Below are 52634 nucleotides of genomic sequence, written 5' to 3'. Positions count from 1 at the left end.
AATTATCGCAAGGGTTTTTTTACGGTAAGCGCAATGTTGCATCAGGTGCGGTACCGAGCGACAGGCCCGGCTCCACGGGTCAAAAACAGCCTCAGTTAAAGCTAACGCCACTTTATTGCAGATTTGACAAACTTTCCAAACTCTCTATGGTTTGCGCTTTGGAGATCGGTTTCTATTTCAACAATTTTTTTTCCCCAATCCCAGACATTTCTTGAACACTCGCCGCTTCAGTTGCCGGGGAATAATCTCATTAAGTGTAGATGTGATGCAAATAAGATATTCACCGTGCACTGTATAGAATTATAATCGAGTTTGAGCTAAGATGAATGAACGCCTTTTAGTGATTTGAAAGGGAGCCATTTGTGTGTGACCCTTGCGGGCAAAACAAGTCGGAATGACCAGTTTTGTAAATAGGATTTCTTTTTATTTTCACACTCTCCATAAAATAGTTTAAAATGACATATGATTTGTTGGAATCTCACACAAAAATGAACAAACGATGAGTTTGATGAGCAGGCGATAGAGTCAAGAGTTGACATTTTCTGAAGATTCCAAAGCAAAATCACCAAGCATCGTTGCATATTTTCCTTCTGTTTCTTTAAAATAATTAGAATTACTGTGAGTATAGCTATTTCTATCTGTTATTGAAAAAGAAAAACGAGAAGAAAAATGCAAATAAACAGTATCAGTGAGTGATTCTTTTCTTTTAATGTTTAATTATAGATAGCCAGCCCCTGATCTTTTTCTTTAAAATCACGGTATATACCATATTTTCTACTTTGTCAATTATTTATAGCCTATTATATTTTCTTCTTCATTTAAAATACATTTACAAAAACAGTTGGTTAGCTATGCAGAGTTAAGCAAAAACCTACATACAAACTCTTACATGTATATGTAGAAAAATACACCTCTTTTTCCGGATTTTCGTAGATGTCCACGATCTTCTCTCCTGATAAATTTGCAGTCAAATCGTTTTCTACATGCTCATAACGTACTCATTAAAATAAGATGATGCAAATAAAATTAGACAATGTGAAAATATTTTTGTATTTGAAGCTCTGACAGAAATCGATCGGCTACGGACTGCCATACAGGAAATATCATGTATTACGGTATTATTATTATTATGTTATTACAGCTTACAGCTGCAGCAAATTTAATGCACGCTTTTTGAGCTTTGGAAGAAATAATACGAAAGATTACGTGCTACTTAAAATGTTAAGTTAAAAGATCTCTGTGGTTACATGAAGACACAGAAGTATGTCATGGTCAAAAGTGTTTAACCGAAGGCTGTTTTTAATATGATGTGTAGATATGATGTTGTAGTGCCACAACACATGGAAATGTATTAATTGCTATGGCAATTGATTGACATCTGTTTGTCTGAGCTTCCTTTTTAAGCCACAGAGAATGACAGAGAGGAAGACATGAGCCTCTCGCTGAGATAACCCCAGAGAGAGAGAGAGAGAGACGGACGCTTGCTTTAAACTCGACTTTTGTTCTCGTTCACAAAGACAGTCACAGTCCAGAGGACAATGTCAATGCTAGTTCAGACATGGGTGAGCCAGATGAAATCTCCTTTTTCTGTATTACTCTGGGAGAAAACACACAGAGGAACAGATGTCCTGTCAGAGATGTAGCGTGTTTACTCAAAGTCTCTCTATAACACTATTCATTTTACCCACCCGGCGCTATCAAAAGTGATTTTTGGAGAATATTCTGACAGTTTTGTGGTGAACAGAACTGTGTAAGAAGTTGTAAAACGTTGTGAATAATCAGTTATTGATTTCTAGCAGATGGCTTTAGAGTTGGCAGACAGTCGTTTATTTGTTGTTAATTAAATAATACAAAAAAAGTAATAATGATTAATTAATTGTCGCAGAAGCTTTATGATTATGTTAAGACAGACTAGTTGTTGGATAAGTAATATCCTGCATATTGACTAAAACATATTTCATTTTTACGTTTCAGAATATGCAAAAATTGTGAAAGTGTTATTTGCCTAAGCCATTCTCTTATCGTGTACAATAAATAAATAAAAATAGTTATCAAAGTGTTAATCAAAACACATTTTCAGTTTTAAAAAAGTGCATTGTTTACAGCAAATATTTAGCATATATTTTGGCCAGAAAAACCCATCAAGACTGGATGCCTTTGTTTTAATGGGTTTTATAATCTTGCGCACGTTTTCTCTCGATCCAGTGCTACTGTTTACTCAGGTTTAATGAATGATTTACATAGAAATTGATTCTACTCATGTTTCATGATGGAGGCCCAGTTTTGCCTAACATCTCCCATCCTAACTGCACGCCACATGCTCCTCCGGACCTGGGTTTGCATCCCACTTGTCTGCAGCGCCAGCTTTCGTTTCCCTTCATGCTATAATTTTGTACCTTAATGAGCATTAATTTTCATTAGGCACCTGTCTGCATTTGACTAGAGACAATATCTTGTTCTCAGTCAATCAGTCAGTCTGCCAGATGGGTGAGTAGGAAGACAAGCATGATCTCCAGCCATTCATTCTTTTCTAGTCTAATTTAGTTTTCAGAATAATATATGCTTGCGTCCAATGCTTTGTCAACAGCCTGTAAGAAAAATAGCATATGCAGACAGAACAATAACTCTTCTCCTAATATATCTTAGCCTTGTTTTACTGTTTATATCAGCACCAAAGTGCCTCACATATAAGACTGGCGTTGGAAGATGGAGTTGGAAAGGCCAACCTCGCAATATCTGTCATATAACACGAGCCTTTGAGAAATGTTCTGCTTTTTTATTTACGACACTTCCCTGGTCTGCTTCTGAAATGTTAAGGCTATATCAAAGACATAAAATGCATCTCTAATAAAAAAGTTAATTTTTTCCCTGCGTGTTAAAAAAAGACTATGCACGCTCAGCGAATTTCTGCTGGTCAGATCTGCTGTTCTGTGGGGGTTAGATAGAAGTCTTTTTTTCAAAATAAGCAACTTTATAAAAAAACAAAAACAAACAAACAAACAACAACAACAAACCTTCTGTTGGTCGGCATTGTGAATACGTTAAAAAAACATACATTTTTTAACCCCCTCACTCAAAATTTCCATATGGAATTTCTACTTAAGAACTTCCATATTTCTATAGAAAATGAAGACTATGAAGTCATATTGAAATTATGATTTACTAATTGTGATATACTAAGTCATATAACCTAAAAAGCCAAAAATTCTATGAAGCAATAGTAAGTCCATAGTATTTAGTACATGCTAATTCATAATTATGAGTCCTTATTATGACATACAGCAATTATGACTGTTAAGTTAAGACACATAAAAACACAAAAAGTCAAGATTATGACTGAATAAAAAAGATTATGATACTGAATCAAAACGTGAAAAAATCTACGACAACATTTCAAGATAAAAGTCTACATCATGACACACCAATTCATAGTTATGATATCAAAGGTCATAATTACTAAATTGTAAATGATAACTTATTCAAAATCAAATCAAATCATGACTTTAAAAGTCACAATTATGGTATACTTTAAGTGTAATTTTGAACTGAAAAAAATTCTAAATTATAATCCATTTTATTGTCATTTGAGGTTTTTTTTTTGCCATTTTATCTCACAATTTTGATTTAGTATGTCACAATTTTTTTAAATTGCTTTCATCACTTTTAATTTTAAAGTCATAATTACATTTTATGTGAACATTTAAAGTCATAATTTGGATTTGTTTTAATCTCAGTTTTGACTTTTAATGTCAAACTTTCAGTGTTGGATTACATACTTTTTAATTAGCATGTGCATTTTGACTCTAGTTCGTAGTTTAGATTTTTTTTATTGTTATTTCAACGTTTTATTTCAAGATATCGCATTTTATCTTATTATTTTGACTTTTTATGTCAGAATTTCTCCATTTAAATTCATGAATCATAATTGTAACTAAAGCATGCTATTTTTTTTCTTACTCCTGCATACAGTGTTACAGTGTTATTGATAGCTTCCCCATTTTTTTAAACTGTCAAGACTATATTTTGTTCAACGGCTCCTGACCATCTGTAACTGCCTAATCTAATGCTTCTGGGACTCATTTGTTCCCCTCAGACAAACACTGTTCATACAGCATGTGTCAGGAAGCGAGAACACTAGTGCCGTAGACCGACTTCACATTCAGCCGGGGTTGTTTCTGAACATGGCTGTTGTTTCGTCTGAAAATCAAAGCTGTCTGGTAGAACAGAAGCACTTTGAGACCTGTCTGATCTTCACAAACATGTGTGGTCCACTTCAAAGCTGACGACGGGAGAAAGAGCACATGTATGCATTAGCATAGCAAAGAAGAGACTATTCATCACTATTCATATAATCCCGCGTGCAGCGCATATTCATCACAATATCAATATTATGACATAAAATCAACCAATTGACAGCATGGTAAGATAGCATAGTAAGAGTCATACATGACACACCGAATATATGAATATTAATCAACCGCTTTGCATTTCGCAAACACTTACTTTACATATATTCGCATCGGCTTGTATTGCACCACTATATGGCAGAACCTGAAAAAAACTCTTAATTAGGTGACTTGAAATGAGCTGATGATCCTGATGAGTATTCAGGAGGCAGAAGTGGAATATAACTTGAATATAGCTGAATATATTGGAACGTTGTCGTGTTTCAGAGATCGAGAGAGATTCCGCCCCGCTCATTGAAAGGATGCACCGCAGGGCTGGGAGACTTGATTGCCTATTGATGAGATTTATTTAAAGCGTTTACAAGAGCAAGTGAGGGCTTTTCTTTCTTTTAGAGTGGCAGAAATGAAGGGAAAGAGAACTGAACAGTGTCTATTTAAAAGACGACTGCCCTTGACCCGCTTCTGATATTTTTTGCTGTATAACTGGGCTGAGAAAACTGCCAAAAATCTAATAGAGTGTTACCTGATTAATATGAAGAACATGAGAAACGTCTACAAACCTCCAGGAGCTGTGTATTGCTTCACTTGTTTCAAATTATATGAAAAGTTGTGAGATACATTATGACATAAATATTCATTACAACCAAAGTCAAAACCGTATACTCTTTAGGAAAGTAAAAATGTAAAAAACAAAAAAAAATTGCCTTTGTACCTCATAATTGTAACTTTTATAATGAAATTTAGCATAATTACATCTAAAACATGTATTTTATTTTTTTTTACTTTCCCTCATTATTTACTTAATTTGACATAATTTAGTCTTTTTTATCTCGTAATTGACTCAATTGTGTGTCATAATGTTTTGTGTGTCCTTTATCTTATGATTATGACTTAATATATCATAATTTTGTCATTATAGTCATGACAAAAACATCTTGGGAAGATGTAGTTTTTCATTATACATGATGTCCACCATGTATACATATTCATGGACTGCTTATTCATATATTCATGAAAAGTTCAGATGTAAAAGCCACTTCTAAAATCAGAACTTTTCTCAGGCCCATATGTTTATATTCAGTTATTTAACTTCATCGCTGTAGAAAATAACCTATTCTTTGCCATAAAGTGAAAATACTAAACCTATACATATAACCCTTATAAAAGCAAACTGGTTTCATAAAAATGTGTACTTCTGTGGTGCCTTACTGCTTGTTTTGCTGCAGTTTCAAAGAGAAATGTCCACTGGGTGGCGCTAAAACACAGGTTCAATACATGAACCCTGGCACATTTATATTATGCAGTTTTTTAATTACATTAAATATCCGTGGACTGTCCCTACAAGTTAATGCTGGCAATATGCCCAACACCAAACCCAATCAAACTCACCCAATAGTGTTAACAATGTTTACCCAATATAAAAACCATGCCATTTCAACTTCCTGTTACACAGATTTGAACTGTTTCATCAAACCGTAGTTAAACGAGATTCAAACCAGAGCTCCTCTCGAGTACGTCTCTGTACACCATGAACTACCCAACGAAACCCATTGATATGAAGCTGGACATGTGTGATGCTAACAAAAGCATCCTTTTTCCAATCTCCCAGCATATTAATACTGTTTTGAAGTCATAACATGATATTCTTTGAGTAATTTTGTGAAATATTAATCGAAACTCTGTAAATTTGTGTGGAAAGTATTAAAAGGAAACTTTTGGAAACTGCAGTGATATGCATTAGTCGGTATGTGTTTGGTGTCTCACTAAAAAGTGCACCCAGGTACATTTATTCCACGAGAACAGGCAGCAGCCTTTAGAAGAGCAGACTTTAGAAGAGCTCACTTTAGAAGAGCATTTTTCAAATGGCACTTAGAGGCTTTTGCATCTGAATTCTTCAGTTTATATTGCACTGCTGAGAAAACGTCTTTTAATTGGTGCAAGATTTATCTGATTAATTAATATGAAGATGATAAAAAGACTCCTGGAGATGTTTTCATCAAATTAATTCAAAGAAGCTGAATTTTGCTATCCATTAAAAAGGTTTAGAATGAATGAAAGGGGCATGAATCATTTCGGGCAAGTTGAATGTTGTCAAAGTCAACAGTCATAGTCAAAAGCTCAATACTGACCAGCTCAATAATACTTTTTCTCATTACCTCTCCTACTGATCAGACACTTTCATTTGCAGAATAAATTGCCGGCCAGCTGTCGATACAGTGTGTATCTCATCAATAGAAAACCTTTGCATGATTTAGCAAAACAGCCCTTTTTATGCAGCCAAAGACATGCATGTTTTGAAGGACACGAGTAAATTATGACAGAATGTTCATTTTTAGATTAATTGACCTTTTAACTAAATGAGGTGATGCGTCTTTGTGGTAAACATGCTGCTTTTAGAGTAATTACTTGAGTGTTTGATTAATCAGCATCGGGATGCAGGTTCAAAGCCCATCTGAGCAGCAAAACATCATACGGCTAAATCTTCTCACCAACGTCAGTAAAGTTTCGGTAATATATGCAGTTTCCATCTTCACGCCTTCACGTTCGCAATACCGCTGAACATCATTTCTAGTTCATCTGTAAGTTCATTCATCAGAGGATTATAGCGCTGTGACATGAGTTTGTCCTGCTCTCCGTGTGAAAGCTCTTAATGACTGTGTCTGCCACGGGGACTTGTCCTTAATGAGCAAGTGTTTCAGAGGATATATTTACTCTCTCTCTCTTCCTCTATGAAACCCTCCCTCGCTCAGTGACACTTTTATTTTGTTGGTTTCCTGCGTCACACCAGCTAAGCGTATTAAAAATGAATTGTTGCAAAAGGATCAAGTGTTTCACCCCATAGACATGACCAATGGCGGCTTGAATCTTGAGGTTTTCTGAGTGGGATCTTTCATACATTTGAATTCACATGTAAATGCAACGGATGTAATAAGTAACTATTAGTATTATTATAGAATAAACATTACATTACAGCTTTTGGTGTTTCACGTTTTATTGAAATATTAAAGTATTATTAGTAAATGTTAATGCGTAATGCATATGGGGGCGATTTTATATGCAATTCAAATTGGTTTGATTGATTGATTTTATATGCAATTCAAAGGCTTTTTTTACATGATAAATGCCTGAAACATTTAGAAATTGACACAGTTTTTTACAGAAGCATAGATGCATAATTCAGTTAATAGCAGTTCACAGTGCTGAATATGCTTTTCCTGATAGTGAGATGAGGCTTTTACTCAGCGTGAAGAATACAGAAAAATCTGCTCGGCAGCCTTTTAAAAACTGTGCAGACAGTCAATAATTCTCTGGTTGCAAAGATTGTGTAATCGTCATAAATTGTTGCAATTTATGGACAATGTCACATTCATGCAAGAGGCTCCTGCTCCTGACAACAGTGTTTGCTGCGGCAAAGGTTAAATTAAAGAGACACAGTATTCGGGCAAGATGATAATCATTCTTTCTTTAAGAACCTTGTTGTGAAATATACTTTCAAGCTTGCAGTTTAGACGGTTACTGTTTGTGGTTCAACTACAAATACGCAGCCTTTCTAAAATGTGTAAGATCACACTATATTTATGTGTTTTCTTGATGGAATTGGCACTAAGATCAAAAATAAATTGGTTGAAATGATACACTCTCAGAAGTAAAGGTACAAAAGCTGCCACCGGAGGTACACGTTTCAAAAGGTACACGTTTGTGCCTAAAGGATTCATTCTGAACCTAAAAGGTACAAAAGTGTACCTTTTGAAAAGGTACCGCCCCGGTGACAGCTTTTGTACCTTTATTTCTGAGGGTGTAGGTGCGGTGGTGGTCCACGTTATTGCATGAACCTGCTTCCGAGGACAGACGGATGTGTCAGTTCAACCTGTTAAAAGCTTTTTCACATCAGCTCGTTAAAAGTGATAAAAGATATAATGTATTCTGAGAGGTTCTGCGGCCGTTTGGTTTATTCGCAGTCAGTGGAAATTATGATGAATTGGCAGACACTATAAAAATTAAATTATAGCCTATGTACGCTAAGAGATCATATTCTTAATTTTTTTTTTTTTATGGAAGGAGATCTCTCTAAAAATACCTGTAACATCCTGAAAAATAATAAAGCCCAGTCTCATATAAAATGCATATAAATAGTTTGCAAAATACACATCTACCCTTTAAAATTCCATTTTTGCATATCTATACTACGTTTTTTATTTGGCAATACTATTTATTACTATGTATACTACTATTTATATACACTTTTCTGAGATTGGTATATTTTGCATGTGGAATGAGATTGGATAAATTGAAAAAGGTAAAATAAACAGTTAAACAGTCGCTGGTTGATCAAATAAAAAAATAAAATATATGTATAGAGAGAGGTGGAGCAATAGTCATATACTTCACGAACAAATGACTCTTACGAATCGGTTCTTTTTAGTGAACCAGAGACATACCACTCAGGTAGTGTAGTCCAATTCGTGACCAAATGGCTCTTATTGGCTTTTTATTTTTATTTAATAATACAAAAACATAACAGCGTGACCAGTGTAGTCCGAATCACACTTGAGTAGCAGTTCTTAATAAATAGTTCAAAGGCAGGATGGCAGGATGCTTGTTAAAATGAACTGACTGCCGTATATGAGTCTGTGATTTATCTTGGGTTTGCGTGATTAGTGGAGTAGATTGCTGATTTTTGAGTTTCTGCTTTCATTTATTACATGCTCTTTATTTATAGAGTTGGGGGAAAAAATGTTAAAGAAGAAAGAAGTTTGTTCTTCTGCTCATTAATCATTCATAAATTGCGCTGATTTAAATGTGACAATTAAACGAAAACGATAGCTTTCGTAAGAATGATTATAATTGTTCGGTACCTAATTGTGGCCTAATACGGCCAAACAGCTAAGCTATTTTTTTTTTTGTTTATCTATTTAGATTGCACTCATGCTACTGTGCAACAAAAGCCGAGGAACAATTTAATAATTTATTACGACTTGCGAAAATGAAAGCAATTCATATTGTGTTTCCCCAGGCAGATATGATCGCACAGATCTAGTCTCTTTGCTTGCTCTTGCCGTACAATGTCCCCACAATTACATTCACACTTACGTTCTACAGTGTCTGTAGAGGCATTAAACACATGTTAAATGTATAACATATATATTAGATGCTAGATAACCGATATAAACAAAGAAATGCTCCGCTCGGGCGGTAAATCTTACGCAAAGCGGTTAGGAATAGAGTCGGCCTGCAGATGCAGCACTGCTTGTCAATTATACAGTGAACTCAGAATCAATGCTAGGATCATTATTCAATAGAGTTTAATGTGCTCTGTCTCCATTCTATAGGTCAGGAATCAATGCATGTGATTACTTTTACAACTTTACGAAATGAAGTCACCTACTCACCCATTTATTTTGCTTGTTCCCAACAGTCTTTTTACTTTTGATTTATTTCTGCCTAAACCTTCGTCATGCTCTCACTGTCAAATCTGCACGCGTTTCTTTCCTCTGTTGAACAGAAAATTGTCATAGCATGGAAATCACTATGGATTTCAATGGCTACCAATAATCTATATAGCTGTTTATGATGCATGCCCGTCATTCTGTTGGTCTGTAAATCATTTTCTCTGTGAAGCTTTGAAGGGTTTTGTTATTAGCAGGTAATTTTAACTCTCAGGAGGTGAAGCGCTTGAGCGTTTAACACAGCGCAGCTCCTCTTCACCTGAAGAACCTGTTGAACTGACAGAAGTACAGCGTCCTTCAGAGTAGGTGGGTGATCTGAAATTCAGAGCTACTTGAGTAAATGTGACTAATCACTGCACTTAAGTATCTTTTTGGATACTTTGTATAGTTTTACTGAGTATTGAAGACATGAGCCACTTTTACTCTGTACTTCACTACATTTTTGAACGAGTATCTGTACTCTTTGAGTTTGAGTTACACGTTACATTTTGTATGGCACCTAGCTTTTCTGCAGCAGTCAACAGGGTTACTTACACGAATGTGAGTTTCTTATCTACTAGTTGAAACTTTTCCCTGGTTTCGCAGACAAGGCTGAACCCTAGTACTAGAATAAAATGTAAATTTGTTTTAATTGAAAGAAACATGCACTGACCGATCTTCACCTCTGTCAGTGTCTTTGTTTTTTTCTCAGGATGCACACCAGTGATGTTTTTTCTAAGGCATGTTAATAAAGATGAATACATTTCCTAATTGAACAATGACTATGTCCAACCCTGTCTGTGAAACTGGCCTTTGAGTTTTTTTATTTTACTTAATAATATCTTATTTATCCGTTATACTGAAGGATTTTTATTTTTTCAAGTTTTGTTTGTGCGATTTCAATGTGTTTGGTTTCATTTTGGTTTTAGAAAATCAGCTCCTTCTTCTTTTTGTTGCTCTTTCTGGACTCTTATGTCACTTCCTGTCTCCTGTGGTGTTTGTATCCAGTTTGTATCTGATCTTGTTCAGCTTGTAAGTATATATACAGCCCTGGTATTTCTTTAGCTTTTTGTGAAATGTTGAATGTAACGGTAGTCTTTTAACCTATCAATCTGTTCTTTGTTCCCTGTGGTTTCTGGCTTATTGTTTGTTTTAGCTTTTCCGTGAAATATCTGTATTTAGTATAAGTAAAATACTTACGTACTGTTCAAATCAGATACTTTTACTCAAGTTGTTTTTGCAATTGGTGACTTATAACTTGTAGTTGAGTATTTTTGACTGTAAGGTATCTGCACTCTCACTCAGTTTTACATTAGATATATACTGGCAGAGAATAATTAACTTCACACCCAAGGTTGAGTCCAAGACTATGTAATTTTTTCCTGAAGGTACCGTAATTTATCTGCGGTAATTTATCTGCTCATTTGTCTCTTTCCAGTGACGAACTGCTCTGATTCTTCAGGTTTGCACAAGAGTATATCACAAGGCAGGAATCCCACACGTCTGACCCTGGCAGGAGGACTATATACACAAATGAAAGCATCAATCTGTCCCACTGGATACTTGGCCTAACATTTGTCTTCTGCTGCCCTTGCTGAAGGTTAGATCCGCTTTTATTGCTTTGTTGACTGCAGTAAAAAAAAGAGCAGGGGGCGATTATCAGAGAAGAACTGCTTTCGATCGATTCATTCCTCAAAAAACCTTACCGTATCACTTCATAAGACTTAATAATAGTTTTTGAGCCATTCACATTCATTATATAGCAAAGACTGGCCTGGATATCCTTATATTCTCCCAATTTGGAATATAGGAAAAGAAAATATGAGCATTAAAATTAATTGTCTCAAGCAATCGCTGTCTGTTCGATGTCAAATGCTGAGCTGAATTAGTGATTGCAGACCCAATTTGACAAGGTCTTTGAATGGAACCAAGCTATAATTAGAAGTGAATTATACTGCATGATATAGAAGCATTATCACAATTCATTCACGATGGCTAATAATTCAATTCTCAAGTTCAAAAATATATATATTTATACTTGTAGAGTTATATAAAGTGTAACGGCCGTATATGAACAAAATCACACTACCGTTCTGTGAGATTTTTTTCCCAGTGTTCTTTCCAATGTCTCTTGTGCTAAATAAGTAACATCAGGAATGTTGTGAAATATTGACAGCAGTTTGAGGGCGATTATCAGTGAAGAACTGCTTTCAGTCGATTCATTCCTCAAAAAAACCTTACCGTATGACTTCATAAGACTTAATAAAAGTCACTTTTATGGGACTTTAGTGATTAAGGGGTCTCTCAGGTGCCAAACAGATGGCGAGGACAGAGTCTCTAGAAGATGGGAATTATTAGGAGGCCATGACTGACGAGGGACAGTGGAGGAAATATGGCCGTGAATGTCATGGGATTTTCAATGAGCATAGAGAATCAGGACCTCGGTTCCAAAAGCTGGTGCTCTTTGAATGTATAGTGTCTCCTTCACAATGATGAGGCATCAGGACCCCCAGAGACCACAGGGTGAACATCCCCTGCTGACTTCACTAACACCTCTACCTGCAGCAACCTAGTTTTCCCAGGAGGTCTCCCATCCAGATACTGATCAGACTCAACGCTGCTTAGCTTCAGTGGGTAACCAGACTTGAGCTGCAAGGTGATATGGCTAATTCATTTATTACTTGATAATTCTGATTTCTGTTGATTTTGTTGTGTTGTGGTGTTGCTATGTTAATATGTTGACATCAGTAGAGATGGATGCAATGCAGTTAGTGATAATTAATGACTCCCCTTTTAAGCAAATTCATCACTGGCCCCAAAATAATACAATATATTTGCCGAAACAGGTGTGTGAGTGTCATGTGATCAGTAAATCGTCCTGTCTGCTTCCACATAACAGCAAGGTGATTGGAAGCTGTGACAGCATGAAATATTGATGAACAGACAACGTACACGATGGATGCCATTAATTTTTCATATAACATTACAGACTATATACTAGAATAGGTTCACTTCCAGAGAATCTGGGACCTGCACTGACCCGTGAAGAGCATTGATCATATCCCCAAATCACTTAAGTAACAGGGCAGGTTAGTCTACAAATATGCCTCTCAATCTCCCGCTTTGTCTGCCCGAGGAGCCTCAGATCTGGACAAACCCATGCTGTTCAGGTGGAGTAATTAAACACCTTCCCTACGGGCTGCCCATTTCGCCACACTCACCTGTGCCATGGAAATAGCGCAGACCACACTTAGAGATTTCAGAGACATCTCAGATAGAATGAACTCCATGATTTTGTTGCCATATTTATCAACTTTTCAGACTACCCTAGCAACTTTTTTTCTGCCAAAAGCACCTAGCAAAAAAGCTTTTTATTTATTTATTTGGCTTTTAGCTTTTAGCAACTTTTACCGTTAGAACATTTACCGTTTAAATGACACAATAAGAAAAAAACTAAACAAAGATAGTAGTACACACATAACGTGAATTGCAGTAAGTTATCTGCTCTTTGTTGTTTAATTTAGTAATAAATAAATCATTTTGCAAATTCTTTTTATTGTAAAATGTTTTATTCATTATACACTTTGTTAGTGAATTCATATGTATTATCATATGTATCATACGAATTAGCAACAATGCATACAATTTAGTAAAAATAGTACAAGTGAAGTCATATAAATTTTTACTAATTTGCCACCTCGTAAAACATGTACGAATTGCAGTGAGATTGGACTGATTTCAAAATATTTACATTTTAAAATTCTATTAAGCATTTATATTATTTTACAAAGAAATCAGAATGAACATACATATATTAACTATATATATATTTCGCAGAGATTTGACACAATTTTGCATCATGATTACGTAACGATGTCACCACGTCACTTCGTAACTTGGAAAGAACAACAAAAAATATATCCGTAGTCATTTGCATTCACCACCATTTCTACTTCTGAGAACATGATGTGAGGAGCGTCCTGGAGACACTGCTAATGTGGCCACTGATTGAGTTTCTATTAATCTCAAAGAAAAATGGTGTGCATTTATCATATAAGAGATCCTTTTTAAACATTAAAAGCGCAGTCTCTCAAAATAATAATATGCTTTGGTGTTGCTGAGTCTCCAGTGTCGCATGGGTTTATCTTGTTTTCCACTTTGATCATTGAAACCTGTAGGTCTGTCAACGAAGACGCACGCTGTGCTTCATATTGACCGAATATCTATTCAGTTCAGCACCTGGCTTCTCCTTGTCTTTTAATCAACAAGAGGCCGATAATACAGCGGGACATTAAATGTTCTTCTGTTCTTAGAAGAAAACACATGCAGTATGCTTTGATCGTGAGAGTCAGATTCCAGTCTCTGGTTCTTATGATGGAGAACCAAGAGCTCTTCATTTCTGTAAAGTCACACTCCGCCTCTGAGTCACAAGCAACAAATGACATTTCCTGTGTCCGTGAGAGACCTTATAGGTTCTGCTCTGGTTTCATTGAGATAAATGTGAAAAGGCCAGTAAATGTGACATGGCATTTGAAAGCAGATCATCTTGTGATAAACACTGCTCTCATGTAAGTCGTCTAGCGAACATTTGGGCCTGATTCTAATATCTGTTTTTATTTTGAACATATTGTGACTAAATTAGGTCAATCCTTTCCCAGAGGATTGTTATGCCAATGACGGATGCTGAGCTTTATCCAAATTTAGACATCTGTTCAGCGTAATTATGATTATCTGTTATTCCCAAACTTACAGTAATTTAGTTCGAGAGCACTTCTGATGACTGCATGCGCAGAATAGCACCAAACTGTTTCTCGTGTCATATTCTTTTCAAAGACAAAAGCAAACCACCTCATTTATTTTCAGCATCGCTAAAACAATTATTGATTGGTTTGATCTTTGCCCTTTCGTTAATCACATTAATATGAAGATGCTTGCCTAACTACTCAGACAAACAACCTTTTCACCTGTAACTGTCTGTCAGCGCTGCTATTGATCAAGACGTCCACAGGCTTTCTCTCGTGTAATCAGTTTCCTTTTGTGTTGATCCATTAACTCACAAGACGTCTGAGGTCTTGCTAAGTGAGGTACATCAACATCAGACTGGATTATCACACAAAGTGTTTCTTTTACTAAAACATTTGCAAGAAAACAATACTCTATATACTTGTTTTTGTCATTTTGTTTATTTCATTCTGTCATGACAAATATCTGAGCATTTTGCATGTTATTATATGTGTTCATATTTTTGGTCTTGACGAAATAGATCTGCTGCGACTGATCAAGTACTGAGACTTGTTATACATACACACACACACACACACACACACACACACACACACATATATATATATATATATATATATATATATATATATATATATATATATATATATATATATATATATATGTGTGTGTGTGTGTGTGTGTGTGTGTGTGTATTTATATATGCATCTGAAATTTTCTTCTACAATAAGCATTTTTTCCCTCAGCTCCTATGTTTATGCTCCATTATTTCACTTTAATTGCAATGATAAGAACATATTAATTGCCATTTGAGTGAAATTACTGAACCTACACACAGGGGTCTGATAAAAAAAAATAAACCATTTTGAATAAAATTTCAGATAGCACTTAAAGGCTTTTGCATCTGAACTCTTCACACAAACACACACACACATATACACATTTTTTTCAGATTTTTCCAAATGTCATTCTCTCTTTCATAATTAATTAGCACACATTTAGCCTGTGACCTCAGCTTGTCTTGTTAATGATGAGGGTCTCTGGTTGTGGGCAGGGCTGATGGACTCTACTCTCATCTGCTCTCATCTCTCTCTCTCTCACACACACACACACACACACACACACACACACACACACACACACACGCGAGAGCGCGCGCGCGCACATCCTGATGCTAGAGTCAGAGCATCACCTGCAGTGAGAAGCGCTGGAGTCCCGTAGCAGCTCTCACAGCCGCTGTCTGGATGTCCACGAAAGGCAGAGGATCCAAATACCAGAAAAGAGTGTCTTTTTCTGAGGATGAAGATGAGCAGTGCTGGAAAGAGGAGAACGGCGGTGTGGACGCACATCACGTGAAATCCGTCAAGACCGTGAGGGATTCGTCGGGATATTACCGGTACAACATGTGAGTGTTCATACAACTCTACAAACTCACACTTAATTTCTTGGATTTCAGCGATAAAGTGGTGAAATGAAACATAACGCGTAAAAGATCAAAATAAAAAAAATCCTAATTATATGAAAAGTATAATACATATTTATTTGAGCTTAAAATGTCACGTTTTATAGTCGATTTTTTTATTAGCTAATTTATAATTAAATGTTGTTTCGGTTAAAACAGCCCTGTCTCTGCAAACACCTGTCATTAATAACTTAATGAAAAAAATGACACTGAAATGCTAAAAGACGTGTAATACAGTTTCTTTTTGTTTTCTAATATGGACTTTAAAGCGACACCTAGTGGAAGGTCACTTCTCTTTCGAAGATTAATGTAGACTGTGAGAGTGGGTTTACTGTATTTGTCTCCATAAGTGAGATAAAGTCTATTAAAGAAAGTTTTTTTTTTCCCCCTCACAAGATACATTTAAGTATCTTACGAAATGTGTGCAAATTATTAGCAATTTTATTTTGAAAAGATGTAATTCCTGCCTCAAATAAATTATTGATACTTTCCACAAAGGTTTATTAAATGGATAAAAAACGAAGGGATGTCCAGGTAAATACCTAACAATATTTCCGGTTCTGCTGCAAAAGAGTTATATAGCTTAAGCATAAAAAATGCAAGGTAAGTTATACAAGATAAAGAAGCTGGTTATTTTATTCCAACGATGCCTGAACTGCCATTTCCACCATCAGAGAATGATATTAAACCCAAGGTCTTGATTATCAGCTTCAGCTCATAAAAGTATCAACAGGTCCCCCTCCATTAGTTTATTTGGGACTTCTAGTTTTACTGACTTTGGAGTAAAAAAAAATGACCTGCGAGGTATCTTTTACCAGCTCAAGTTTTTAAAATAAATGTCCACATGATGTGTCCACCGTTGATAATTTAAATAACAACATCTATTACAATTATTTATTAATAAAAATTAACTGAACTCATGTTTAAACCCTAAAAGAAGATGTTTTAGTAGTTTTTTCATGTGTAGGTTTTAGCAATTTTTATCTCTATGTATGCAAGTTGTACGTATATCAGTTAGTTTATATGGGGATTATTTTCGCGTGTTCGTGTTCTGAAGATGAACGGAGGTCTTACGGGTTTGGATCGACATGAGGGTGAGTAACCGACGTCACAATTTTCATTTTGGTTTGAACTAGGCCTTTAAATAGATGGGTGATAATATAGCCTGGTAAAATGCAGCCACCAGTGAGGCACGATGCCTGTCAATTCGTGTCTTGATTTATAACCTCAGTGCTGACATTTGCTTTTCAGGATATACATGATAATTAATTCAGAACTGGAAATGGTCTTCCAATACATCACTGAGTCAAAATGTCCATTTGTGTGACTGATGCATCTCATTAGCGGTGGATGTGCCGCGCACATGCTGTCCAGACTCTGAAATACCCACAGCTGTTTACGTTTCAAAGACAGCATGTTCTTTCTGAATAAATAGAGCTGCGTCCAGCAGGATGACAGATAGTCTTCTTCTCTCTTGATTATGCACGTCTGCATGAAGCATGGCTCGCGCAGCCATGAGCGAGCGCACGTCACGGCCACGTTTTCACATTTAAAGCATGTTTAAACTCTCACTTTCGCACCCGATTAACAACGAGCTGCATAATTGATGCCAATCGATGCCATTTTCACGATAATGGAGAGAGTGTTTCAATGAGAGGAATAGAAATGGCTTCAGCTCACGTTTTCTGCTTCCGCATCCATATTTTCTCTGATTTTCTCTCATTCTAGATTGACGCTAGTAGTTAGAGATTGATGTGTATGATCTTGGACCCCAAAACCAGGTAAATAGGAGATTTAAAAAAAAAAAAATGAGATTCATACATTATCTGGGGAAGCTGAATAAATAAGACTTTATGGTTTGTTAGGATCAGACAATATTCCGTCGCCTTGGAATTATAAGGTTCTGTCTGCATTCTGAGCAGTTTTGAGATATTGAGCTTCAAAGTTTTTGCATTCCGTAGACGTGTGGATAGAACACTTTTTATTTTCCAAAAACACTGCATAATGTAAATAAGATGTCACAGAATAAGAATATGTGAATAACTCTGTTTTGACAGAAATGTCGGATAGAACCTTATAATTCAAAGGCGACGATTTGTCTGAGATACAGCTATTTGAAAATCTGGAAGGGTGCAAGAAATATTGATATCGAGAAAATAACCTTTAAATTAAATTCCGTTTAGATATATTTACTGTAGGACATTTACAAAATATCTTTATGAAACACGATCCTTGATTAATACCCTAATCATTTTTGAATTCCTCACTGTGCATCTAGTAAATCTTGACTATAGTCTTTTAACACCAAAAGGAGGTTTGTGTTGGTGCAGTCTGTAATTGCATTAAAAGCTGTTCGACATGATATGTCCACTGTTAAACATTAAAATAACAAAGTAAATAATAATGAAAAAAAGCCAAACTGAGTTACAAAAAAGCCCAAAGCAAGTTGATGTTGCTCAAGCATAGCTAAATCAAGTTAGATTCTCAGGAAATATTGGTGTGTGTGTGTATATATATATATATATATATATATATATATATATATATATATATATATATATATATATATATATATATATATATATATATATATATATATATATATACACACACACAAATATGATTCAGGATAAAGGCATCTAGCAAATCAATATATGTAATATTATGTACATCTTAAGCAAAGCTTAGAGATCTCGTTAAAGCTCAAATATAAAAAAGTTAAAACTTATTAATTCATGTCATGTTCTGTGTATGCTGGCTAAGGGCTTTTAGTGGAGACCAAGCTCTTTGCGTTTATTGAGTTGGCATGGTAGAAGAGTCTGCATGGAGAGTTTCGAGTTGAATGCTTCCGCTCCTTCCTGGCCTCTGGTGACGTGGGCGTCTGAAGCTCCAGGGACCTGGGCTGTGTGAAATGAATTTCCCCGCTCAACTAAATCCTGCAGTAGAGACCGGGTCCATCTCGCTTCAGACTATAAATTCAGCCCTTACATTAAACGGGCTCATTCTGTGTTCATTTACTGGCAGCCCACTTTATCACCATGTAATGCAGGCAGTAAATACGGTTTGTGCTGAAGTCTTTTGATGACTTTGATGAATGAGTTGTTTTTATAAGAATGCACAATAATACATTTTCATTTGCTTGTGGGTTTTCATTTCTGATTCTATTTTCGTGGGTTTATGATGACACTGTGTTTTTCATTAAGGATTAGAGGCTATTGTATTAAAGCAGATAAGTTTGTTTGTGGTGTATGGTGTCAGTCAAAGTTTTTTTTTTTTTTTATTACAGCATGAATATAACTCACTAAAGAGTGATGGTGGATTTTAATAAAGGTTTTAATGGATAGTTCACAGAAATTGAAATTATATATTATATATTTATATGTATATATATTTATAATTTTTAAATCACAATTTTATATATAATCTTGAATGTGTTTAATATATATGAATCTTTTCCAGAAGTATTTGAGCAGAAATTGCTCTTTGAGAGTGCCGTCTCTATAAAATAATTATTTAAAAAATACATGTGTATATATATTAGTAATCAATCACAAATGACTGTGAAAACATCATAGGAAATCATTGGTACAAGCATGTGAAAAAAAATCTCAGAATAAGTTTTGCAATTAGGACAAAGTTCCAAATTACCAAACAATGTTTTGATGTTTTGTGTAGGCAACTTTATACTTTATAATATGAACATGTTTTGAATGAGTGCCAATGCCATTATGTCTGGAGATGTCAGGATGTAAACTAGTTACAAGGCCCAATATTCTTCAAATTATTAAAAGTACTACACTATATAAATGAGGGAAATGAACTCTATTCGAGTTCACTGACTGTTCTCTTCACCTCGTTAAACATGAAGCCGGATGTGAGCACAGACGTCACTGTAAACACACTCACCTGTTGTCTGATTGGGGCATCTGTTGCGTTTCATTAAAAAGCTATTAAAAGCCAGAGCGCGATCTCACCTTCAGCAGGACCGTCTGGCCCGAATCACCTTCTTCTTTCCGTCCCAGTGGGATGGCGTCCCTGATGATACACCACTTGTCGGCTCTCAGTGAGAAAGTCAACTTGTTGGCTATTTGTCAAAGGCGTGAGATATAATCAAGCAGCCAAGTACAGAGAAAGTCACTTCCACTCGGATGCGCCTGACTTACGTTAACAAGGTAATAAGCCTGCTTCTTTTTCAATTGCAGGAAATCTTCGGATAGCTTCCCCCATCGCAGGATGACCCTCCCGCGAGAAAAGGGACGACGACAGGCGGTTCGCGGACCTGCGTTCATGTTCAACGCCCGTGGCAGCAGCCTCACGGCCGAGGAAGAGCGCTTTCTGGATGCGGCGGAGTACGGTAACATCCCGGTGGTCCGGAAGATGCTGGAAGAATCACCCACGCTCAACGTGAACTGCGTGGACTACATGGGACAGAACGGGCTACAGCTGGCCGTCGGCAACGAACACCTGGAGGTGACCGAGCTGCTCCTGCGGCGAGACAACCTGGCCCGTGTCGGGGATGCGCTCCTGCTGGCGATTTCTAAAGGTTACGTGCGTATCGTGGAGGCCCTGCTGGGACATCCGTCTTTTGTGGGCGGCGAACGACTCACCCGCAGCCCCTGCGAGCTGCAAGACGACGACTTCTACTCGTACGACGAGGACGGCACTCGGTTCTCGCCCGACATCACGCCCATCATCCTGGCCGCCCACTGCCAGAAATACGAGGTCGTGCACATGCTATTGATGAAGGGCGCCAGGATCGAGCGGCCACACGACTACTTCTGCAAATGCGCCGACTGCACGGAGAAGCAGAGGAAGGACTCGTTCAGTCACTCGCGCTCCAGGATTAATGCGTACCGCGGACTGGCCAGTCCGGCGTATCTCTCTCTGTCCAGCGAAGACCCGGTACTGACCGCGCTGGAGCTGAGCAATGAGCTCGCCAAACTCGCCAACATCGAAAAGGAGTTTAAGGTAAGATGGCCGCTGAAAAACACTGTCATTAATAGCGCACCATGCTTTTAAGACCTTCCTTCATCTTCGGAACGTAAATTGAGATAATTTTACTAAAAGTATTAAAAAGTATCCTTGCAGCTTCAAGAAATTGAAGTTGAGCCGTTGATGTCACATGGACTACCTGGTCTCGTTGCAAAAAAAAATACTCGGGTGCAATTCTTAGCAAGACAGGAAATATGTACCAACAAGTACGTATCACTGCAGTTTCCAAAAGAAATGAACACTAGAGGCAGTAAAACTCTGACAAAATAGGTTTCTGGCATATAGGTTAGTTTTACATTGCAGTACTTGTGGATATAGCCGATTTATGTAAGCTTTGAAAACTCTGGGTTGTAATTAATAAAGCGTAATTTTCACACAAGTACTTGAAGAATGTCACGTTATGACTCCAAAACAATATTAATATGCTGGGAGATTTGAAAACTGATGAACGTTAGCATCAAACATATCCAGATTTGTAGCTCATGAAGTACAGAGATGTACTTGAGTGGAGCTCAGGTTTGAATCCTGTGTGACTACGGTTCAACAAAACAGTTCAGATCTGTGTAAAAGGAAGTTATATCTTAATTTGTGTTTTGAAGATGAACGAAGGTCTTATATGTTTGGAAAGACATGAGGGTGAGAAATTAATGACAGAATTTTCATCTTTGGGTGAACTAACCCTTTAATGGGTTAGTATTTGTTTTGAATATTTTCATTTGATTTGCATAATTTTACTGGCCGTGTACACATTGCAAAGTTTTGGGAATCGCAAGAGTGAATTAATATAATTATTACAGCGCAGACATAATACATGTGCAAACTGTGATATTCTATTCTTGAAAAAATTACAATTATAAGTCCATTTTGATGAATTAGTCAAAAATATTCAAAAAACGGTCACAAATTCACTTGTGAGAGTGGACTATCATGGTTCATCTATCATATTTTTAAATTTACACCATAAAAAAAATATATATTTATGTGTACATAGTTTTCCTGTTATTTTTTTCATGCACACAGTTTGGATCATATGCATTTTTAAATGAAAATTTAAGTTCATTTATTTTAACAAAATATTGCACTGCACTGCACCCTGTTCATAAAAATGCAGTTTTGTCATTTATTTTTAAGTGTGAACCATATGCTTTTTTCTTTAAACCGTTTTATTTAAATGTGTTTGTGAGTGTATTGATTCTACAGCAGTCTTATTTTATTCAAAAAATTTTGCACACTGCAAAGTCACACCCACTTTTTTAATAACCACTATTTAAGAAGCCTATAAGAGCAAATAATCTTAATTATTGCACTGCATATATATCTAAAAATACAGCAGTACCCCCTGATTCACTTAGTGTATACATTAGTGTAACATTTAGTGTAATTTATCATTTCATCATGTGCAAATTATGACTGATTTGTGAATAAATTATACTAATAAATCAGTTTTTGTGAATCAGTCAAAAATACTCACACAATGTTTGTGATTTGAACCAGATTCAAAAAGTGAATCATTCTGTTACTGAAAGCTGCTACTGAGATCGCATGTGACTCCCTTAATGAACTGAATCATTTTATTTTGTCCCATTCTAAATAAACCTGCAGTGTGAACGCGGCCCGTTGCAAGCTGCATTTTATTGTATTGTCAAACTTTAAGTTTTTTTTCTCCATTCCAAACTCTCACAGAATCAGTGTTCATCTTATGTTTGCATCACTTATCTTAACATCTATCTCCATTTTAACAACATTTTTAACTTCTGTTGCGTGTGTTTGTGTGTGCTGCCCGCCGTCAACAGGATAAAAAGAACCGTAATAAAGAGACATCGCAGCACAATGGCTTCTTTCTGGTAAATATGTTTGACTACATAATTTTTTACTAACTCAGACTAACAGTAACTATTTGTCATGCTTGCTGATTCAGCTCTTGTGTGAAGGCTGGCCTGTCTGCTTGTCTGTCTGGACAATCAAAACGCTGAATCGCTATCAGTTCTTGCAGCAGCAGCAGAACCGTGAGACGTGTTCAATATAAGACTGAGCCAGAGATTCACTTCAGATAAACTGAGCTCTCTCTTCAGCTCCATACTAGTACAAGAGCTTTTATTTCTAAATGTATTTTATTGTATTTTATTAAGCTGCAGAACTGATGTATTTAAAGTTCACTGGTGCATAAATAACCACTGATAAGATAAATAATGATGCATAATCTCACAAAACCTATCTAGAACAGGTCATATTTCAAATGAATGTAAACATGTTTTGCATAAAGAATAAAAATATGAATATAATGTATTTGTTGCGTGAGCGTGTGTATGTATGTTTATATATATGCATATGCAAAATAATATAATATATCAAATAAATGGAAATATTTTATCTTTTTATGTATTTAATTATAATATTTCAAAGATTATTCTTTTAATTTTTCTGTGAAATATGACCTGGACATCTTTTTGTGAGATTCATCTAAATACGCTATTACTTTCGTTCTTGCTATAGCCTACAGTGTTATTGAGCAAATAAATGTCACATTATCACACTCAAATATTACACACTTATCATGCATGTGATAATAGCCATCATAATGTCTGGTGTCTGATTCTCATGTAACATATGGCCAGTAATATTGCTTTTTCGTGCTAATAAGAAGTTTGTTGTAATCCTTGTGGTGTGAGAAGGTATAATATTCTCCAACAGAGAATAATAAAGCACACAGCATGAAATGTTTTATACAGAACCTCAGCAACAATGCATGCTGGGAGATCACGCTGATATGACGTTTACCTGATGTCTATCAAGTGAAACCCGTGGAGGACAGCACACTGTTTGATTATGCTTATTTAGTACTCTCAATAATGTTTTTAAATGAAGCAAAGAACCGTTTGGCATCATGAGTTCGGTGTATCTAAGGTTAACAAGTGAGGTATTGACTATTGACTCATAGTGAAAGATTTATGGTGCTACGGTTTAATAATTCAGTCATATAGAAGTCAAAGCATCACCCAGGATGATTCACATCAACAACCCAACTCTCATGAAACATGTCAAGTGAATCAATAGCCGGGATCTTCTTCTAGAGTTCATTGCAGTTGAAAATAGTTAAGAGTTAAGACTTCCATCAGTTCTTTGTTTTCCTTTTTCGTTTGTAAAAAACACTGTTGGTATGCTGTTCTTGAGTGTGTAATAACATTTTAATTTATCTTCAAAGCTGCAATGAATAGTTCACCAAAAAATACAAATCACCCCATATTTTACTTGAAGCCATCTCAGGTGTGTATGACTTTCTTCTTTCAGACTAACACATTAATTTATCCTGGCTCTTCCAACATTGGCTCAAGTACTGCAACGTAAAACTAACCTATACACATTCGGGTGGTTATCACACACCCTCTGATTCAGATCAATCGCTTATTGTAACAAAAATATTTCTAGTTTTAAAATTCTAACATAAATAACTTACCCTTGTTGTTTTCCATGAGGACGCAGAGTTCCAGCTTCTTGGCTGACTTATGATTCGACATGTGATGCAACTTACATACGTTTAGTCAGAAGTCAGCCAAGAAGCCAGAACTCGGCACACAGTCAGTCAGTTATTTACATGTGATATGTGATACATGTGATAACCCCCTGAAGGCATATAGGTTAGTTTTACGTTGCAGTACTTGTGGATATAGCCGATTTATGTAAGCTTCGAAATGATGGCCACTATCCACCTGCTTTATCAAGTTTGAGAAAACTTGTATTCGTCTGAAAGAAGAAAGTCATATGATGGCCATTTTTGTGTGAAATAATATGCAACAGTTTTTCACATCAAGGCCACGTAAAATATTTAAGTACCACATACAAATGCCTGAATATCACTGGATATAAAATATCAGGTAAAATAACAGGTAGTAAAAAGCAGGCCCTGGTTATGGAACAGAAAGTAGACACTTTCTTGAGGAAGGAGGCCATCGAGGTGGTCCCTCCTCCAGATTTTATAGCCGGTACTTCATAGTTGCAAAGAAGCATGGGTGTCTGCATCAAATATTAGATTAGTGTCTGCTGAACAGCTCAATCAGTCATCTGAAGTTCAAGATGCTCACGTTGAGGCAAGTCGTGTTACAAATCAGGTCCAAAGACTGGTTTGTCACAATAAATCTAAAAGATGCGTTTCCATCCTTCCATTTAACAGGAACTACCAATACTGCGGTCTAGCACTTTCACCCCACACGTTTACGAAAGTAGTGGATGCAGCATTAGCTCCGTTGCGGCTTCAGGGCATCCACATACTGAACTACGTCAATAACTGGCTGATTTTGGGCAATGTCCCCTCTGGTTCTTTCTAGCTCCTCCAGGTCCCCTGGGACTGGACACTATGCTTCTCCAATCCTAAGTCCCTCTGTGAGGAAAGGATGAGGCTGCCGATATGATCTTGTGTCTCCAGATGCGACCTGTCGATGGTTCTTGAGGCTCTTATGAAACCTCAATTTGAGCTGATCATCATTTATCCATCAAGACTGTGTTCATGGTGGTGATCATGTCTCTTAAGAGAGTGGGTGACTTTCAGGCCTTTTCAGTGGCTCCCTCCTATCTTTACGACCGGACTGGCGAATTGTTTCGATTCCCTCGAGGGGTTTCACCCTTAAGGTCCCCACTGCTAAGGCCCCCTCCCCCCCCAGATCAGAAGAAGCTTAATTGTATTGGACTCGTACATCCACAGAGCTGCCCTGTGGAGAAGGTTGAACCAACTGATCATCTGCGTTGGTCCACCCAGGAGAGGTCTCCTTGCTACCAAACAGACCATCAGCCAGTGGATTGTTGATGCAATCATGATCTGTTATGGGTACTCCAGTCTCTTCTCTTTGATGGGAGTCAAGGGAGTATGGCAGGCTTCTCTGCAGGTGTCCCGGTTTCAGACATCTGCAAAGCTGTGGGCTGGTACACACCTTCTACCTTTGTCCGGTTTTTAGGCCTAGACATTGGTGCTATCCCAGGTTCTTCAGTCCTCTTGTCCTAGTTGTTAATTTTAAGACAGACACAGGGCAGGAAGTTGGAAGTCTGGCAGCATGGGCATCTTGTTCCCAAAGCATTTTGACACAGCTTAAGTTTCTGAAATGTAACGTCTCCACATTACATATGTAACCATGGTTCCTTGAGGGAACAAGACGCTGTGTCATGTTGCCATACTAGCGGCATCCCTGCCAGCACAGTTCTTCATGACTTGATGTTAAGTTCTTTCAAGCTTCCTGGTCTCTGAACTCAACCGCTCATAATGTCATGCCCTTCCATTGTACAGAGTAGACAGCAAATTCAGAGTGTAGCCACGCAGGGGGCATTCCCCAAGCGTTGTGATGCAGCGTCTCATTCCTTCAAGGAAACCATGGTTACATACGTAACCTGGAGATATTCTGTAATAACAGTAGTAATTTTGATATCAATCAGGAGAGCAGTCAATGGCCTGAAAGACTCATTTACTGTTCAAGGACAAATGCATAGAAACAGAAAAGAACCTTGCTTTAGCCAAAACCAAAGGTAATTACTGTGTTTCAGTAAATATCACTGTCATTACAATCACAAACTCCCCTTTGAAAAATTGGCAGAATCTCCTAGACAAACATCAATCAGAAAATTTCTCATTCATTCTCCTTCCTAGAGAACTATTATGGCTGAGTGGTGTTATGTTTGGAGTCTGATGGATTCTGACAAATACTCCATCTCTTGAGATATTGCAGTGGTTGTTCAAATCTGACAACCTTTTTAACTGAAAGACTCCTGTGGATCGTGAGCTATTGTTTTACAGTATTTAAACAAACCTTCTCTGCTCTTTCTCTCCGTCTCTACAGAATGACTACAGGAAGCTGTCTATGCAGTGTAAAGACTTTGTGGTTGGAGTTTTGGATCTGTGCAGAGACACAGAGGAGGTGGAGGCCATCTTGAACGGAGATATATCCGCCGAACTCGAGGAAGGCCAGCATCATCGCTCCCTACTCAGTCGAGTCAAACTAGCCATTAAATACGAGGTTAAGAAGGCAAGTGTCCATCTAATGATGACAATGCAGAGATTACACTGCACTTTTAAAGATCTTTAGATTTTATTTTTGTTTTTATTACAGGCAAACAAACATTAGATTATTAATTTATATGGGTAGTTGACAAATAAAAATTGTACTGTGTTTTATAGTGTGACAGCAAAAATGTAGTATAAAAACACACAAAAAACAACAACAACAAGAACACACAAATAACAACAATTCATTTACAAATAGCATGACAAAAATGTAATTGGAAAAAATAAATAAATATATAATAAAATTTACTACCAAACTTGTTAGTAAAGCCATCAATAATATTTATAAAATTTGATACTAATATATACTATTTTTAAAAAAAGCTGTTCATTGAACTTTCTATTTATCAAGTAATCTTGAAAAATGCATTATGATTAAAACGATAATATTAAGCTATAAGAACTATTACTAATCATTAAGTACAAGTAAATATGTAGAATTAATGAGAAGGATCATTTAACACTGAAGACTGGAGTAATGGTGCTGAAAATTTTGCTTCACAGGAACAAATTAAAAAATATTGAAATAGACAATAATTCTAATGGAAATTATTATTTAAAATTGTAATGAAATGTCTTATATGTTCAAAAATTCCAAACTTTTGACCAAAAAAAAGGAAAAAGAATGTTTTAGATTATTTATTTTACAGGAAAACAAGAACATTTCTGGCAGAAATAAGCACTAAAATGAATGGTGTATTTATTTTGCTGCAGGATGTGCATTCAGAGTTAACCGATGCCTAGAAAAAACACTCAAAGGAAATATACTGATGCATAAATGGATGAATCCCATGCTTTAATCAACAAAACAACACAGCTTACTGACCACAGTGTGCATCGCTGACATTTTTACCTCAATATATAGCTATAAAATGACCTTTTAATCAGCCTACCTGCTAAAACATTCTTTAGGATTGACATGGATTAGCGTTTGTTAAAGCTGCTTTGACTTGCATTGTTTGAGATATTTTTATGATGGATGTGTTGGAAGCAGAGAGGAGCAGATGCAATTAATCACATGTGTTTTATTGTAAAAGTGTGAATAATCCTCTATGCTGACTTAGTTTGGTTTAATCACCGGACACAGATGTCATCCGCTTCTCTTAAACCCACAAACACTCTGTCAGGGATGCAAGCCGATGAAGCGTTAATCAGGCTAACAGCTCCAGCGCCGCACAGCCTTAACGCAGCCACCCTAACATAAAGTGTAATTTAAGGATGAGATTTCAAGAGCCCTAAACGCTCCCAGGAGGACGTGGACTGTGAGGCTCTGGGTTGCTTTAGGAAATGAGTTCAGAGTCAACAGTCCGCATTACGATGATTAATTTGACGGTCGCTGTGTGTTTTTTCATTCCTGAGAAGTGCAGCCTGTTAGATTAAAAGTATTGCAGTGGGTGATAGTTTACTTTTTAACGATGGCTAGTTGTATTGTCATTTTAAACAAGAAATATTTGTTTGGTTCAAGTGTATTGAAGTCATTACGTTCTTCAAAGGTTTTGAAGAAAACAAGTGGTTAGCTATTACAGCTAAGTGCACTGCATGTTGCATAATCAGTAATGATCAAAGAATGATGCTGAATTAAAAACAATATATTGCCATGTTTTATGCTTTATGTTTTTGTCACAATTTTAAATGGCGGAAATATTATTTTATATTGTGAATTAAGCCTGCATTTTTTGGGGGGTTATTTGCAATAACTACAAGCATTTTGCACTTTGTGTTTGTGTGCGTGTGTCTGCAATTGAGACTAAACATGAGATTCGTTTTCGCTCATTTTGGTTAAATCCAACGGGAATTTGGTCTCATTATTCTATTATTTGTTCCAGTTCCAATAGTTGTGGCTAAAGCCTTATTATTAACCATTTTAGTAATAGTATTTCATTTTGGGAAATGGTGTGTTTGTTCATGATGGTGAGAGTTGCATTGTTCTGATACGAGATGCCAAAAAGAGACTGCATTCATGAGTGAGTCGGCAGTAAAGACTTTTCTAGCTACCGAAAGAGACTGAAACGCTGTTGTATTTTCGCTTTTAACAACATCTTGTAAGACGCAGCCAACAAAATAAACATTGAGCTGCACTGTCATCAAAAATCAAAGTATAGTACGCAAAGATATCGCTTTGTAACCATGCTGTTTTGGGTCACCATTGACTCCCATAGTATATATTTTGTCCTACTATGGAAGTCAATGGTGACCAAAACAGCCTGTTTACAAACTTTCTCCAAAATAACTTCCTTTGTCTTTGGTAGAACAAAAAATTCATACAGATTTGGAACTACTCGAGGGTGAGGTAATGATGACAGAATTTTCGGTTGAACTATTTCTTTAATTGACTATGTCAAATTGGTAACAGAGGCTTGAGAGAGAGTAGTTTTTCCTCAGGAACCTAATGGGCCTCTCTGGTTCAATGAGTCGTGATTGCATTGAGAGTTAGTTGGCATTACCAGCAGACAGATATAAACCTGTGAACCCTGATCAGATTGGAGCTTTGCCAGGCTTTTGAGGAAGGTGCCATTTTTGTGTGAGTGCAACCTAATACGAAAACAACACATCGGGAACCTTTTCCAGGGTCTGTCACCACCGCTTGGATTCCCTCCATGCATCATTTACTTATCAGCAGAAACACTAAACCCCAACGGCTGCTATAGACAAAACCAATGGCTCTCACGCACACCCGGAGACAGTGAATAATCTCAGACCATCTACCACTATCAAAACCATTCTACATGACCTTGCTGTGACATTATTCAGGAAGCGGCTGCAGCAGTTAAACCAACTGGGCTGAGAAAATATTTAAAATATTAGCTTGTTTTCACTTTATTTTGATGGTCATGAACATTCTGTTGACAATAAATAACTTACATGTCAACTAACTTCCATTAAAGTGTTAGCAGAAAATTGGTAGGCTGGTAGGGTTAGGGTTAGAAAAAGTTGCTCAGTTCGGGTTCTGCTTGTTTAATTCTTGTTTGATGGCTCTATTGAAGTCCTCAGTTTCACCTCTATGTTCTGCTATTGTGGGTCTAACAGTAGTGTAGAAGTGTTTCTCCTGCAATGTACTGTGTTTATGTTGTTCCACTTAAATGCAGTACCTTATATCTAATTAAAATTTTCTTGTCATAGTAGCTGTGGCGGGGGGTTGAAAAGACTACAAACTCATTCAGACTTTGATTCTTTGAATAAACATCGGTTTCCGCTGAAGGAGAGTGACAGAGATGTGTTTGACGCTGATAGAAGTGTTGTAATGAGCAGGTTCGTTCCTGCAGGCCGCTCTCAGAGGATCAGATGGTGCTCGCTGTGGCTCCAGGGCGGCTCTTTACTAATGACAAGAGTAAAAGGGCTGCCGCGGGCCACAGACACAGCGCTTGTGATGATCGTGGTGACGGCAGGCACAGTTTAGTGAATTACAATAATGTCTGTGATGCTTCTCCGGGGATTTAAACTATTCAGAGTGCTAGGATTTAGCGTGATGCTGTCTGATTGGATGGCAAGTAATATACCTACATATTAAAATATTATCTAGAATATTTTTTATTCTAGTAAAAATAATAGTGATTAAAGTTTTATATTATTATTATTCAATTATTGAAATATATATATATATATATATATATATATATATATATATATATATATATATATATATATGCACAGATAATACATGACTATAGTATTTTAAATATGCAAAAAAACTCTCTGTTCTAAAATATTTCTTTTTCATTTTAATCTAATTGTGGTCTGTTATTCATAGCCATTCTCTCGTCCTGAGTTCACATTCTTTCATATAATTATGTGGATGTATTTTCAAGTCATTTATTCTGAGCCTTGTAATTTATGGCAGGAAGGGGTTTATAGGACAGGCGTGAAATTAACACCTGTTATTCTCTCAGGACTCAAATTAATTAACCTACTACCTTAATAGAGAACGACAAGCACACAGGAGGTGATGTGTGTGTGTGTGTGTGTGTGTGTGTGTGTGTGTGTGTGTGTACGTGGCCCACAAAACACGTGTTGGATTCTCTTTCACCGAAGTGAAATGGACAGGGTTTTTGTGATCTTTGGTGGCAGAACTTCTCAGTAACACTCTTACAGATAAAAAGCCATTTTAGTCATTTTACTGCATTCAGTTCTTCGGCAAACCTAAACAAGCAGAATTAAAAAAAAAAAAAAGAATTCAGAAAGGTGACTTGTTATGTGAAGAAAGTTGAAAATAATTATTTTAATATCCCCCAAAACATTTACAGCAATTATAAATTGTTATAAGAATCATTCTTATGTATGTTCTGGATTATAATTTTAATTGAATATTTTCTATTTTCATTTAAATATGAGTCAAAGGTTTAGTTATTTTGTAGTATTTTTGTCTTTTTTTTACTAATGTTTTAGTAGATGAAGTCAAACTAAATATAAAAGCAAAAAAAAAAATTCTTATCAATTAGCTAGTTAAAATTAAATATGCTTTCATTATAATATAAAAAAGCTTTTTATGAAGACTGAAAAATGGAAGATAATATAATATAATATAATATAATATAATATAATATAATATAATATAGGGAATTTCACACATCTAGGAGCCTCTAAAACAAATACTCAAGCTACATTATTGTTTAGATTAATATAGTTTTATTAGTATATAGATTTTTTTGTCTGTAATCTTTTTATTATAACATTTTATAATAAAAATTGCTTATAATTTTAAATCAAATGGTCTAGTTAATCATCTTGTATTAACTGTAGCTAAATCTAATATCATTTTGACAACATTCGATTTGAAATTCTATGCTTTTTTCGTCAAAATTCAAAGCTACTTTTGAATGGCCATCAATGGTGAAGGATGTACCAAATAATTAAGCGCAGGACTGGACCGACGAACTGCTTTCATAAATCTCTCTTTATTGTTCTTCCTGTCCAGTTCATTTGTCAGTGATTGTCAAAACATAATAATGAGCAGAACTCATTTCTGCACCATTCAGCCCAGATGAGTTACGTGTGCGCTGGGATGTCTCTGTAGTTTGTTGCTATGGAGACATCTCAAGCAAACCTAGCAAGATGCCATCATCACACGCAAAGTTATAATTATAAACAAGGCCATATTTCAGTGTTTATGGTCATATCTGACCTCATTTGTAGTGTTAAGCAGCGATTTTTAACTAGCTTACATTGTCAAAATGTACACCTTTGTTCTTAAAGAGTACTTTTTTGAACTTTAAAGGTACACGGTATCTACTTTTGTACTGCCACAGTCACAGCTTTTGTACCTTTTTTCTGCGAGTGCAGGCCGCATTTACTTAATATCAAATCCAGATGCTGCACACTGGTGGTGGTTGAGATTGTTGAGAGATTGTAAAGTGCTTTGGTTGTACGCCATACACAATAAAACGCTATATAAATGCCTCATTCATTCAAAATATTATAATATTTGTAAAATCCAAAACAACCATTTTCATTTGGATATATTTTGAAATTAAATTTATTCCTGTAATCAAAGCTGAATTTTCAACACCATTAATTGACTCCGGTCGTCATTGTCAGAAATCATTTATGCCCGAAATAATATGCCGATGCTTTGATGCTCAAGAAACATTTATTATCATTATAAATATTGAAAACAATTGTGCCGCTTCAAATTATTGTATTTTTGTGTTATATGGTTGTTGTTGTTTTCAAGATACATTTATGAATTTTTATTTTCTGACTGTCATTGATCAATTTAATGTTTTATGAACACAGTAACACTTTATTTGAAGCCTTTCTACGTAATGAATTATACTATTATTTTAATGCATTATTTACAGTAGGCCATGTAGTGCACCTTACAGATGCACAGTATGAGCTCATTAATAATTGTAAACGTAGATACGCAGTACATATCGATACTCATCTATTCAGTGCCGTGCCTTTAGAAAGTATAATGTGTTAAAAAAATTTACAAATTTACAAACATTATAATGCATTATAACTTTAGTTATTTGCCTAATTATACATGAAAAGACCTAATGCTTTACAATATGTGTTATAAATAAATAAAAAGGCTTCAGTTAAAGCGCTAACACAATACTTCTGCCCACAGATGAGTTGTATAATGAGCGTGTGTCTGTATCTGCAGTTTGTGGCTCATCCGAACTGTCAGCAGCAGTTACTGACGATCTGGTATGAGAATCTGTCTGGTCTTCGTGAGCAGACCATTGCTGTGAAGTGTCTGGTGGTTTTGGTGGTGGCGCTGGGACTCCCTCTGCTAGCTGTGGGGTATTGGTTCGCCCCGTGCAGTAAAGTAAGGCACATTTAAAACCTGTCAAAAACACGTCTGGGTCCTGCAGTACCACAAAACCCGCAGTTTTACCGTTTTAGGTTGAATTCACGGTTAAATACTGTCATTTCATTAACCGATATAATGTTAAAAACTGAAATATGTAATAAACATTAAATGAACAACATTACATTTAACATACAACCCTAATAAACGTAACTGATCAGAAAAAAACTAAGAAAGAGCATAGTTATTTCTAAGAAAAAACTTCAAATTTGAAATGCAATTCTGGTAACGTTTTTTACTTGTAAATTAACCATTAACCATTTGATAGGTTTTTACTGTAGCATTTTCATTTTTTACCATTAAAATCACGATAATTTTTTACTGTGTATTTTTTCATTATTTCAAATAATTTTTTTATGGTTTAATTTTAGTTAACTCTAATAACACTGGTAATAATCTCACACATTTGCAATTTATAAATTACAAAAACTTATTTGCTGTTTCTTTGCAATTATTTGTGACATTGACTAAAAATTGCTGAGTGAAAATTGTTTAAAGTAAATTTTACACATTGTTTTTCCAGTATAATAAGTTTGCGTTTGTTACTCAACATATTTGTTTTCTCAGCTTGGTAAAATACTGCGCAGCCCGTTCATGAAGTTTGTGGCTCATGCGGCCTCCTTTATCATCTTCCTGTGTCTGCTGGTGTTCAACGCCTCTGACCGGTTTGAAGGCATCACAACCCTTCCCAACGTCACCGTCACTGACCACCCGCTCCAGATCTTCAGAGTCAAGACCACACAGTTCACCTGGACAGAAATACTCATCATGGTCTGGGTAGCAGGTAATGCCAACATCAATATTCACTCATTTAAACGATTTCAGCTCTACATGATCCCTTTGTACAACTAGAATTTAGACCAAAAGATCTCATTACAGTTTAGGAAAAGGCAATTGAGAGGTTGTAGAGATCTCATTTGCGGGTTGTTCTTTTTGGTGGTAAAGGCCATTTATTCAAGAGACTAAAATATTTCTTTCCTACACAGTCAGAAATAGACTTCCTTGCCTCAGGACTAAAGCTTCATGATCAATGAGCCTTTCAATTGTTTCGACCTGATGAGACAGATAGAAAGACAGAGTTTGAGTGGATTACAGTCAGTGTTCTCTGAAGTGACTGAAAATAATGTGTAAACTATAATTTCCATGAGTAGTATATATGGTAATACTTTATTTTAAGGTGTCCTTGCTACGTGTTACATGTACTTACTGGTATAATTACTATTAATGCATAACTGCATGGAAGTAACTCTAACCATATAGTAAGTAATTGAAATGTATTAATATTACCAAGTACTTAAATATAACCGTATCTTTCTATAATTATAGTGACGTTTGTTACATTTATACAGTTTGCAGGAGTCATTTTTTGCCCATGCATGGCTTTTTTTGTCATTATATTGTAATTATGTGTTTATATTTTCAGGTTTTGCAGGTGTATTTAGTGCAAACTTATCTGTTTAAGATTCATTTTGTCACTGTTACTGGCATTCGCATTGCTTTTGAACTTGATACAACAGACTTTTGGGGTTGTTACATGTTTAGGGTTGGTCAGGTTCATGTGTTTTTGAAAGAAGAAGGCTCCACCAAGGCTCCATTTATTTGATCAAAAATGCAGAAAAACTGTGCAACATTATTACTTATTTAAAGTAACCGTTTTATATTAATGCATTTTAAAATGTCATTTCTTCCTGTGATGCAAAGCTAAATTTTCAGCATCATTACTCCAGGCCTCAGTGTCACATGATCCTTCAGAAATCATTCTAATATGCTTATTTGCTGCCCTTATTACCAGTGTTATTTTATTAGTTTGTTCCTTTTTTTAAAAAACTGTGTTACTTGAACTACCTGATACTTATCGTTGAGGACGTTTCAAGGTTCCACACTCACTTTAAGAAACACAAAACAAGCAAACAAACACTGTTCAGCATATTATTTTAGAGTCATTTAAAAAGAGGCATGTCCATTCATCACTGTCACTGAAAGGATCTGGTAATGCAAGGCTTTTCACAGGCAATGCATCATTGAGAGGGTAAACCGCAGGTTGGATTGGGTTTGGAACATTTTCCCATTTCGTTTGTGGTTCAGAGAGTTCACCCACGCTGAGAGCACCTCATTACATTTGATGTAAGAAAATGTTTCGCCATTTCAACCAGGACAAAACGCTGGGGTAACGCACTAGATGAGGGAAGCTAATAGGTCTTGCAGCCCGTGTGATGTTTGCGTTAGTTATTTTTCATTTTAAGAGGTGACTAAGAGTTTTTTGGATTGTTTTCATCTAATGGGTTTGAAAGAGACCACCTTGTCAATGGTAAACGATGTCTTTAGATGCTGATCATGACTGTGGGTTGATGAATTCATATCCACATGGCATGATGCTGTGAAGAAGTCTATGCCAATCGTTGAATTTTCAGTGAAAAACCTACTCGTCAACTCAGATTAGAAAACATTATTACAAGCTAACCGTTTTGTGAATCAAGCTAAAGCAAGGCCAGAGTTTTGAACACTGGCTGGTTCTCAAATACTGTTTTTGGATCATTTTAAACAAAAAAAAGTTACAGACTGCAGCATTGAGTCAGTTCCACCGAGTATAATGTGCTGTTGTAGCAGTGTCTCTTAATAATTCATGATACCTCAGGACTTTTGCTGAGTGTTTGCTTGCATGGTGCAAAAATCCAAATGTGTTGCTTGGCTAAATATTGACAGAGTCTTTCAGTCACTGACGACACGTTTGACATGTTAGTGTAAAAGCCATCCTTATTTTGCTCGTGTTAAACGATCAGACCTACTCTATAGCTGCAGAAGTGACCATGCGTAAAGTCCATTAGTAGGGTGGCTTTAAAAAAAAAAAACATGCACACACTCTAAGCAATGAGTCATGTGGTGCGTGCTAAGCTTATGGAAAATTGCATTTATTTGATTTGTGCTATCGGTTTACCTTAAGCTTATGGATAATTACATTTTCTTTAGTGTGTTTAAAAAGTTAATTTCAAGCGTGAGTTCAGAACGTGCGTTCAGATTGTTTATAGTGTGTCTTGAGAACATTTATTGAGTGTGTCGTTCTGTGGAATGCTCGTTCGGAGTGTGTTTATAGAATATTTGTTCATAGTGTGTTCAGAATGTTCGTTCAAACTGTGTTTTTTCAGAATGTGATTATAGGGCTCATACAAGTGTAACATCTTTGAAGTGTGTGTGGGCAGGTTCATTATATTGTGGTGATGGTTGAGGGCTCAACATGACCGCTCTGAACCTGAACCCCTGACCGTTCTCCTTTCAACACAACCTCATGTCACTGTTCTCACTCATTCCTGTGGCTTTCTGCTAAAATAAAGCATTGAGTTTTAAAGATGAAAATCACCTTTCCATTCTTTCAGTGTGAGAGAGAATAGATTTTTATTACTTGGATTTCCTTTGGCATTCTTCTAGCTTAGATTTCACATTAAAAATATAGTGCAATGTCGTTAATCATTTTAACAGCATTCGTTGCAGCTCCATCATAATTTTCCTATCAGAATGTGTTCTCCTCAGGGTCTTTGATTTGTCTGATTAATTCTCTCTCTCTCTCCCTCTTTATCTTGTCCTCAACTCTTATGTTCTTATGTGTTGAAAGTTCATTTTATCAATATGGAAATGCATTATTATTTATTTAAAATGTACCATCCCATTTCCAGAGAAGTTGGGACATTTTGTAGAATTCAATAAAACAAAAACAGTTTGCAGTAAGCAGGTGAACTCGTAATTGGTCAAGATATCATGTTTGGGTATAAAATGAACGTCTTAGTCTTTGCAAGCAAAACTGAATCATGGCTCATCACTTTGTGCCAAATCTGTATGAGTCCATATTTTGAACTTGTTATTTGGTACAAATGGATTTGGAGCATTCGATGCCAAAAACCAAAAGGCACCATCCAGATTTTCATTAGCAACAGAAGCAAAAACAAACGTCTGTCATGTATGCAGTTCGATTAGTGACGATGCCGTCAAGATGATGTTAGTCATGAGAAGTCTATGGTCATTTGATCAAGACAATGCCGGCTCTCTTTCTTCATGTGCTACGACAGCATGGTTTTTGTAGAGTCCAGAGTCCAGCCTTCCTACAGTCCAGATCTGACTCCTATTGAAAATGTATGACCAGTCATGAAAAGGAGAATCTCAGACTGCTGAGCTTCTGAAGTCTTGTAACAAGCGAGACTGGACAAAAATATAACTTGCAAAACTTTGATGTGACGCGGTGTTAAAAGTGTGTTGCAGCCATCAGAATTTTATCATATTTACAAAATATATATATATTTTATAGTACAATTTTGTTGGTTAGTGACAATTTTGTAAATATGCAAGAGAATGAACAAATCACAGATTCTTGACTTTTATCGCTTTTTTTTTTTTTAAATGTCCCAACTTCTCTGAAACTGGGGTCATATATAATTTATATAATTCAATAACGCATTCAATTATATTCATGAGTGTTTTCAGGCACAGTTTATGTTCTTAAATTGCTTGAGTTTGAAGTTACAAGAAAAGATAACTACTCTGTAAAATTTGTCTTGTTCAGTTCATTCAACTCTAGAATTATTTCTATTTTTAATTACACACAATGCTGGTACAAGCTACTTCTGTGTTGACCATAAAAACCTCTCTGTTTTCTGCAGGAATGATGTGGTCAGAGTGTAAGGAGCTCTGGACAGAGGGGCCAAGGGAATATATCATGCAGCTATGGAACGTTTTGGATTTCGGCATGCTCTCCATCTTCATCGCCGCATTCACTGCCCGCTTTTTCGCCTTCCTACAGGCAATGAAAGCCCAGGAGTATGTGGATGAGAAGATCCACGCTCCAGACCTCTCACTGGTCACTCTGCCGCCGGACATCAAATATTTCACATATGGTGAGAGAGAATCTGTGCACTGCTCTGTTTCAAAGAGAAAAAAAAAATCTATATGTACACTGTATATATATATATATATATATATATGTGTGTGTGTGTGTGTGTGTGTGTGTGTGTGTGTGTGTGTGTGTGTACACATACAAACTTAACATTACCTTATAGTTGAATACATACAAGGATTTTCTAATTAATTAACAAAAGGGTAATTAATCCTTAACCAAAATTTTCTGTATTATTAGCGAGAGATAAGTGGCTTCCTTCGGATCCTCAACTGATCTCCGAGGGTCTGTACGCCATCGCTGTGGTCCTGAGCTTCTCTCGCATCGCATACATCCTGCCAGCCAACGAAAGCTTCGGCCCACTGCAGATCTCCCTGGGACGAACCGTAAAGGACATCTTCAAGTTCATGGTTCTCTTCATCATGGTCTTCCTCGCATTCATGATTGGCATGTTCATCCTTTACTCTTACTACTTGGGGGCAAAGGTTAACCCCGCCTTCACCACGTGAGTGACAGGCACGCACTGCAACATATATTGAGCAAAATATAAAAACATGTATATTTAGGGATGCATAACTATACATATTTTCAAATACACTAGTTGAGTTAACCAGGTATATATGGATTATTTAATGTATACACAAAGACAACAAACAGGCCAGTAAAGCTTGAAAACTGTCTAGTCAGCTGTTGCGATGACTAGTTAATTTTATACTAATATATATACAGCTCATGAAGGGAAATGTATATGAATAACCACAATTAATTATGTTTAATTGCAATTATTTTCATCTGCTGTCAGTAGTTACCGCAGCAGAATTACATTTCCATCAACAATTATTTTCATTGAGCAAACATTCATTGTGAATTAAACTGTAAGAAAGGATATTTTCGTGACCACAGAAAATACCTTTTTATAGTATTAATGCATTAGAGCATCTAGCAAGGATGAGACATTCATTTTCAAGGTAGATCAAGAAACTTATGTAATTTGTGCACAAAAGCTAACTCACATAATGGAACACACAAGCATAAATACACTCATACATGAAAAAGTGCAAAGGCGCGATAGTAAACTTGTCAGGAAAAGCAGAGAACGAAGCTATGGAAAGTCAGTTAACAGCCTGTTAGTCATCAGTGCTGTTTATAATGTGGTCTATAACTACTACTAAACCTCTGTTATGTTTAGATAAATGTACAATACCTCATTGGTGAGGGTCCAGATGCAGTCTCAGATGAAAGTCTTGATGGTTTCAATGGTTTTGGACTTGAAATCCAAAGATGTCCTGACTTTGATGATTAGGAGTTTCTTAAGAGGTAGAATGTGAAAAGAGCTACGAGAGAGATCTGCTGAGATCCAAGGACCTTTGGTTGAATGGAAAGTTAAGGTTGGAAGGCCCGGTACAAACTTAAGGGTTGCAGAGGTGCTCAAATTATTATCTCCTCAGTCTAACCCCAGAACAGCATCTGGGCTGTTCCCAGCATGCCACAGTGGGGGTGCGGTTTCAAAGGACAAGAAGTAGTGAGACGTGGAAGACACCAAAAAGATAGAAGACTGAGCCGGGGGATTGGAGCGAGGCCTTTTGAACTATGTAGAGGTCACACCTCTTGAGGGTCAGATAGCCAATAGTGACTTTCACTTTTGGAATGGAAGTTTACGACTCTTTGTTCTCAAGCATGGTAATTTGAATATGCACTGGACTGGAGGCTGATATACAATCATTGAAGATTCTTAGAAGATGTTGCATTCCTAGATTCTTAGAAGATGTTGCATAGGTATCAACATGTAATATACACTCACAATTAGATCACATGATGACAAGTTCAAAATATTTTGATATTTTGAGTTGATATTAACTAGTTATCTGTCACAAACATGCATAAAACAATACACAATACCACAGGCAATATACAAGACCAACAGCAATATGCTCAATGACCTGAGTTGTATGTGTGTTCATTCAAAGAAAGGTTTTTCTGTAAATCAATTAGAGAAAAGTCCATTGTTGAGGACATTATGTGCCTTTCTGAAGTCAGTGTGGTTCTCTACACATACCATTAAGCAAAAAGCACATGTTCTCAGATGGTTGCCATGGAACCCAGAGGTTTGTTCTGGCTTGTTGTGCATTTCAGGGAAATAGTTAATACATATTTCAATACATTTCATATTTTAAGTACATTAAAGCAATTAATTTTACAATAAATTTAATTTAGTGAGTTTGCCTTGTTTTAGATTTTTTTGCATTTTATTTTACTTATCTTACCCTTATAAATGTGCAAGATGGTCATAAATATATCACATGCAACTGGAAGGTTCGTCAGGCGGAGACCTGTAGTGAAAGAGTCAGTCTTTTGAAATGAACTCTTGGTTTCCCAGCATCAAATGTGAGGCTGTCAAGTGCTGGAGCTCATTTCACACTAGAGTGCCTCCAACGGGATGAGGTTTGTTTCACTGCAAGTCAGAGACGATGAAACAAGTCCTACAAGTCAGTTTGCGTGTGTGTGTGTGCGTGGGTGTGGGTGTGTGTGGTATGTAGACAGCAGACTTCTGAGATTCAAGTCTGGAGTTGTTTCCTCAATCCCATCATTCTTGCGTCTGTGTGAATAGAGGATGTGCATTTTCACAGCTGATCTCCAGGGATGTAAAGCAGATTTGCACTGCTGTCATGTTCCTTATCTAGTCTCTAGACATTTGCTTTCCCCAAAGAATGAATTGTTTGTCTAGAGCAGGAGTCCCCAATCCTGCTCCTGGCGATCGACTGTCCTGCAAAGCTTAGCTTCAGTCCTAATCAAACATACATGAAGCAACTATTTAAGTTCTTCAGCATTGAAAATTAAAAGCAGGTGTATTTTATTAGAGTTGGAGCTAAACTTTGCAGGACAGCCGATTGCCAGGAGCAGGGTTGGGCAACCCCAGTCTAGAGCTAGTGTAGATTTTGCTTAAAGGGGTCATATGGTACAATTTCAAGTGTTTCTTTCTCTTTGGAGTGTCGCAAGCTGCCCGTGCATAGATAAGATCTCTAAAGTTGCAAAGACTAAAGTATTAAACCCAAAGAGATATTATTTGTAAAAACAGAGTGGCTTTATATTCATAATACCACCCAAATGTTCACACAAAGAGAGAAGGCGGAGCTATTATTCTCGCTGTAGTGTTGCTGCAATTCCTACTTTGCAAGGACAGTCTGGTGCTATTGACTCATAAGTACCTTTCAATATTTAAATAATCTGCTACTTGCTATTCAAACGCAAGTTTTGAACTATAAACAATAGTGCTTATTGTTTGTAGTTTCTTCGATCACAAATACAGACATGATAATGCTTACGCTGCGCTTCATGATGCAATGCATAAAAATACAGTTCTAAGTCATTATAATCAGTAATTATGTTCCCGCTGGATGCAAATAGGTTTTATTGTTTTTGTATCATAGCACTGGGACACGGCATCAGGTTATGATAAGGGGCATAACATTTCCGTCACACGAGGTATTCGGCCAATCACAACTCCTTGCTTTTTTTTAAAACGACAGGCTTTGTACAAATAACCAGTTTAAGTTTTTCAACCTTAAACTGCATAAACACATTGCATTACACCAAAATACACAAAATAATGTTCTTTTTAGTAACATCGTATGAGCCATTTTATTTAAATGTACTGTATTGAGCTGATGTCCATTCAAAGACAAAATAAGCAAATCATATATTTTCACTCACACCAACTGCTAAATTAGTTAAGAAATAAATTTGTAAATTTGAAGAACGTACATAAGAAAATTACTGAAACAAAAACTTTCAACACTTCACATTGACCCTAAACACTGTCTTCCCTCTTGTCTGTGTCAACAGGGTTGAAGAGAGTTTTAAAACTCTCTTTTGGTCCATATTTGGCTTGTCTGAGGTGTCTTCTGTGGTGTTGAAATATGATCATAAATTTATTGAAAACATTGGCTACGTGCTGTACGGGATCTACAACGTTACCATGGTGGTGGTTCTGCTCAACATGCTTATTGCCATGATAAACAGCTCGTACCAGGAAATAGAGGTGAGCTATTTTTCCCATGAACTATTTAGACAAGTGGGATAGGCAAAACCAATACTTGTGACAAAACTAAACATATGAACAAACTAATCATAATCAAGATTTTAAGCAGCTGTGATTGAGAGCGAAGGGGAAAAAAACATCTGTACACTCTTAAAAAAGTTTTTGCTGCAATGCAATAAAAGAAGCGTTTTTAGTTCCCCCTATGAACCTTTCAGTATGCTGATCTTAAAATAACCCTTTTTTGTGTGTAAATAAAAATCTATTTTCTTAAGGGTGCGTTTATGTTATAGATGTTTAAAGTAATTGTTCACTCCAAAATTAAAATTAGCTAAAAATTTACTCACCCTTTTGCAATACAAGATGAGTTTGTGTCTTCATGAGAAAAGATTTCCCTGCAGTGAATGGGTGCCGTCAGAATGTTTTTATCGGCTGATTGGACTTCCATTCTGATGACACCCATTTTATCACAAAAATCGTGAAAAAAATGCGAAAAACTTGTGTGTGTGTGTACATATATATATATTTGAAGGCCTTAGGATTAGTAAATTTTCATATTTGGGTGAACTATTCCTTTAAAGGCTTCTTTGCCAAAAATGCATCTGGAATCAGATCAAATTTATTTTCTGTGTCTCCAGTAGTTCCCTGGGAGAAAATGATGTCTGGGGCCATTGATAACACTGCTGTTAAAATGACTGTAATCTTTCAGAATGACTCTAAGAGTCTTTGAGGGCTGCAGACGGGGGTTTGGACTCTCACTGAGCAATTATACTTGTACAAATGGCCCATACTTCAGGTTTCTGAGGAAGAGGCATTTAACATCTATTGCTGACCGAAAATGTAATTCTTATACAACACTAAATCTCAGCTTAATCCTTATTTTATAACCCTTTCGGTTTTCCTGGACAAAAATGCCTTCCCATTTACAGTCTCGTGTTGTGCTATATAATTTAAAACAAAAGTGAAAATGCGATAACATTAACTAGCATTGTCTATAAAAAGAAGATCCTCTACTGTCTGTTTCTTGCAGGACGATGCGGATGTGGAGTGGAAGTTCGCTAGGTCTAAACTCTGGCTCTCGTATTTTGACAACGGCAAGACTCTCCCGCCTCCGTTCAGCATCGTCCCCAGTCCCAAGTCCTTTTATCTGTGCATCAAGAGACTGGTCAACCTGCTCCGGTGTCGCCGGCGCCGCCTGAAAAAAGACGTGGAGCTGGGCATGGACAACTCCAAGTCCAGGGTGCGTGTCTGCTGTTGGTACTGTTTACCGTTGGTACAACTTTACTGTTGGTATTTGAGTGTCAGGGTTTTTTTTTTTAGTTGGTAAATGGGAATTTGAGCTGAATTGGCCAAAATACAAAGATGGTCGATAAGGCATTAATATGTGCTTAATTAGGCTAATAAAATGGCTTATATTCTAGTAACATGCGTGCTAATAAGCAACTAATAGGTGTCACATTTCTGGACCGTTTTATGTGCGTTTTCTTTCCTCATGTGAGGTGTGACCTTGTTTCTGTCTTGTGTTACTTGTTTCATTACATTCAGGTGTGTGTCATTTAATGAAGTCATTGTCTCACATTTATAAGTTGATTCAGCTGTTCAGTGTTAGTTTGTCCGGTCTCGGATTATTGAAGACTGTAAGCTGTTATTCATCATCTCCAAGCTTTCTTCCCACACCATGACAATAGATAAAACCGTAAAATAAAGTGTTACCGTATATTTGGATATAGACAGAGCGCCAAAGCATATTTAAAGCATATTAAATTGTGTAGGCATGTAATAACATATAAATAAAACGACATATATATGATATAAAATGTGTACATATATATATATATATATATATACACACACTAATATAATATTTATTAAAATATTTATTTCCTAATTTTATTCAATACATATGTATTAAATTAATATAGTTAACTTTAATTGCATTCAATACCTATTAAATATTTTAAAAATGTATTTATAAAACAAATTTGAATGTGTAATTCAACATATAATGTCAGAGAGAAAGAGATAATGCATCATATAAAATACAAAGATAGTTATATATACAAAGTATAACGATATATTTTCATGAATATTTGTTCCTTTTTGCAAGCATTAAATATTCATATCAGCTAATGATTTTGAAAATACCCCATATGTTGCGAATAACAACATGTTTGATATTTAAAGTAAGTAACGCTGAAAGAGTCAAATGGATTATTATAGCCTTCCATATCCTGTACTGTATTCTGCACAGCCTGGAAAGTAAGAAAAAAGAAAACTGTACTCTTGACTTCTTAAACTGTTGTAAGCAAATCTTTGTAAAGCGTTTCCATAAAAGGCCAATCCGTGCACTTTTTTTTTTTTGCACCCATAATTCATCATCCATATGCATGCTTCCAATCCATTCCCACAGAATTTTTTTTCGAATTTTTATGCATCATACTTAACCTTAGTTTGTAAGTGCATATGACTCCTCACATGCGTGGGCTCTTAAATGAAGCACGATACCTTTCCACTTTAGTTGCGTCTTTGTGAAACCTGCGGCCTGACTCCACGTTCGATTGAGATTTTAAAGGATGGAGCACCTCTCCCCCCATCCACCCTGCTCTCAGCGTGATAATTCACTCAACACCATTCATTTTCTGCCTCCGTTCTCAATAAGACCCTTCTTTTTGTTCGGTGAGAACAAGCCACAATGATCTATCTGTCCAATAAAGCCCAGATAATACCTCCCTATGTCATTAACTTATCGACATTTCCCAAGCCAAACCGTTTTTTAGCGTTTCCACGAAAAAAGACGGATAGTTCTGTCCTTGTTTAGCCTGCAGGGAGAGGATCGATGGCGTTTCAGTGCATAATAGAGGGGAGCAAACTCTGATGAAGAGGTGAGAGATGATCATTGCTTCCTCGGGGCAAATGTCACTTCATCTCCCGAGAGAGCGGCAGCACATGTCCACAAAACCACGAGAGTAACCGCATTATTGTGATTCATCTGTGGCAGAGGCCTCCATCTAATTCACTCTGATCAGGCCAGCGCCTCCCATGGGCTGCGTAATTGAAAAACTGACAAAAACATGTGCAGGGCCGCATCTACAAGACACGGAAGAGAGGGGCTCATCTGGCGCTCGCCTGTCGGGTCGCTCGCGTGAGCATCAGACATTCAAGCTGTCACGAGTTCAATTATAATCGCATCGGATCGTAATTTGTGGCTTTTGAGCGGCTGGCTGTTGTTCGGGTCTGACTGCACAGGACTGTTGAACTGTAAGAAATATGTAAAACAGGACAAAATGTACTGTACTAATAAGAGGGATTTTATGGGTTGTTTAGGGATGTTTATGTCATAATATTGATTGATTATTTATTTTTTTTTTACTAGGATTTTAGTTTAGTTTAGTTTAGTTTTAGGGCTGATGGAAATGTCCATTACTGAACTACTGGATAATTTCCATTAATTACCAGTGAATTTTCTGTTTGGGAATTAGTGTTATTTTAGTGTTAATTACTGTTTAGTGATATTTTAAATATCTTACATATTCAGTTGATATTTTGACTTCGTTTTAGTTCTGTCATTATATGCTTTTGACATTTTTATTTGTTTTTTCAGTGTTTTACAATATTTCTAGCTTTAATCTAGAGCAATATATTTGTATTATTTTTTAATATTTTTTTAGTTAACTTAAGCCTATATATATATATATATATATATATATATATATATATATATATATATATATATATATATATATATATTTATTTATTTATTTTTTATTTATTTTATTTATTTTTTTAAATTTTGTTAATGTTTTAGTTAACACAAACAACAATGCTGAGAAAGTCCTCAGTTATTTCAGTGGTTTGTTCCGCCCCCTGGTGGCAAAAAAGTTATAGATAATTTTATTTTACATTTATTTGCTACAGGCGAAGCTGCAAGCACTGTTTACGTGTCTTAATTCTATTGTTTTTGTCTCATGTCCTGCGGTTTATTTTGTTTTTAAATGTGTTATTAGACTTATTGCTTAACCGTAAAAATGTCTTCGTTCCATTTCTTTAGTTGTTAACATTTTAAACCATATTTAAATATTTAATTTTATTATAGAACGGTTGGATGTAGATATATTTAATAATACGTTTGCTTAATGTTAATGTAAACCCGTTCTGCTGCGTTGAAATCTGAAAATAAATGTCAGGTTTTATGAAGTGATCGTCAGTAATCGATGTTCCTCGATGCTTACAGCTGAACCTCTTCACCCAGTCCAGCATGAGGATGCCAGACGCTCACAGCTTCAACAGCATCCTGAATCAGCCCACGCGCTATCAGGCAAGAACGCCGTCGTCTCTCCCTCGTCCGATGAATTATCACAGCAGATTTCAGCCTTGTCCGTTTCACTGATCTTCGGTTTTGTCTCACGCAGCAAATTATGAAGCGTCTCATCAAACGCTACGTACTGAAAGCGCAAGTGGACAAAGAAAACGATGAAGTCAACGAAGGTGAAGCGGGATTCACTCTGAGATTCTCATTTGCCGTAAAAACAAGTAATCGCGTACTGATTTGATACGATTAGGATCTAACAAGTCTCTAAGTTCATGTTAAATGAAGTGGCACATCGCACTTCATAATGAAGTGAATATATATATATATATATATATATATATATATATATATATATATATATATATATATATATACATAGATTTAAAAAGTGTATTGCAGAATGTGTTGCTACTTTCATATGTCTTTGTGTTGGATCTGCAGGCGAGCTGAAGGAGATCAAGCAGGATATTTCCAGTCTGCGGTACGAGCTGCTGGAGGAGAAATCTCAGGCTACAGAAGAGCTCTCCCTCCTCATACAGAAACTCAGTGACAAACTCAACCCTCGACCGGTCCATCCGCACTGACACAAGTCACCGGTCGGCTCGTTCTTCATGACAAATACTTTTCTGTTCCACACCGATATGCGGAGATCCCCGAGCTTCGTCTGAACAACGGCAGACGAGGGCACAAGTTAGGCTCTTCTCCTTTCAGTTGCTGTTAAAAGGAGTTCACCCAGAAATGAAAATCACCCCATCGTTCACTCGCCGCCAGACGCCATACGCCGGGGTCAGAGGTCGGCCGGGAAGCTCGAACTTTACTCTAGAAAGGCATAATGGAGTGAAAAATGGGGTAATTTTCATTTTTGGGGAGAATGATCTACTGGACAGTTGTTTTTTGCTGTATTTCATGCTGGTGTAACATTGGCTTCACCCTTTAATGACGACCAGGATTCGACTGACAGATCCATGCACTCAAAGATGAATCGCTCATACAATTTCCAGTCTTTTGGATCGCACAGTCATACATAAGAGCTTTTAAAATTGGTCAAATTTGAATGTCTATTATTATTATTATTATTAGTCTATTATCGAATGTGCTATTATAGTTTTATTAATCTTTTGTGTCTCTTTTTATTTATATCTTTTTCATTTTTTATTTTCATTTTGATTTGTAGTAATTATTTTTCTGCATCCATAATTTTTATATTAGCACATTAAAGTAGTCCACGTTAAAATAAGTAGTCGCCAAGTAGCTGAAGTGAGTTTTATTCAGTTAACGTTTATTTTATTTTATCTCTGTTCAGATTGCTCAGCATAAATCCTTATTGTAAAAACATTTACATTTATTCAGTAAAAATCATGGACAAACAATATTAAAATAGTTAAATAAAAATTGAAAAAAATAGTTATTGATGACAAATATATAAGTATTTTATTACTGTTGCTATAATTTGCAACCTGTTTCATTTATAGATGACTGACACATGTTTATTAATTCATGTTAAAACTGCGTAATTGAAACGGATGAAAATTGTATAAGCAATTCAGATCTTCAATTTAGGTCTAAATATTTTTTGAGATTGTAGGCTGTTTTACCTCCAAATAATGCAACAATAACTGGAAGTGCAATATTCAGCAAACGAGTGTTCATTAGCTCCGGTACAATGAAATATGTTTGGAGTGACTTTATAATCAAAGATTTGAGATGATATTTGTGAATATGACCTATACGAACTGCTACATTTACGTAATTGTTACTTTTTATGTTTTTTTTTTCATTCTTTCTTATTTATGTTCGATTGTGTATTGCAAAAAATATCATCATATATCTTAAATATATTAGAAGTTATTAGCAAAACAGTATTTCTCAGTACATTTTAGGCAGGGATGTTTGTTCATATCCATTCCCAGCGTTCCTTAGGGACCTGTATTAGTGTAAACGTTAATAGATTAAAAACATCAGTGACCATACAAGTGTCCATAAAACCTTTAAGATGGAGAGACCTTCTAGCACAAAACTATGCAGGGTAAATGTTTATCTGTACGTCAACATCCGACTAATTATTATTCGTATTATTTGTTGTTACAGTAGGTTTAGTTGTTGTTTTGTTACAGTGACTTCAAGTTAATTAGCTGTTTACCTGCTTTCTGTTTAATTCATATTCATGTTGCCTGGATCTTATTTTCGAGCAATAGTTTATCCAAAAAAGATATTTATCAAGCCCGTAATGTTTATTTACTCGTGTGAAATAAAAAAAATGAAGAAGTTTGAGCTGCACAGCGAAAGTAAATGACGGTTTATAATGAAAGCTTAATTTTGAGAATCAATGGGGGGTTTTTATAGCGTCATTATGAATTAGTGGTTCTTAGAGGGCTCCGTTTCATTTCACAAAATGCAACTCTGCACTCTTAAATTCAAGGCTCTCTTGATTAATTATAGATGTAGGCTGTAGCCAGATGAGAAGCAGTAGGTGGTATATTTCATGATAGACGCGATATAGCTGCAGCAGTAGGCATATTTAGGATCAGAGCAGGACTACTCAACAAAATATACATATATATATATATGTGTGTGTGAAAATGTCGATTCTGTTTTGATTTTGCTTGCATTTTTCATTTCTTTAGATGTTTAAGCTATGCATTTTGGTATAATTATTATCAATGAAATGATTTTAGAGGGAAATCTGAGAAATGTAGCTATGACACATATAAATGTTACTGTAAGACGATAGCACTGAGACTCTCAATTTGACATTTTTAATGTTTTCTATATAAAATCTATTCACGAAAACGAGTCTGCTGTAATTAATTTATCGTGAGCGTACCACAGGTCTGCGAATGAGACCTGAGAATGATTTGGACCTGAGAAACCGTCTCCGTTATAACAAACACGCTTTGGATGAAGCCTTTTCACTGAGAAAGTGAGTATGTGTCGCTACTAAACTTTGCAATACTTAAAATACAGAGCAATCGGTGTTCTTGGGAATGCTTTGATGTCCACACGCTGCGCATCCACAACTGAAATCAACCCTGAGGTGGAAGATGACCTCTTTTTTTTTTTTTACACCGCTTTTGACATCAGATGTCACGTTCTTCCTGTAAGAGGTTTATATGAAAGTCTGTTTCTTTAAACTCATCACATGGTTGTGGTCTGACCCTCAGGAGTCGCAGCTGAACATTCTGGAGAAGTTATTCACGATGTCCCATGGTTCAGCTGTGACAAGTATTATGCAAAGGGTTTGCTAACAATATCTATATGCAGTGCATTCTTAAGTTTTGAAATATCATTTAAAATTAAGCAGTTGGTTTTCTTTCATTTCAACTGAATGCATCAAAAGACCAACCAATGCACTTTCTGTCATGAAAATATGTGAATATTAAGCGTCACCTTTCTCGTGGTTGATAAATCATATTTATCAAAAGGCATTTGACCCAGATAAGGGAGGAGGGTGGACCGTGGACCTCAGCACACAACAATTATGTGTTATTAAATAGTTCATTTACACTCGGGAGGAAGTGATGAAGGTTTAGCGTTACTTGACACTTGCAACCCTCAACTTTTACTTGTTTGGCCACTGTGTTGGGGAGTCAGGCCTACCCTTAAGTGACCGACAGCCTTCAGAAGCACATATAAAATACTAGATAATAGATAGCGATAGATAAATGATAAACATTGCTACTATATACAGTTTACTCACAGATTGTAGTTTCTGCCAGGTCAGTTTTTCTTTACACAGAGTATTATAACAATATAATAGGGTTATTAAAACACATTTAAAATGTGGAAAAGTTGTATATATATATCTTACTGGTTTTAATTTCTAATTAATTAATTAGTATTTTTAAGTCTCGCTAATTTCAGAGGTTTCTATTTTGTGATTTTGGGGAAGTGTATCGAAACAATAATAATAATAATAATAATAATAATAATAATAATAATAATAATAATAATAATAATAATAAAAGCTTATAACGGTAAAGAAAGAAAATCCGTCCCCGTTCTGGTTACCTCACAAAAAGCTCACGTTTTTGAGGGGAACAAAAATGTAACGTTTAACCCAAATCTGAAAAAGCCCCTTCCCCTCGAAAACAACGGGCCTTCTCTAATGACATCAGCGTTAAAATCAACCCGGGGACTTTTATTATGCATTCCGCGAACTAACGCTTTTTCCGGTTCTGGTTCTAAGCGTCACTATTCTGTTGCAAGTTACAAGTCTCAGAGAAAAAACTCTTTATACTCATAAAAATGACGAGTTTTGACATGTTTGCGCGCAACATATGAATAATTGTGGAGTCAATCCGCTCCGGTGGCGCCTCGTGAGTCAGGATGGCCGAGCGGTCTAAGGCGCTACGTTCAGGTCGTAGTCTCCCCTGGAGGCGTGGGTTCGAATCCCACTTCTGACAAGCACCCTTTTTTCAGCTAAAATAAATATTGTATCGCACAACAGCAACAAATCCTAAAATGCTCTACAGGACATCTGCGCGTGTTTGTATGCCTTCTTTTCTCTCTCTCGGGGAATAACATGTTTCACGACACGCCCAGCCATTCAAATATATACAAGTTCACCCTTACCCTTATTTGCCTTTTGTCTCATCACAAAGAAGCGTGCTCAAACAAAGAGTTCAGATTACAAACCACCATTCAATACCCAGACTAATGTTACAGCCCTTGTTTAACACTGTTACAGTGACGCTCGTGAAATATTTAGGAACAAATTGTTGGACCTTTTTAAATACACCTGGAATGCTGGAATGAGAAATGTATGGGATCTTATTGTGCCATCAGAAAAAAATCATAATTGTGAGATTAAGGCTTCCACAGCAATGTTACTGTAATAACACCGTGACAACTAGCCCCAGTCTTTCTAATGTAAAGCTACAGTGTCTTTTCCATACGTTTGTGTGACAACCGTCTTTATTATATTTAGTTTTGTAATGCACAGCGTTCTTGCCCATAAAGCTTTACACTGGCATTTTATTGAGTGTGTGATCAGTGAACTTTGAACTTTTTGCGGCTCACTACTTTATAACCACTCGTTCAATTATTTACATGAAATATAGCTATCTTATCCACACGGGTTATTACTATTTAATGGCTTTATTGAAGCACGTTCATTCATGCAAACATCACATTATCCACTCGATTCAACGCTGACACGATTTTAAATATTAAGCCCAGTTGATTTAAAAGATTTGCAGCTGAATCTTTCACGAGGATCCAGAAAGCAGAGTGTTAGCTAAGCCGTCACATGATAGTGAATGGTGTTTTGTTTTGTTGTCATCTCTGTGTTTGAAGCGTGCTTTCTTCCAGTGGTGTGAAAACAAGAAAGAAAGGGAGAGACCTCGCATGTGTGAACGTATATATTTTCTTGACTCGATGGCATGGGCGTGCGCTGAAATGAACTTATCATTTCTATACATCCGTGTCATCACCATGACACGACAGTCTTTGCCGAACAAGACGAGACGTGACTAAATCTAGAAATGTTTTTTTTAAAGAAGAGCTGGGTATATTGTGTGTGTATAGAGCTGTACAGCTTTCTGCATAGACTGAAAAAAATGTAACTATTTTTTTAAAGGGAAGTGGTTGCAAACTATTTATTTGACCTAGGCTTGAATAAATTAAAAATAATTTAAAAAGTTAGTTTTTTTATTTGTTACCAAAAAATACATTACAGATTTGAGTAATTCAGTTGCCAGTAACATCAGACCCAAGCCTGAATATATAACTATAGAGATATAGTTAGAACTTATTAAGATAATAATCATGGTTCATGTTTGTCAGTTTCATGTCAGAAGGACTCATTCACTAAATCTGGGTTTTACAAGAGCAGAATGAACCACTATATAACCACTATATTATACTCTGTGTAAATTACACACACACACACACACACACACACACACACACACACACACACACATATACATGTATATACATGTACAATGTACATGAAAAATATACATGTACATACATGTATTTTTTTTATATTTGCATGCATTGCATGCAAACACACACACATATA

At 36.2% G+C, this 52634-nt stretch overlaps 1 protein-coding gene and 1 non-coding gene across 3 annotated transcripts; both read left to right on the top strand.

The window, feature by feature from the left end:
• The first annotated feature begins 15699 nt into the window (after positions 1-15699).
• Positions 15700-49399, top strand: trpc3 (transient receptor potential cation channel, subfamily C, member 3). 2 transcript variants are annotated; one of them, XM_043257910.1, is made up of 13 exons: positions 15700-15980; positions 20240-21005; positions 22823-22873; positions 26849-27034; positions 33179-33343; positions 33953-34169; positions 38032-38265; positions 38505-38769; positions 42108-42303; positions 43331-43540; positions 46532-46615; positions 46710-46785; positions 47051-49399. In XM_043257910.1, the coding sequence occupies exons 1-13, from the start codon at positions 15820-15822 to the stop codon at positions 47191-47193; spliced, it is 2754 nt and encodes a 917-aa protein (XP_043113845.1). In that variant the 5' UTR covers positions 15700-15819; the 3' UTR covers positions 47194-49399. The 2 variants fall into 2 exon arrangements, with proteins under 2 accessions (XP_043113845.1, XP_043113846.1); XM_043257911.1 differs by lacking the exon at positions 22823-22873.
• A 1530-nt stretch (positions 49400-50929) lies between these two features.
• trnal-cag lies at positions 50930-51012 on the top strand. The gene has a single exon. It is a non-coding gene; the product is annotated as a tRNA-Leu (tRNA).
• Positions 51013-52634: the final 1622 nt, after the last annotated feature.

Source organism: Puntigrus tetrazona, chromosome 14 (assembly GCF_018831695.1).
Source record: "Puntigrus tetrazona isolate hp1 chromosome 14, ASM1883169v1, whole genome shotgun sequence".
Lineage (NCBI taxonomy): Eukaryota > Metazoa > Chordata > Actinopteri > Cypriniformes > Cyprinidae > Puntigrus > Puntigrus tetrazona.
Note: the sequence above shows the minus strand (reverse complement) of the source record. Positions and strands in the feature narration are given on the sequence as shown.

Excerpts from the sequence above, each read along its gene's own strand:
- trpc3 (XM_043257910.1), top strand. The coding sequence starts at position 15,820 with ATGTCCACGAAAGGCAGAGGATCCAAATACCAGAAAAGAGTGTCTTTT. Across the intron at positions 38,266-38,504 it reads CATCAAATATTTCACATATG|CGAGAGATAAGTGGCTTCCT; the intron begins GTGAGAGAGAAT and ends CTGTATTATTAG. Across the intron at positions 38,770-42,107 it reads GTTAACCCCGCCTTCACCAC|GGTTGAAGAGAGTTTTAAAA; the intron begins GTGAGTGACAGG and ends CTGTGTCAACAG.